This window comes from Bos mutus, chromosome 13 (assembly GCF_027580195.1).
Source record: "Bos mutus isolate GX-2022 chromosome 13, NWIPB_WYAK_1.1, whole genome shotgun sequence".
Lineage (NCBI taxonomy): Eukaryota > Metazoa > Chordata > Mammalia > Artiodactyla > Bovidae > Bos > Bos mutus.
In genome coordinates, this window is record NC_091629.1 from 38,772,615 (window position 1) to 38,840,263 (window position 67,649).

General features: G+C 57.8%; 3 protein-coding genes across 8 annotated transcripts; 1 reads left to right on the forward strand and 2 right to left on the reverse strand.

Annotated features, from left to right (window-relative positions):
* Window positions 1-1,884: 1,884 nt before the first annotated feature.
* On the reverse strand, window positions 1,885-12,251 carry ARFGAP1 (ARF GTPase activating protein 1). Of its 5 annotated transcripts, XM_070381424.1 has the most exons (15): window positions 12,093-12,246; window positions 10,726-10,991; window positions 9,309-9,372; window positions 8,998-9,107; window positions 8,713-8,884; window positions 8,151-8,251; window positions 7,675-7,761; window positions 7,276-7,372; window positions 6,514-6,570; window positions 6,003-6,035; window positions 5,254-5,283; window positions 4,544-4,600; window positions 4,006-4,065; window positions 3,399-3,475; window positions 1,885-2,502 (listed from the first exon to the last, which is right to left on the reverse strand). In XM_070381424.1, the coding sequence occupies exons 3-15, from the start codon at window positions 9,366-9,368 to the stop codon at window positions 2,160-2,162; spliced, it is 1,284 nt and encodes a 427-aa protein (XP_070237525.1). In that variant the 5' UTR covers window positions 9,369-9,372; window positions 10,726-10,991; window positions 12,093-12,246; the 3' UTR covers window positions 1,885-2,159. The 5 variants fall into 5 exon arrangements, with proteins under 5 accessions (XP_070237525.1, XP_070237524.1, XP_070237526.1 ...); XM_070381423.1 differs by lacking the exon at window positions 10,726-10,991 and having other exon boundaries at window positions 12,093-12,251; XM_070381425.1 differs by lacking the exons at window positions 5,254-5,283; window positions 10,726-10,991 and having other exon boundaries at window positions 12,093-12,251.
* Window positions 12,252-32,411: 20,160 nt separating this feature from the next.
* On the reverse strand, window positions 32,412-35,710 carry BIRC7 (baculoviral IAP repeat containing 7). The gene is made up of 7 exons (XM_070382020.1): window positions 35,356-35,710; window positions 34,513-34,612; window positions 34,193-34,274; window positions 34,041-34,107; window positions 33,109-33,312; window positions 32,764-32,826; window positions 32,412-32,629 (listed from the first exon to the last, which is right to left on the reverse strand). The coding sequence occupies exons 1-7, from the start codon at window positions 35,708-35,710 to the stop codon at window positions 32,412-32,414; spliced, it is 1,089 nt and encodes a 362-aa protein (XP_070238121.1).
* A 10,270-nt stretch (window positions 35,711-45,980) lies between these two features.
* YTHDF1 (YTH N6-methyladenosine RNA binding protein F1) lies at window positions 45,981-59,009 on the forward strand. 2 transcript variants are annotated; one of them, XM_070381428.1, is made up of 5 exons: window positions 45,981-46,316; window positions 46,552-46,576; window positions 47,586-47,665; window positions 53,200-54,720; window positions 57,732-59,009. In XM_070381428.1, the coding sequence occupies exons 1-5, from the start codon at window positions 46,290-46,292 to the stop codon at window positions 57,756-57,758; spliced, it is 1,680 nt and encodes a 559-aa protein (XP_070237529.1). In that variant the 5' UTR covers window positions 45,981-46,289; the 3' UTR covers window positions 57,759-59,009. The 2 variants fall into 2 exon arrangements, with proteins under 2 accessions (XP_070237529.1, XP_070237530.1); XM_070381429.1 differs by lacking the exon at window positions 46,552-46,576.
* The last annotated feature ends 8,640 nt before the right edge of the window (window positions 59,010-67,649 follow it).

Here is a 67,649-nt window from a genome sequence, read left to right on the forward strand (position 1 = left end):
TGAGGACGTGAGGCAAAGGTAGTCCCGAGACCTGCTGTGGCCTGAGAGCCACCTATGGCTTCGGACTCATGGCTGGACACCAGACACTGCAGAGCTGGTGGATGCCCTGCACTGGGCGCTGGGATGCAGGTGGGCCCTGCAGACCCAAGTGGAGGTCAGCGGAGGGCGCCTGGCCCAGCGGCCTCAGATAGCACTGACACACATGACCTTGCACACCCGTGGCTCACAGGTGCTCAGGACACGCGTGTACACAACCACACAGCCCACCAAGGTGTTCTCAAGCCAGTCAGGTCCTCAGCACTCCCGGCCAGACCCCATCTAGGCCCACACGTGTGCATCCACCCAGGAGTCCCTGCATCCAGCAGGTGTTCCACGCACCCGAGCCTCACAGCCCACCTGGCAGGGTCAGAGCTCAGCCAGGGTTTGAGTTGCCCTCAGAAAGAGAAGATTGGAGAAGGAATTGGCAACCCACTCCAGTGTTCTTGCCTAGAGAATCCCAGGGACGGCAGAGCCTGGTGGGCTGCTGTCTATGGGGTCACACAGAGTCGGACATGACTGAAGCGACTTAGCAGCAGCAGCAGCAGAAAGGGAAGGATGGGGCCAGGCTGGCCCCTGTTGGGTGAGTCCTGTCAACCTTCTGGAAGCTGCACAGCCGTTGTGACCCTCACTCCTATACAGGTGGCACCTCTGCAGTGGGGAGATGGCCCCAAGAACCCCAGTCCTGATGTTCAGGAAGGGGCCCTCAGGGCTGAGCAGAGCTTCCCTGGCTCCTTGGGGAGCAGGTGCAGGGGGCAGGGGCTCTACGCCCAGACAGTCCCCAAGAAGCCTGCTCCCTATCTTCCTATCAGGCCCAGCTCAGGGTATGGGGACCCAGGAGAGCCACCATCATCTGGCTTGCAGGCCTGGGCCTGCTAGGCAGGGCCACCATCTGGGAGTGGGATTACTGGACACAGTGGCAGCAGAGGGGTTTGTATATAAAGCAGGGGCCAGAAAGATGAACAGGTCATTGGGGAAAGTTCCCAAAAAGGAAGCTAAGCTGGGCAGACTAGCCTTGAAGTGTCTCCTGGTCAACCCGGAGCCTTGGCCAGGAAGCCTGGGGCAGACAGGCAGCAGGGCTGGCCAGGCTCCAATTGGTGGTTGGCCTGGCCTCCTGGAGACAGAGCCTGGGCGGGAGAGCACACAGCAGCCAGGGTGCTGAGGATAGCTGCACGGCTGACAGGTGTGCTGTCCAGAGAGGCAAAAGCCCACCTGGTCATCACAACTGGGACTCAGCTGAGAACAGGCTCTAAGACCATCCCACCAGGGACCACACTGCCCCAAAGTGCTGCCCCAGGACAGGACACGGAACAACCCAGAAGGCACAGCTCCGGAGGTCCAGAACCTCCAGCGGCCCCAGGTGCCCAGGGTCAGGAGGTTTCAGGAAGACGAAGGCCCAGCTGGCCACGTGCTGGCTGCCCCATGTCTAACCAGGAGAGGAGGGGGCACTGCCAGTCTGTCCTTACAAAGCTGCTCTCCCAGGCAGACACCCACTGGGGACCTTTCTCCCCTTCGCTGGTGAGGGCGATTGCCCAGACCACCCTGTGTCTCCAGGTGCTTTGCTGTGACATCAAAGCCCCACAGGGGCAGGGGAGCTGGATACTCCAGCCCTTGCTGCAAAGCCAGCCAGGAGGACAGGGCTGGCAACCACCTGGGCCCAGCGCTCCCATGGGAGACCAGTGGTTTGGACTGAGGCCAGGCAAGCTGCCGCAGGTGAGCGTTAGTGCAGACAGGAATGGGAAGGGGAGGCGGAGGCAGCGCTCAAACCTCAGGCAATTTCTTGCAAAGAAAAAAAGAGAGCAAACAGAAAGTTAAAGTCGCTTCAAGGAAAATCAGGCCTCGAGCACATGTGGCCTCGTGCAACAGCAGGAGAGCGTTTATTACTGAGCTCTCTGGGGAGGGGCTGGGTGTGCTGGCCCTGCAGCAGCAGGGAGCCCTGCCTGTGACAGCACCTGGCTTGGGTCCCCCGGAAAGCGAGCTCAGGGGCACAGAAACGCCCCCACTCCCACAGGCACGTGGCTCTTGGGTCTCGGCTGAGGCTGTCTTCTCGCACGTCCGGCGTTTCTTGGGTGGAACGGAAAGAGGGAGGAGGCAGAGCAGCCGCTGCACCTGGCCTCGGGCCCCTACCAGTCCTGGTTGTCCCAGCCATCGTCCACCGTGGGTGGCGGCGTGGCCTTCTTGGCGACTTTGGCCCGGCCCTCCCCGCCACCCCCCCAGGCCTCCCCACCGTCACTGTTGTCGCTGATCCTATTGTTGGACGCAGACGCAGAGCCCGAGCCCCACACATCCCAGCTGTCCGAGCTCCTCTTGTCAGCCGAGGCGTCCGCGCATGTCCAGCTGTCGCTGCTTGGGGACCGGTGGGCCCTGGCAGGGTCAGTGCTCCCAAAGGACTCCCAGAAGCTCTGGTCGAGGGTGTTCTGGGAGTTGTCCCCACCGCTGTTCTGGTAGCTCGGGCCCTCCGGGGGTCTGGGACAGACAGGGCTCTCTGAGCTCCCAGAACCGGAAGGTCATCACGGGGCCCAAGCCATCTGGCCTCCCCTCAGCCTCTCCCTAGCTAAGTCCGAGCTCCAACCCAGAGTCCTGGTCCACGCCCCTCAGGGTCCTGGAGTCATTGTTCTCCTGGGCAGAGGACGCCCAGCCTCGGGGGGGCTCCTCCATGGAGTTGAGGCCGTGGAACCTGATGGAAGGACTCAGGCCACTTGCCACCAGAGCCCACCCTCCATCAGTCCCACCCACATGGAGGATGTTTCAGAGGAAAATGTAAAATACTACTTTCCTGCAACAAATAATGGGAAGAAAACTCAGAGACTTGACCCTTCTCTGTACTGTGGAACCAGCTCAGGACGAGAATTCCTCACCCAACCACAACCTCACCGCTGAACATGTCCAGCAGTGCTGGGAGGAAGCAGCTGGTCCACGAGCAGGCAGACCAACAGCACCCGCCTTGGCAGAGTGGCTGCCACTCTGGGCCGGGCATAAGCTCATCCATCAGAGCCCCAGGGTCCCATCCAAGTCAGAGGAGGAGAAAGCTGGCCCACCTGGTTCCCAGCAGGAAGGCCTGGGCAGAGCCCTGAGAGCTGGAGACCCCGAGGAGGTGGGTCAAAGCCCAGTGGCCCTTCCTCTCCCTCAGCCCGTCCAACAAGGGCAAGGCTGAGACCACCCCCATCACCTGGGCAGCAGTAGCTCCCGAGGTAGAAGGCAGGGCTTCAGAGTAAGAGGCTGAGGGACTGACATGCCTCTCTGCACCTCCAGGGCTCCAGGGGTTTCTGATCGTCACCCAAAACCCTGGGGGAGACGCCCTGCCTCTGAGATCTGGGGGAGATGTCAGAAGGCAGCCCACTTCAGGAATGGACACAGCATACCTGTCTGATGAATCCTCTGCTCTCCCAGAAAAAAAAGTGGTGACGTCCCGCCAGCCCCGGCTGCCAACTCCCTGGACCTGGAAGAGAGCGGAAGACAGCTCAGCCGGGCTCTGCTAGGACTGCGCCGTGTCCAAAGACCAGGGTGAAGATTAGAAATGCAGTGAACCGCCAAACTCAGGCCAGTTTACTGGACAGGATTGGATGGGGACGGCAGGATGCCTGCCGTGTGGGCACAAGAAGCTACGGCCAGGAGAGCCTGAGGAGAGGCTCTGGGCCAGGAAGCAGGACGAATGCGCCCCCACCCACAGCGCCAGGCAGAGAGGCAGGCCACCCACAGCACACTCACCAGGAAGGTTGGCCGCAGCAAGAAAAGAATGAAAGAAAATAGCAACAGGTTAGTGGCTGGGACCGGAGCTCGTCCAGAGGTTTCCATGTTCCTCAGGCTGTCAGCACCGGAGTGTCTGCCTGACCCTCCTTGGTCCTACAGGCCCTTTGGGCCAAGAAGAGATGCGCATGAAGCGCTGGCCCTCCCTGCTCACGGTTTCGGGTGCCTTGGAACATGGAGACGCTTCCAGCCAAGCCTGCATGTCAGGCGGGGCTGCCCTACCTTGGACGCCAACTCAGAGAACCCACTGGACACATCATCAAAAATCTTCCCCTCCTTCACCTGGCAGATGGGAACAGCGTCGTCACAGCCCAGCAGTCGCCCACTGCCTGCACTGAAGGCTGCCACCCACCAGCACTGGCACCAGGGGCTCTGTCTCTATGCTGTCCCCTCCCCAGAAGCAAAAGGGAGGGCCGGCCGACCACCCTACAGCCCGGGCCAGTCTCACTGGACCCCCACCCCTGGTGTTCTCTGCGTCGCCCCCTACCTCCCACACAGGCTGGCACTGCCCTGCCCTGCCCACCCCATGTTCCTCTTGCCTGTCTGGGCCTCCAGGGCAAGTGGCAGGATGCATGCCCAGCCACGCAGGAGCAGGGTGCAAGGCCAGGCCTCGCTGACCCAGGATGAGGGCCCATAGGCACCAGTCCCCCAGGGACACCAGGGAGTCTGAGGACCCAAACAGCCCCAGGAGCAACTGCCCCTCGAACGAGGGCCCAGGGAACTGAACACAGCTGAACACCAGAAGTTCTCCCCATGTTACCTTCTCCTGGGCGGGTTTGAGGACGCTCTCATTCAGACTGTGGCCCAACTCCGAAGCCTGTTAGAAGGAAAGACATGATGAAGAAAAGTTGTGTGCGTGTTGTGGCATGTTCTCTTCAGGATGGCGAACTCTGCCCGTGGAGGGAAGGTGGCTGGCAAGGCCTAGCCACCACCACACGACGCTCCTGGCTGTCGTGGAGGCTGGGCACTGCCGTCCTTGGCCTTTGGGCTCCTGAAGAGCCCCCGCTGTCCCTCATACAGACAGGTGTACTCCCAGTCCCATCTGCCCTCCAGGGGCCCCCAAGGGAGCTCACACAGAAGGGATGGAGCTGGGGGTGGGGGGAGGCCGGGCCAGGCCAGCGGCTCAGGTCTGGAGCAGGCAGGACAATGGGGAGATGACCACAGTGCGGGGCCCTCGCCAGTAGGACTGGACTCTTTCAGATTATTTGGCTGAAGATAATTAAACCACACCACGAAAAACTCCCTGTGGACCACAGGGTACCCCGGCCCATTGGTCCCCTATGGCAGCCCTGAGCTCTGGATCCCATGCCTCCTGCCTGTGACACGGATGCTCAAATGGGAGCCCATCAAGCTGGGGAGCAGCTCTGAGTGTGAGCACATGGAAGCGCCAACATGCAGGCTGTAGTGCAGGCACGTGCCGGATACATGGGGCGGGTAAGGGGGCATGCACAAGCACAGACGGGGCCTTACCAGCTCTGGCTGCTGCTTGGAACCCCAGAACTTTACCCAGACAGCGTGGGGAGACAGGGGTGGGGGAAGAGAGAGAGCAAGGCGGTAGGCGCCACAGTCGCGACAACCAGGACAGGGTCCCACGGGCACCGCACCCTCTCTAGACCCAGCCCCTCCCACCTGACCCTCCCAGGATGACAGGAGCAGGCTGGGTGGAAATCAAGTGAAATGGGGGCTTAGAGACGTCCCTGAGTGGGGCTGGGGGAGCTCAGCCCTCAGGGTGGGAGGGGCCCACATGGCTCGGAGGCTCCTCCGCCGGCCCCCAAAGCCATTACCCCAAGTCCTGAACCCAGCCCAGGGCCAGACATCACGCAGGAGACCACCAGGACTGCGAGCCAAGGTTTGAAAACAAGACAAACAGCGGGCCCCGACGCAACCACAGGAAGGGGGAACACCAATAGAGACGAGGAACGCTGTATCCCTGGGACAAAACCCCCATGCCCAGGGGGTGCTGGGTCTCCCACCCACGGCTGCCCAGACCCAGCGCAGGGCCTCCTTCCCCACAAGGCCAAGGTGGAGTGGCCTCCACTTCCCAAACCCACAGGCGCCTGAAGTAACATGCAGATGTGGGAGCCTGAGAGAGAACTCCGTGCGGGCCCGTGGGCGCCTGACTGCTGGTGTAAAACACTCCTCCCCTGACACAGGGCACATGGAGGCCACCCAGCCTAGAAGCAGCCCCATAGTGCCCATGCAAAGGTTTCTTCCGGTACCTTCTGACTTGCTTGGGACCCGAACTTTGTCGCCTGGAAGGAAGCACAAAGAGGGTTTTCTGATCAGCTGCCCGACACTGGCTGCTGGAGCTGCGCATCTGCAGGGCCTGGGTGCTCAGGCCCGTTTCCTGATGGCCACGAGGACTGGCACTCACCCCACAGTGGCTCTCAGGCCCCGCAAAGCTGCCCTCTATCCCTGCTCCCCCAGGAGCTAGACCACCAGGGTAGGGTAGGGGCGCCCAGGGCAAGGGAGCAGGCCCGACGCCGACCTTTGCGCTCTGGACACAGGGCCCCCAGGCGGGGTGGGGCCTTGTCCAGCAGGCTCTGCTGTTCACTGCTGAGCACAACTGGTCATACTTCTCACCTCTCCCCAGCACCCTGGGTGCTCTCAGGGCCCCGGCAGAGGGGCCACTCACAGAAACCCCCGTGGGGCAGACGAACTTGTGGCTGGAGCCCCGTCAGGACCCCTGGCTGCCTAGCCTGTGGTGTTGCAGGACAGCCTGGTACTTACGCCCTCCTTGGCCGCTGAGGCGAACCTGCTGGCTCCAGTAGCAAAGCTGCTCCAGCCCTGCAAGGAAGCCACACACAAGCCATGTGGCAGCTCCACACGCAGACACAGGAGAGCATCCTTCGCACCCATGCTCCGTGGGAAAGACACAGCTAGGGGCCCCAGAAGCAGCTCAGGTCCACTCCCTGGAGACAGGCCTTCCCACCAGGCCGCAGGGGTCATGAAACCTGTTCTGAGTCCAAGGTCATTTCCCCTGAGCCTCCACAACAGAAGCCAGTCATTTGGATTAAATCCCCACTGAGCCTGTGCCTCCTGGGGAGATGTGGAGTGACCCTCATGAGGAGCTGACAAAAGATGCTCAGCTTCTGGGGGTAGGATGGAAGGGACACGGGGACACAAACTTCACACCCTGGGAGGCGCTTCTGAAAACCAGGCCAGGCTGACGGCCCCTTCTCCCCTGGAGCAGACTCAGCCCAGAACCCATGCAACAGGGTGGCCCTGCCAGGAGGGGCAGCCAGGCAGGCTCCACTCAGAGCCCGAGGTCTCCGGGGAAAACATGCCTTGTTAAACCTGGGGCACGTGTCTTATACATTGTAGCCAAAGTAAATGAAAGACAAAACACAAGTGGGATTAAACCCCATAAGCCCAGCTTTAAGGTGTGAGGTCAGTGAAGGAAAGGGGAGTGGGCCACTGCAATCCTAGGATGGCTGGTCTCCAGGAGGCCCTGGGGCGTCGGGGCGGGGGGCACTGGGACGGCATCCTCACCGAGTAGAGGGACGACATGGCGCTGTTGAGGAAGTCGTCTTCCCTCTTTGGAGGCGGCACTGTGTTCCCAAACCCCACATAACGGTTCTCCTGGGCCCTGGGGGACACAGGCAACAGGCTTGCTGCTCCTGACAGCCACAGGGTGCAGAGGCATCCAGACCCAGATATCAGGTCACTGCCGGAAGTGGGACACACTCGTCCACAGGCCAGGCAGGTTCCAGGGAGGAATCACGTCCTTTCTCTCAGTGGTTTTCTCACTCAAGCACCCTCCTGAAGCTGCCACTCAGGACTCCACAGGGCCTGCCAATCTTGCACCCACCACACACATGGGCAGGAGCCCCAGCCACTCTCACAGTGCCCCCTGCCCCCAGCCTCCCCTGAGCCCGCCTGAAACCCTACCCTTGATAGGAACCAAGGTCATCATTCAGCCAGTCTTCAAAAGCCTTGTCCCCAGAGGCGGTGGAGTTCTGCACCTGGCCAGAGGCTCTGCAATGGTGGGTCAAAAGTAAGAGGCCAACAGAGGGTGGGTACATGCCCGCAGGGGTCTCTGGGAGGTGCAGTCACGCCCACCTGCTCATGCCTGGCTCCTCTGAACACTAAGCTCTGAGCAGAAGGCAGCTCAAGCTTAGGCTCAGCAGCTGAAACTGGTGAGAAGTAGGGGAGGCGCGGCTCTGGGGGGACGGGGGCCACAGGGGCTCCATGCCGGCCTGAGCCTGCAGGGGGGCCGCAGGGAAACCAGGGGGACCAAGGCCACAGCAAGCACTGGGCCACAGTCTGGAGCCCTTCTGACCAGAATCTCACTACTGAAGAGGGAGGAGGAAGGGGCTGGGCTGAACCCAGCACAGAGCTGGCCAGAAGGCTGGATGAGGAGCTACCGGTGGGCAGAGGACAGCAGTGTCCTGGGTTGAGGCGGAGTCCAGCTCTGGGCGGGTGATGACTCCAGAGACCATTCTTTGCCTTCGGCCAGAGCAGCCACCTGCCAAGGGAACCTGGGTCAGAGAGCAGGGGCCCATCAAGGTGGCCTAAATGCTCCTGACCGCAGTGCACTCCCTGCCCCCCACACAGCCCCTCTGGCTTTACACCACGTGCTGGGGGCTCTGCTGGGTGTGGACGCCAAACGGGCAAGCTCTTAGTCTCTGAGGCCCTCTTTCTACACCCCGAACGATGGGCCTTCCCCGCAGGCACTGAAGTTCTCAGGGGAGCTTTAGCTGCATGCACAGAGGTGTCTGGACACAGTGCTTCCCGGAATCTGGGAGGAAAGCCCATCCTCAGCCCAGTAAACCACAGGCCCCCCAAGTCCTCCAGGTGGGAAGAGCCAAGGCCATGCATGCTGTCTCCACGCAGATGGCACGCGGCCTCCATGCTGTGGTCAGAACCACAGGGGACCTCAGTGCCCGTGGCCGGAGCAGCCTCCACGTGGCGGGCGGCCTGCCTCACCCGGTCCCTGAAGAGGGCAGCGGCCCTGCTGTTGTACTTCTCCTGCAGCGACCAGCAGGGGTCGTAGTCCTCCTGAGACTCCAGGAACTCCCGGAACCGAGCGTTTCCGCCCGCCTTCATCTTCTCCAGCTCCACGTCCTTCCACTTGTCCATCGTGACAGAGCGGACGAAGCTGCACAGCAGAGGGCTGGCCTCATCACCTATATCGCCCCCTGACTCAGAGCCCGGGGGTGAAAGGGGCCGACCTACATGGGGGCCCACTCCTCCCCACCCCTGCACACTGACCTGAGGTGAACCCCAAGCCCACGGTGCTTCCCCGAGCACTCCAGGCAGATCCAGATGCCATAGGTCACGCTCACCCACTGTGGGTTGAAGGCGCCACACTCGAAACACACCTGCGGAGGGTGTCCAGGGGCTTGTCCAGAGGCTGAGGCAGGACCCAGGGACCCCCAAGACCCAGTGGTGGCCCCAAGAGCAAGAACAGGGAGGCTGGTTATGAGGCCAACGGTGACAGGGAGTGAGGACCCCAAGACCACACACTACCCCGAGAGGTTCCTGAAACCTGAACTGGGTGTCGAGGAAAAGCAGATGCTTACATTGTTTTCATCTTGCGCCCGAACTTCCTTAAGAACCTTCCTGGTTCTTGGGCTGGCCATGGTGCTGAGAAAAACAAGATTTTCACAAGAAAATCAACCGCCAGTGCAAACACATTACAAGATATAACCTCAAGGAACCCCAAGAAGCTGCTTGGAAGCTGTTAGGGAATAGGACAACTCACTACAGGCAGTGTGGAGGCCCCTCACTGCGGGAACCTGCTCTCCAGGCGCAAGGAAAAGCCCAAAGCAGTGTGGATGCTGCCAGGCCAATAAAGTGATCATGAGCAGTAACGTGCAGTTACTAGAGGCCACTTACCACGTCGCATCAAGACTGTGTAATTTATGGAATGTCGGTTTCCAGTGAAGCTCCTAGCAAAGGGCTGGGCTTTATAAAATGTGCTCAGAACTGGCTGCTAAATCTCTTTTCCTGCCTTCAGGGCAACATACTGGACTCAGGCTGATGGTACTTGAAGTCAGGGAGCCCCACATTTTTGGTCCCGGCAATGCCCCACCTGCCTCAAGCCAGCACAGGGAGGCTCCAGGCCTGGGGCAGAAGCGGTGGTCCTGACTGACATGGGACGAGGCTGGCCTCCCAGGGGCCATCTGAAGGACAGAGATGACAGAGAGCATGGCCACAGCAGGGCATGGGCAGGGGCCTATGGACCTGCAGATCTGTCACAATGCCTCATGGGGACACTGTGGGAAATAGCAGCCACACAGCCTGGGCTGAAGAGAAAAGCCATCTCTTCACAGATCTCCTAGCTTTGGCCAAGTTCAAGTTCAATGGTGGCCTGTTTAATTCATGACCAGGAAAGTTGATACAGTAAGAATCAAGCCAAGGAGGGAAAGGGTGCCCAGCACAGTGCTGGATGTAAACTAACCCTAACCTGGCCGGGGTCCTGGGACCAGAGTGTGCACACTCCCTCCAGCTTCCCCGGCAGGACGTGTCTTGTCGAGGACACATAGGCCACTGTCAGAGACAGAGCCACACGCCTGCGTCGCTAGCAGTGTTCGCAACCTCTGACCTCACGCCCACTGTCTGAGAGGGGCCTGTTCCCACCAGCTTCCCTGCCAATGCAACGGCATGAAAACCCAGGAGCATCTTGGTCCGCATCTGCCTGTTACCTTCAGTTACTCCTCAAGGGGACCCAGCTTGTCCCCACAACCATGCTTCCTGAATCTAGAATGCCAAACACTCACAGGACACAGGCAAACAGAAGTCAAAACTAGGATGAGCCTGCCCTGAATGTGTAATTGTGTAAAAGAAGGCAGAGTGAGGACTGGCAGAATGACAGCGGGGGAAACATGTCACATGAAAGTGAATGAGGTGGGCTGGATTTAAGAGCAACTGTTTTTTTGCATAAGAAGACCCTTTAATTCTGTGAAATCCTAACTTTAATACATGAGAAACAAATACCTTCTTTCAAAACCATCAGATCAGATCAGATCAGATCAGTCGCTCAGTTGTGTCCGACTCTTTGCGACCCCATGAATCGCAGCACGCCAGGCCTCCCTGTCCATCATCAACTCTCGGAGTTCACTGAGACTCACGTCCATCGAGTCAGTGATGCCATCCAGCCATCTCATCCTCTGTCGTCCCCTTCTCCTCCTGCCCCCAATCCCTCCCAGCATCAGAGTCTTTTCCAATGAGTCAACTCTTCGCATGAGGTGGCCAAAGTTTATCTTGAAAAAGAATCCAAGAACTCCTGCTTTAATACTTGAAATCAAGATGGTAACACACAGCTCTCTGCAAGAGGACGAGGCTTCAGTAAATGGTGAACCAAGACATTTTTTCTCAGCTCATGAGAGAAGCCACTTGTCAGACCCTAGAACATTGCTCCCTAAGTGGGAACTTCTTCAAGACCTGAGATTAAAAGGGATGACTTCAGCACAATGTTGGGGCTGTCACCAGCGACAGGGACAAATCATGCTGATCTTTCTCTAAAACCACCTGAGCACTCAAAGCACCTACATGGAAGGACCACCGTTTCTCATCCTAAAGCACTGTTACTTGCGCACTTCTGCAGGGTGGGGAAGGGATGCCAAGGCCAACTTCAACACTACTTATCCCCTGGACCATTATGACAGCCCCATTTGGCACAGAAACCCATGGTGGCTGGACCCTTAAGCTTGCACCAAATGAGCACAATTAACTCTCACGTCTGCGGCAGGCGAGAAGCTGTTTAACAGGGCAGATGAGAAACACAGTCCTTCTACTAGAGGTACATAAACTGAGGGAGGATTCCAAAGTCCTCTCTCCGTTTCCCCTCCCTCCCGCAACACCGTCACCCACGGCCAAGGGGTGGCTGCCGCTCCCGATGAGACAGGCCTCTTCAACACCGAGAGGAGGATCCTTCCCTCTGAAGAGTGGAAGACCCTTCAGAACTCAGAAAGAGGCCTGACCGGACCCTAAGTCCGGACCACGTCTTGGATCCGAAGGAGGGGACGGGGCAGGGCCGGCTGGCCCTACGGAAGGGGTGCAGGTGAACAAGGGCCCGTGACAGTCTCAGAGGAAAGAAGGTTGGGGATCTGGGGCGCCCTGCAGGGTGGGTGGGGGTCTGGGCGGGGACGGCCGGAGGAGGGGTGCTGCGTTGGGGGGTGGGGACTTGAAGGGGGGCCGTGGACCAGCCCCGGAACGACTGGGGGAGGGCAAGGTCGGCGCTTCCAAATCCTGTGGATGGCTGCCTCGAGATGGGTGGGGGTCTGGCGGGGGTGGCCACCGGGAGGGGCCGTGGACCAGCCCCAGGGGGAACCAGGACCTCTAGGTCTAGGTCGCGCGCTTACCGGGCAGGGCGCTAGATCCTTTCCGCCTGGTCGGGCTGGGGTCAGGGCGGGGGTCTCGGCGGGGGTCGGGCCAGGGTCTGCCGCGCCGCGAACTGCACAGAGGACGCGCGCCGGCCGCCCACCCGGTCGCCACCCGCTTCCGGCTACGTCGCGCTTCGCAGGGTCTCACGGGAAGCCGGGGGCGGGCCGGCGGGGGCGGGACTTCCGTCCTGCCAGCTGGGCCGGAAGCGCGACCCTGCTCCGTCGCTATAGGGACGCGTCCTCCTCCGGGCTGCTGTGCCAGAGCTGTTAGTCCAGCAGGGGCCGCGGTGTTCTGGGGACCGACGGTCATTCTCACCGGCGCTGCCCCGTCAGAATTCAGACGGGATAAAGATGGCCTGCTCAAATTAGGATGATTCATGGGCGTTTACTTACAAGGGGGCTGATTGGGAGAGTGTGAGCAGGTTTAGGGCACCGCAGGACTTCTGCGGGAACCCAGTGCTGGAGCAGCAGAGCTGTGACGTCAACAGGCTCCAAGGGGATGGGAGAGGTTCCGACTCTGGAAGGACAGTGTCCTCGGCGCCGCGGCCCCAGAGGCGCTGTCATCTCTGGTTGTGGGCATGGCGAGCCCAAGGTGATCCAGTAGGAAAAGATACAGGAGTGAATACCGGCTTCTATGGTCTCTTGCCCTCTGGTCTCCTGATTTTGCCTCCCACTGGCCAAGCCCACAGGTGTAATCTGAGGTAGAGAAGGATGGGGGTGGATGTGGAGAGCAGCTGGAGATGTTGCAAGCAGGCTGCAAAGCAGTGTAAATAGTAGGGTCCCAAGTATGGGAACTATGACTGTAGGAAGAGTAACTGTCCAGACTGGTGATCTCTCTCTGGGGAGTGTAACTGCAAGTGATGTTTGGTTTTGTTTTTACTTTGTGCTTTTTTGTATATCCACACATTCTGCATTGATCTGTGTAACTTTTGGAGTGATCCAGTTGCCTGGTAGCTCAGCTGGTAAAGTATCCGCCTGCAATGCAGGAGACCCTGTTTCGATTCCTGGGTCGGGAAGATCCCCTGGAGAAGGGACAGGCTACCCACTCCAGTATTCTTGAGCTTCCCTGGTGGCTCAGATGGTAAAGAATCTGCCTGCAATGCAAGAGACCTGGGTTCCATCCTGGGTTGGGAAGATCCCCTGGAATAGGGCACGGCAACCCACTCCAGTATTCTTGCCTGGAGAATCCCCATAGACAGAGGAGCCTGCCAGGCTACAGACTTGCAGAGTCTGATAAGACCGAGCGCCTAAGCACAGTATGAACATTTTTACTGAGGTATAATTTACACTCAGTGATTTACACTCAATAGGTTTTGAGAAATGGATACCCCAGTGTAACCTCCACCATAGAACATTTCCATTACAGGCAACTACTGTTCTTATTTTTATCCCCATTTCTTAGTTTTCCTGTCCTAGAACTTTACATAAACAGAATCATTCAATAAGTACTCTTTCAAATGGTTTCACTTAATATTTCAGCTCTTCATTCCTTTTTTTGCTGAATACTATTCCATTCAATGAACATATCTCACTTATCCACTCACATATTGGACAATGGAGTCATTTCTGGGTCTTGACTATTGTGGATAAAGCTACCCTGAAATTCACACACAAGCCTTTTGGTGGGTGTATCTTAACATTTTGTTTGCACAATTACCTAGACGTAAAGTTCTTGGGTGATGGGGGAAGTGTGTATTGAATTTCATAAGAAATTGTGAATCAGTCTTCCAAAATGGGGGCACCATCTCATGCCCCAGCAGCAGTGTGAGGGGGCCAGTGTTTGCAGGTACTCTGAATTATATCTCATTTGTAATTCCCTCCACTGCTGGTTGAAAGTTGCCCTGGAGGTTTACCTTGGCTTCCTGGCCAGTCTAGCCTGCCCTGTGCCCAGCTTGGCATGAGCACATCTTGCAGTCAGGGGAAGCCCTCAGGAAGGAGCCAGCAGGTCTCACAGGGAGAAGCCGCTGGCATGCACAGAAACAAGAGGGCTGAGGTGATGTGGACAGAGCACTCATAGAGTCTACATAGGGGCACTGTGAGGCAGTGTAGATTTCAGCACAAGACCCTGGGCTTCAGAGAGCCAGAGCCCTGTGCTGGATTCCTTACATGAGCTTCCTGGAGGAGGAGGTGTGAAGGATGTTGAAAGGTAGGAGAGGAAAAGGGAAAGTGGTCCTGGAAAGGGCACAGCCGAAGAATTGATGCTTTCGAATTCGGTATTGGAGAAGACTCTCGAGAGTCCCTTGGGCAGCCAGGAGATCAAACCAGTCAATTCTAAGGGAATCAGCCCTGAATATTCATTGGAAGGACTGATGCTGGAGTTCCAATCCTTTGGCCACCTGACGTGAAGACCCAACTGAGTGGAAAAGATCCCAATGCTGGGAAAGATTGAGGGCAGGAGGAGAAGCGGGCAACAAAGGATGAGATGGTTGTATGGCATCACTGACTCAATGGACATGAGTTTGAGCAAACTCTAAGAGATAGTGAAAGACAGGGAAGTCTGGCATGCTGCAGTCCATGGGGTCGAAAGAGTTGGACCCAACTGAGCAACTGAACAACAGCAACAAGAGTAAACACCGAGCAGAGGCTAGATGTTTAGTTTTCTGACTACAAAGCTAAAAGTCAATCCCCACTCCACCATTGGGGAGCCTAGGGCCACGGTCTTTCCCAGAGCCAAAAGCAGAGGGAGGGCCCTCCAAGGACAGGGAAGCCTGCCACCTTGCAGCAGCTGTCGCGCCCTTGCCTTTCTCTGCCATCTCAAGTCTGGCACAATGACCAAGTGACAGAGGAGAAATCTGGGTATGACATGGTGAATGGTGCTGAAAATGGAACTGCAAATTGAAGGTGTTTTATTGCCCCATCTAAAACACATAGGTAATTTGTTTTCTTTCGGAACCACCAGCAGTCCATTAACTTCCAGTCAGAGTAACATGATCATCTTAGTGGTTTCCTCCCCAGGGCTCCTGAAGTTCTCGATGTGAATAAATTGAAGGGAACACAAGAGCAGCAAAATGAAAACCTCAGAGTAAATGGCTCCTCGAGGCAAGGGCCAGCCCAAGCCACACAGTCCACCTGCAAAGTCACCACAGGCCCCCTCGGGTGTGGGCCTGTGGATGCACTTTGCGATGCCCACATGGTGTCGACTCTCACTGTGTGAGTGCTGGGTCAGCTCTGGTGGATTCGACCAGATTGTTCACAGAGCCCTTGTACCAAATGTCCTGATGCCAGTGCACCCGTTTCTTAGGTACAACGCCTCCCGGCTAAGCGTCATCGGTAGCTCATCTTTGCCACACTGTGAACATATGTGTTGTCGCTGCTGCTTTGATTTCCAGTTTCATATGGTGGTGGAGCTGGGCACATGCTCACTGGCCAGTGGACACGTGCCTGGTTTCTGTGCTCTGTCTGTTTCTATCCTCCACTGACCACCTTCCACAGCCAGTGCCTCCCTGAAGTGGATCCATCCTTCATCTGAGAGACAGGCATGGGGCTGGCTCAGACTGGGGCTGTCACACTCCTGGCCTCTGGCCTCTGGCCTGCTGTATGGATGGACTTGGCCCCACATGAAGAAAGGCCTGGTCGACCTGGCCTATCTGACCCCTGCCCCTGGCTCTGAAGATGCACAGGGAAGAACTGTGCCCTGGGATAAAGGAGGTGGAAGGAAGTCGGAATGTGGCCGTGCTGATTCTCGAGACCATGCATCACTGCAGAGCACAGCTGTCTCTGAACCTGAGTTGTCTTCATCCTAAAACACCCAGGAACTTGCAGTTGTGCCAGAGGACACTTGGTTACTCAGGCTAAGGAGTCATAGCCAAGAATGTGTTAAGACAGGGACAGCTTCTCAGATTGCAGACCTGAGGGCTTAGATCCCAGGGCTATGACAGGAAGACCCATATACCCCCTGCCTTAGCCCTTCCCATGCCTACCTTAGTCCTTCCCATGCCTACCTTAGTCAAGAATCTGTCCAAATTCTAGTTAGATACAGAAAACCCAACCCCACATGGCTTAAATAACAAAAGGATGCTATTGGCTCATGTGGTGAAAAGCCCAGTGGTAATCTGGCTTTTGGATGAGGTTTGATCCAGCAGCTCAACAGCATTACTAAGAACCAGGTTTCTCTCTGTATGTTTGCTCTGCTGTCTCATTTTCATCTGAAGGTCCCCAATATGCAGCTCCTAATGCTGTAAGCTCTGTGGTTCACATCCCAGCCAAAAGCCCAAGATGCAGTCGCTTGGGTCATGTGTCCACTTCTGAACCAACAACAGGCCAAAGGGATGGAATGTGCTGACCAGCGGCATCTAAGACCCAGGCTTCAGCCCTGAAGCCCCAGAGGGAGGCAGGTTCCCAGGACTGCAAGGGCTCAACAGAAGTCTGAGGGGTGGGGGAGCAAGCAGTCTACACCTGTCTCACAGCCCACCATGTTCCTTGGGGGTCAGGTGAGCTCTCCCTGTGGCCAAAGTTGAAGTGGGGATTTCGTGGCTCCCTTCTGTGTCCCCGGGGCCCAGCCTGAGCCCAGCCAGCTTGGCATGAATGCTGGAGATGCCTGGGTGGGGCTCTTTCCATCTCCTCTTCTCTCTGGGGCGGGGTAGGAGGGATGGGGTGGGGAACTGCTGCTGGAAGGAAGGAGGAAACCAGTGTAGGGTGAAGGGCAACTTGTCTGTCCAGAGAAGCAGGAACTCAGCCTGAGGGTGGGAGGGAAGAAGGGTTTCAGGTGGACTGACGTTCCACCTGCTGAGCTGCCCCTCACCTAGTGTGTCCCTTCCCTCTCCCACCCATACGGCCACTCTGTTCGGGTCCTGCTCCTCCCTGGGGTCTAACCAGGGCCTTGTGCCCCCTCCAGGCATGGCACACTTGACCATGACTCACACTGACAGAGAACCCAGAGGCTCTCTATGACCAGGGGAGAAGGCCCAACCCAGCTGTGCCCACACCTCTGGCCCCCACCTTAACTGCCTCCATCTCTCTTGTTCAGTCCCACCTCCACACCTGTGACCTGGGGGTCCTCGTGTAGTCCTCCCTCCAGTTAGCACAGGAGGGACTGCAACCCAGGGTCTCCCTCCACCTCCAGCCTGATCCTGGCCTGGCCTGCAGGCCCCCCACGGTGCCTGGGAAGGTGAACTCCGATAGGCTGGCCACCCCCTCCTCTTCCTCCTGGGCCCTCAGCTCCAGGAGGCAGACCTCTGAGCACTTGACCTGGCCCAGGAAGCCTCAGTGGTTGAGTGTGCCTGGGGCCCCATTAGGAAGGAGGCTGGTTGGTTGGGTCCCGCGAGGGCCTGGGGGCAAGTGCAGGAGGTATGGGGTGGGGCGGGATATCCTGGACACTATGGGGTGGGTTGGCAGCAGTGCCAGGTCTGCCCTGGAGCCACCGCAGGGCGCCTCCAACTCCAGGCCTCCTGAGAAGCCACGCCATCGCCCCTTTAAGAAGGGGATTCCGCGCCCAGTCCCTAGCTGGCGAGAATCCCCCAGAGTCCGAGTTAGAGGAGAGAGACTTGGCACAGCTGTTATTCGGAGAGACGGGGCTGGGCTGGGGGACCCTGGCTGCCTGGCGGAGCTGGGCAGAGGACTGGTGGGGGCTTCGGGGCGGGACCTCGCCTGCGAAGGTCTTCAGTCTGCGGGGAGGGGTCGGGGATTGGAGGGAGGGGCCGGGGGAGAGTCCATGGGCGGAGCTGAGGTGGGAAAGTGAGGAGCTGCAGGGCGTGGGCGGCTGACAGAGGGTCAGTAGTCCGGCGCGCCGGGTGGTCCCTGGTGCCGACTTTCAGAGGCGGCGCCCAAAGACAGGGCCGGTACCTTGGGCCGCTGCTCAGGCCGCTGCACTCTCATCTTTCTCTGTACTTTCCAGCTGGTGAGTGGTGACCCGTCCTCGGGCCCAGCAGTCCCAGAGCACAGGGGATCCGGACGCCGCCCCCGGCTCTCAGCTCTGCCCACTGGGTCCTCAGCAGTCTTTGCGGGCTCTTGGCTGGGCACAGCTCGGACTCACGCGCTTCTGCTGCCTTAGTTCTCCGCCGCCTGGGAGCGGGGAGTGGGAAGCCAGAGCCCTGTGCGCGACCCCGAAGGCCCCTCCTTGAGACCCGGCGCGCAGTGTGTGCGCTCCGGGGCCGGGTTGGGGGCGCAGTGCGGACGGCCGTGGGGTGCGGAGAGGGGTCCCAAGCTGCCTCACAGGTGCTGGGGGAGCTTCTGAAAGTTGCTGGAGCAGAACAAGCCTCCAGGTCGGAGCGCCCCGTCCGAGATCTCCGAGTCCTGAGCTGGGAAGAGGCGCCGAGGCTTGCCGCGTCCACGGGTGTCCGAAATTGTGTGTGGCCCCAAGTGTGCGCACGAGTGTATGCAAGGGTATGTGTGTGTGTGAAGCCAGCACAATGAGTGACCTGAGGAGTCCCTGTTCTGAGATCTGACAGCCCCTGGGGGCCAGGGTTCAGGTGAGTTTGGGAGTGTGTATCTATCCGTGTGTTGGCCTGTCTGTGGAGAGTGTGTGTGAGCCCCGCTCTGCCCACCCTTGGCACCCCCAAGCTGGAGGAGGGCACCCCTGCCCTTTATCCTGGCCTGAAGAGTCGGGGAGTGGAGAAGAGGGTTGGAGCCCCCTTGCAGGGCTGTGCTTCCCTGTCTTTTGTGTCTGGGGTTAGCGGGGCCCTTTGAATTCCAAGCTTTGTCAGAGGACTTGGGCAGTCCTCCTTCCAAGTTTCTCCTCCTTCAGTTCTGCCTTTGGAGCTTCCAGGAGCTCCTGCTGCCCAGGAGGAGGGGCCTAAAGGAAGGTGGAGGCCACTGGGCTGGGGAGGAGATGAAGGTGGGCCTCTGGGTCTCTGGTCTTAAAAGGGAAACGCTGCTTTGTGGAGTCTTTGGGTGTGCTCTCTTGAGCTGGAGGGCTGCGGAGAAGGAAGGGATTTGCTTCAGAGAGGCTGTGGGTAGGAAGTCCTCCCCACCTTGCAGAGATGGGAAGACCCATCACAGTTTGGAGATGGGGGTCCAGTCCTTTGCCTGGGGGCATGGCTGGCAGGAGGTGAGATACACAGGTCCGCCTGGGGGAAGGAAGGGATTCCTGGAGCTTCCTCCGGGTCAGGCTCTGTGCACACTGGGGCGGTTGGGGGAGAGGAAGTAGGTGGGCGATCTATGGAGAACTCAGGCCTGCAGAAGGCGTGAGGTCCAGGGACTGTTCCGCCAGCAGCAAGGAGCCACCTCAAGCCTTGGAGCAACCATGGCACAGATGGGCACCCCACAGGCCTCTGGAGATGTGGCTGCAGCTGGGTAGGGTGTGGGGGAAGGCTGTCTAGGCTTGAGGGCAACAGGGTTTCCCTGGACAGGGCTTCCTGCAGATTCTTTAGCCTCAGCCAGGCAAGTCCTAGTGCCAGGACAAAGCTGCGTCCCCACCTGACCAGTGGCCACAGCTAAGAGCAGTGGACGCCTGCAGAAGGCCTTTTGTCCTGGCCATGCCCCTGTCCCTGCTCTGCTGGGTGGAGGGGGCAGCGGAGTAGGAAGAGGTTTGACATGGTCCACCACTCAGGTCACTGTGTGTAGTGGGAGGGGGAGCAGAGGGGAAGCCGTGGACTGAGTCCTTGGCTTTCTTTTCTCTCTTTTTCTTTTCTCTTTTTGACAAGTGTGAGAGTTTTCTTGTTACCCAACTTCAGGACAAAGGCCTGAGCATCTCAGAACCTTCTCCCTGGAGAATAGTGTGACCTTTGCGGGCTCTGAGCCTGCGGAGCACCCTGGGGCCTTTTCCCAGGCTGTGCTCCAGGCTTTGTGGGAGCCAGGGCCCAGGGAAGGTTTTGGGACAGGTGAGCAGGCTGCTGGGGCACCGCGGAATACAGAGCCTTCCAGTACCTTGGCTTGGAAACAAAGGACAGCCCCACCAGCCCCGCCTGTGCTGGCCACCCTGCCAGCTGTGGGGTCTCTCTTTGGTGAGCAGACCCTGGGGACTACCCCTCAGACTTAGAGAGCCCTCAGCAGGGCTGCACAGCCAGTCCAGCCTTGGGCCTGGGTCGGGAGTGGGATGGAGGGGGGATCTGGGGCATCCTCACTTTGCCTCTCCCCTCCGTGCATGGTACCTGTTGGAGCTCAAGCAGGGCGGGTGTTCCGCCCATTGGTCAGGGCTTCTGGACACCAAGGGGAGGCCTGTGCCCAGATGGGGGCTCATTCCGTGTCGAGAACAGGTGCCGTTGGCCAGCTCTGCCCTGCGTGTGCTCGTGTGTGCTTGTGCGTGCTTGTGTGTGTATACTCATGTGTGCACATGTGTGCTCGTGTGTGCATGTGTGTGCTCTTGTGTGCATGTGGGTGTGTGTTTCTTTTTTTTCCTGCCCCAAGGAACTTCCCACCAGTGTAGGCTGTTCTTGCTTGGGCTCCCCCTTCTCCCTGCTCCTTTTTCACCACCTCTGATATTTGCCCCCTCATGGCAGTCCTTCCACCCACCCCTCCCTGCCCTCATCTGTGGTGGACAGTCCATGTGGCCATCCCCCTTGGAGGCTGCCAGCTTGGGGTTCAAGTCCACCTGCTCACAGCTGCCCAGTCAGGCTGGGTCAGGGAGGCAGGACCTCTGCCCTTAGATCCTCATCTCTCTTTTCCCCAAATCTGTGTAACTGGGTAGCTTCTATGTGTGGGCCTCCTCTGGGTAGTGGGGGCCATACTAGGGGCAGCTGAGCCCTGATGGTACCAATGAGGCTCATTTAGGGCCTGGCAGTGGCCTAGCTCCAGGCAGCAACTGCAGACAGATGGACAGACAGACCCTCTTGCTGCCCAGGCCAGCTCTGTGCATATGCTGAGAGAACTGGGTGGTGAGACATGACCATGGTTCTAAGAGTTGAGAGATGCAGGGTCTCAGGATGCATCAGTGAAGTGAGGGTGGGGCTGGATGGCAGGGCTGGACTGCCCCCTCTACATGAAGGGCTAAGACTTTGTCTTAAGGGCATGAGTGTTCTCGCAGCTGGGTGCCCCAAAGGCCTGGGGGCTGCTGTGCCCACCTTGCAGAGAACAGGCTTCCCTGGACAGCACCCAGCAGACTGAGGAGAAGGCTTAACATCTGCTCAATCAGACCCTGAAATGTACCCTGAAACTGGCCCAGTTTGCTGCCAAGGTCTCCACTCTGTGCTATGGTTCATGGCCCTACTGCCTACTTCCTCCTGCTGGGGAAGAACATTCTGGAGCCTCTCCCTGGAAGTCCTGCCCAGCCACTCTGCTGGGGGACTCCATCCCCCCGGAAATTGCCTGATGTGATTCCCTGCTTGTGGCCTGCTTCCACCTTCCCACTCCCCACTCCAGCTATTTCCTAGGGCAGAACCCAGCTTCCCAGAGGACACACTTGGAATACCCCCTCTCTGAGACCCCTTGGAAATAGCTGTCACCTCTCCGGCCAGTGCTCAGGATGCACCCATAGCAGCTGTGTCCTGGGGGCTGGCTGGGGTTCCATGAGGGCTCCAGGACACAGGCTGAGAGCAGCAGAGAAGAGCAGGGGTGTTGGGAGAGGGCCGAGCATCCTGGCTGCAGTAGGGGCTTCTGTGACCAGCAGGCCTGGTGACCACAGAGCCAATCCACAAAGGCCTACCTGACTGGGCTCCATCCATTAGTGCTGGGGCCATGTGTGAGGGAGATCGCCCCTCGCCACCCTGTCCTCCTCACTCCCCTCTATCCCAACTCTGCTGCTCTTACCTCAACCCATCCAGGTCCAGTCCATCCCGGCTGTGAGAGGACTGACTTCTCCCTCTAACACCTGAGGCTGCTGGGAAGGGCTCCTCTCCCTCCTCCACCCTTCAGAGGTGGCCCCGTGCCAGGGCTCCAGCAGGCAGCCCCCGCCCCACTCACTCTGGGTGGGGATGGCGAACTCGTCTCCGCAGCCCTCCTGGTGACAGTGAGTGCTGGGTGCACAGTGGGCACATGGGGAAATTGAGGGGTGCAGTGCCTTCAGTCTTACTTTCTCCTGGCAAAGAACTCAGCCTACAGACTAGGTGAGTGAATGAAGGAATGAATGAGTGAGGAAATGCTCTCTGAAGTCATTTCCAGACTTGGAGCTGGTCCGTCTCCCCTGCATATAAAAGGGCAGGTTTCTTAGGCGTCTCTGATTCCCTGGCGTTGGTCCTCCATCGGCCGAGCCTGCAAGGCTGGCGTCCACAATGCTGGGGTGTGGGAACACCCTGGAAGGGGAGGGCACCCCCAAGCTGTGAGAGAACCCTGCAGACATGGAGGGTGCTGATCTGGGGGCCTAAGGACGCAGTGTCCCACTTGAACTTGACCTTTCTGCTCCGTGTTCACTGTTTGGCCTGACAGCCTCCTGAGTTAGAGCAGCCCCTGTGTTCTCATTATGCAGGTGAGGAAACTGAGGCCTGGGACTTGCTCAAGCAGGAATACCCCAGTGGTGATGCTTCTGGGTGCATTTGACTCATCGGGAGATTTTTGTTGAGGAGCCGAGACCACACTGGGCGCTGGATGATGGTGATCAGGCAGGAGGGGGTTCTGGGGCCCCCAGGGGTTTGCTGTCCCTCATGCAACCGCCCTGCTCCTAGGTCACTACCCAGGAGCTGCAGATGTTCAACCTCCTGGGCTACCAGTGGGCACCAATCTTGGCCACCTTCGCCTGCATTGTGGTTATCCTGGGGCTCTTCAGCACCATCCAGTGCCGGCCTTCCTACATTGTGGTGGTGAGTCGGCTCTGCTCCAGCGCTTCTCCTGCAGGCAGGTGGCCTGGGATGACCAGCATGGGGAATTTCAGTGACAGTATTGTCCTAGAAGCCACTAGAAAACCTGGAAAGGCCAGGATTTCAGCTGCACAGACCCGCAGGCTCAAACCTTTCAGAAGCCTGGACTTCTGAGTTCTGACGTGGAAATTGTAGCTTCAGGAAAGCTTCTGGGAAACTGAGCTGCAGGGCACCAGGGTGGGATTGAAACCGAGAATGTTCCAGCAGCACTTCCCCTGCCCTGCCACCATCCTGTACCCACCTCCCCCCACCTCCCTGTTGGTGGAAGAAGCTCAGAGGATGTGCAGGAGATTTTGCAGCAAGCAGAGCAGCATTTTGCTTCAGTGTAGATCAGAATTGTTGGTCTGGGCCAGGATGTGCAGCAAACACTGCTCTAAAGGCCCAGGTGCGAGCTCCCAGGCTTCGTGACCACAGTCCTTGTGGCAGGTACTCAGCTCGGTGCTGTGGCACAGACCAACCTGAGCAGTACAGCAGAGAGGGCCAGGGCTGAGTCTCAGTAAAACTGGGTGCCAACTGGCAGCCCTCCCCCTGCAGGCAGCTCTTCATGGTGATCTTTGGGGTGGATTTTGGGGGTGCTCTGGAGTTCAGGCCACACATGCTCTCGCTGATTATTGGGGGCAGCATGGCAGGCAGTGGGGTAGATGGCCCCTGCTTTGTGGGACCACACCTGGACAGCAGTGGGGGGACAGATGTTAGTTCCAACATACCTGAAACGGCAGCATTGGCCAGAGATGCGGAGGGGCCCAGGGCACAGCAAGAGTGTGTCCTGGGCAGCGAGGTCTTCCTGCAGAAGAGGATGTGAGCTGGAGTCCATGGCGAGCACAGTAAGGCCTTCCCTACAGGGAAAGGCTGGGAGGGCCTTGGTGCCCCTGTCCCCAAAAGCAAACCCCTTGCTGTGCTCAGGGATCCCATCTGGACTGCTGTGGGGGGCGGGGGGCAGGCTGGTAGTGTCCCTGGCACTCACCCAGTTGGTCCCACCTCCTCGCCTCAGGAGGTGAGTGACTTCCTGACCTCAACCTCTCCTGGCAGCCGTCCTGGTAGTATGAGCATGGCCTGGGCTGTGTGCACAAGGAACCAGCGGCTGGCCTGGGTCCTCTGGACAGACAGCCATCCTGGAGTATGGCCACATGGAGGCCCTGCACAGCACCCTGCAGACCCTGCTGGTGGTGAGCATGGGGGAGGGAAGGCGGGGGGAGGGGTGCACCGTGGCTTCTGCCAGGGCAGGAAGCCCCTCCTCACCCCATCCCTGCTGAGAGGTTAAGGAACCACACCACCACCCCCTCCTCTGTGGCCTGGGCTACCTGCTCTGTGAAGTGGTCTCAGAACCAACTCTGACCCCAGGGTCAGTGTGAGGATAACCCAAGGAGACAGAACCTGAAGCTTCTGAGGATGCTGTGGGGCCAGGCGGGCATGTGGGACCCTCCACGAGGGGCATTGAGACCAAGGCTCCTGCAGCCCTCTCCCTGCCCCGTAGGCAGCATGGCAGGCGAGGAGCCTGAGAGCATCCCAATGGCCTCCTCCAAGTCAGAGACTCTGTTTCCATGCCTGATGGTTGGTCCTGGAGCCAGGGGTAGCAGGGGAGCCCTAGCCTGGCCTGCACACTGGCTGCTTTTCTCCTCCTGCAGTGTTGAGAGTAGAAGTGTAGATTCTCCAAATAAAAATACATAATGCCCAGTTAAAGTTGAATTTTAGATAAACAGCAAGTTTTAGTGTAAGTGTGTTCCATGCTATGTTTGGGACATACTTACACTACAAACAGTTTTACTGTGTATCTGAAAATCAAAGGTAATTGAGCGTGGGGTATTTTGTCTGCAGCCCCAGGGAAGCGATTTGATGGGAAGGGCCGGGAGCGGGCTGGGCCAGTACCAGGCAACCTGGGCTGACTCCAGGGCTCGAGGCAGGACAGGTGTGGCCACCAGAGGTTGCTAGTCAGACCTGGTGGCTCCTGACTCCCTGGTGCACACAATGGGTCAACAGTAGAGGGTCTGGGTGGATGCTGGGTTTACAACATGTATGCTCTGCACCAGCAGGTGACATTGGAAACTGAATTCCAAGTCTAGGGCCTTCCCTGGCAGAGAAAACAGGACAGTTTGGGTGCCTTGTGAGCGTCTGGGGCTCCCTCTCCTCCTGCTGTCATAGGACCTGCAGGGAATTAACCTTTGGGACACCTGGGTGCTGCCCCAAGGACACGGAGTTGCCCCTCCATCAGGGGCTGGGACCCTCTCCCCACACCACCGTCCCTCACTGAGGCAAAAAGAGAGCCCTGGTGACCCCAAAACTGTGGGAACCCGGGTGCACCCCTCGAAAAGGGAGAGAACCACTTGACAAGGATACACTTGGATAAGGATATAGTTTTCAGAGCTTCTGAAGTCACATACATAAACTGTAAACAGGAAGCAGGAGGGAAGCTGGAAGAGAAGGAAGGAAGATTCTCCCAGGCATTTCTGATTGCACATGACAGCGGAGACGGAGCCTCCTCACTTTTATCCTTCATCCCTGGGGATGGGGTTTCTTTTTTAACATTCTTTTTAAAATAATTTTATTTATTTTGTTTTTGGCTGTGCTGGGTCTTCGTTGCAGTGCACAGGCTTCTCATCACCGTGGCTTCTTTGTTGCAGACCACAGGCTCTAGTGTGCACGGGCTTCAGTAGTTGTGGTTCCCCGGCTCTAGAGCACAGGCTCAATAGTTGTGGTGAACGGGTTTACTTGCTCCGTGGCATGTGGGATCTTCCCAGACCAGGAATCAGGCTCATGTCTCCTGCATTGGCAGGTGAATTCTTTACCACTGAGTCACCAGGGAAGCCTCCTTTTTAAAATTTAATTTTATATTGACATATAGCCTGGAGAATCCCATGGACAGAGGAGCCTGGTGGGTTACAGTCCATAGTGTTGCAAAGGGTCAGACACGGCTGAAATGAGTTAGCATGCACACATAGTTGATGGACAATGTTGCACTGGTTTACAGCGTACAGCAAAATGGTTCAGTTATACACACAGGTATGTCCTTTCTTTTCCAGATTATTTTCCTGAGTAGGTTGTTACACAATGTTGAGTAGTTCCCTGTGCTGTGTAGTAGGTCTTCAGTGAAAAATACCTCTAAATACCACTTAGTGCTCTGCTGTTTGCTCTTGAGGACCCAGGAGACACAGACCCTTGACTGCACAGTCGGGGCTGGGGAGCGAGGATGGCAGGTCCAAGAGCCCCATGGAGGAGCTGGGCAGGATCCCGAGGTGGGACAGGAGGGGCATTGGGAGGGCAGAGGTGTGGCAGACAAGGTGGCCTCCCCCTGCGCCCCGCCTGCCCGCCAAGGAGGAGCAGGGCTGCAGTGACGAGGTTTTCAGCACCTTGGCCAGCTCTCTGGTGAGGCTGTTGGGAATGGCAGCTAGGTTTGCCTTTCCATGGCAAGCAGATAGACACAGCAGAAGCCCCTGACCTGCTGTCTGGGAGGATGGGCTTCTGAGCCCTTCAAGCTCCAGCTCCTCCTTCAAGGCACATGGGGCATCGAGGAAAGCTGTTGGGCTATACTGCATGAAGAGAATAAGACACAAAGGTTAAGCAACCCCCTGAGGTCTCACCACTGATGATGAAAGGCAGCCTCTCCTTCCTGTGGCCTTTGCTCCTGAAGCTGTACTGCTGGCCGCCTTCATGTCCCCCCCACCCCCCACTGTGGTTGCCCCACAAACAGACGCCACCACCCTCTCTGAAACCTCCTTTCTGCTTGTTCCCCTGATCAGTCAAGGTCCCAGCAAGACAGAGATGATACACTCAGCTGAGATTAATTTCTGGGGCTGGTGAAGGGGGTGTTCCAAGGGCAGGTACCATGTCAGGGACCCCATGGGATAGCCTCCTCCTCTGGGGCTCATGGCTGACCTGCCGCAGCCCTGGCCTGAAGGGATGGAGAGGAGTTGTGCAGATGGAGAAGGGGCTGGGGGATACAAGCCATGCTTCTCCCCTCCCCCTCCCTCCAGTTTCCTGCTGGACCCCCCAGGGGCCACCCCAAGCTAGAGGGCGGGGGTGGACATTGTCCATAGCACGCAGGGTGGGGAACGTGGAGGGAGCCTCTGTGGGAAGATTGGGGCACCTCAGAACCTCACTCTGTGCTGTGTCTTCTGGGTTGAGACCACTGCTTGCTGTGGGGGTGACCAAAGATGATGATGATGCCCCGGAAACGTAGGGCTGACCTCCAGGGCAGGGAGCAGCCTGTGCCACCTCTCAGATCCCTAGCTTCTGTAGAAGAAGCTTCTCCTGGTATCCTGCGAGCGCACGGGGCTGTGGACCTTCCACAGGACCCTGTAGCCTCAAGATGCATTTTGTTGCCTGCTCCTCAGGTGGCGCTAGTGGTAAAGAAGAACCTTCCTGCCAGCGTGGGAGACACAAGATACGTGGGTTCGATCCCTGGGTTGGGAAGATCCCCTGGAGGAGGGCATGACAACCCACCCCAGTGTTCTTGCCTGGAGAATCCCATGGACAGAGGGACCTGGAGGGCTACAGTCTACGGGGTCGCAAAGAGTTGGACACGACTGAAGTGACTTAGCATGCACGCACGCCAGGCTGCCCTGTGTATCGTCTGTCAGCCCTGGCTGAGGGTCAGAGCTGGGCCCCCTCATTCTCATCAGAAAGGATGCAGTAAACGCCAGGCGTGGGGGAACTCCTCCCCACCCCACCCCATGCTTACCATTGCCCAGGCTTGGGTGCCACTGGCCTTGTCCCATCTTAGCTGGAGCCCTGTCTCCTGTGGTGGCCCTGGTGCCTGGGGGTCTGTGGGGGTTGAACGCAGGTCTGCCCTCTTTGCCCTGAAGTCTGAGCATCCTTTGAGGAACCCAGCTGATGAACTTGTGTCCCGCCAAGCCCTCACCACCTGCAGGGCAGCAGCCTGCCGCACCCACTCTGCCCAGAATTGCCTGCTGCACCAAGTCCTCAGTCTAGTCTCCCCTGTGCTGTTGTGCGGACTGTGAACTTGGCTGACTTGAAGCTTCTCTACTGTGGCTTTCCAGGGGGAAGAAATCCAGTGGTTGTCTGCTTACAGTAAGAGGCCCCAGGGAGGATGGCCTGGCTGTAACAGGGAGTCAACCCAGGGGACATCCTGGCTGTGGCCATGTGCCTCCCAAGTCATCTCCCTGCATCTTACTCCTCGTTCAAGCAGGGGCTTGATCACTTTCCTGACTCACTCATCCACTGACCGCCCTCGCCCCTCTCAGCCCTCACCCACAGGGATGCATGTGCCGGCTCCACTAGGGAATGGACACCATCTGGAACTCCAGAGCTGAGGAGAGCTGAGGTGGCCAGCATATCACCCTGCTTGTTCCGAGTTACAGATGAGGAGGCCAGTGGGCAGTGGCCACGTGGTTAGGATGCACTGAGGTCCATGCCCCACGAAGATGTAAATACATCTCCTAGGGCTTCAGTTTGAGGGACCTCCCCATGTCTTTCAGCTCATGGGCTTCATCTGTGCCTGCCATGTGGTCAGTGTGACCACCAAGGAGGAGGTCAGCTGCAAGTGTGTGACCACTAGCCTCCTTAAGAATCCCATTACTGACCTGCCGGCCCCGCCAGGCAGTGGAGGAGGAGAAGAGAGGCTGCAGGCTGGCCACAGAGGCCTGAGAGCTGGCCTCTTAAAAGAGCCCCCGAGCCTTGGAGGTTCTGGCCTACGCAGAGATGGGGAGGTCTGGGGCTGTGGGCACCAGGGGTCAGCACACGCCAAGTCCCCCTGGTCTGAGGGTTTCTGCAATCCCTACAGTTGTTGCAGGCGGAAGGCTGAGCCCTGACCAGCGGAGGAAAAGCCCTCTCACTCCCCCTTGCAGAGGGCAGCTGGCCCCACTTCAGGCCCTAGTGCTGGGGGGGGGGACACATTTGAGGAGTGCAGGCACATCCCCCATCTGAGAATGCTCTCGACTTTCCTCTGATTTGCATCATGAACACTCAGGTGTTCTTGCCGACCTGACCACCCCAAGCTCTGACGGGTTCTCACAAGGATGAGAGGGGCTGGGTGTACCCAGGGGGCCCAGGGCTCCTGTGGGCAGAAACTTCTCTGGATCTGAAGCACAATTCAGAGCCTCTGTCCCTAGAGGTCAGGAGGGAGTGGCTGTGAAGTTGGCGGGCCGAGTGTCCTCAGAAACCAGATTCGCTCAGGGACCAGCCTCCAGGTACCCTGCCCCTTAGTGTTGGGTGGCCCAAAACAATTGCTCAGCCCACAGCCAACTGGGAGGAAACAGAAGGAGCTTCCTGTATTGGTTACAGTAAAATATTTTCGGTCAGGCGACAGCCCTGGGGTTCAGCTTGGCCCAGCAGGCCCTGGCCGCCCACACTCCGTGCAGTCACAGCTTTGAGGCACCAGGACTAAGGGAGCCCAGCAGGGCAAGGGGCAACCCCCTGCTGAGAGGCCAGTGTCCTGTGAAACCCTTCGCCAAGTGGGAACCCCACCCTCCAGTCTGGGCCGCTCCTGCTGCGGTGTCGTCACCTGAGTGTTTGCATTCGGGAACTTCTCTGCTCTGCCATCCTGTCCATCATTTGGGTTGTTTATTTGGGTCTTGGTTTCTTTCAGTTGATTTCATTGGTGGATTTGACCCATTTCCTCTCTACCACATCAATGAAAAGCCTTCCAACCTCTAGTGCGAGCAGGCATCCTGTAAGGACAACTGCAGAGACTGCCCACTGGCCTGGCCACCCCAGAGCGCACAGCCACCAGGCTCCTCTCCTGGGGGAGACCTCACTAGGCATCTGTCTGTCTGTCTCTCCATCCATCATCCATCTGTTTGTCCATCCCCCACTTTCCTGAGATCTGCTCCTAGTTGACTTTGGGCTGAGTGCAGGGCACAGAGGCTGAGGGGACACTGAGAGGCCTCCACCCAGGAGAATGACCTGCTGACTTTCCTGGGTCTCCCTGTGGCAGGAAATTTATGTATTTGGCTGCGTTGGGTCTGAGTTGCGGCACTAAGGGTCTTGATTTCCTCATGCAGGATGTTCCATGTGCGGGCTCAGCAGTTGTGGTGCACAGCTTAATTGCTCCATGGCACGTGGGATATTAGTTCTCCCACCAGGGATTGAACCCACGTCCCCTGTGTTGCAAGGTGGATTGTTAACCACTGGACCACCGGGGAAGTCTCCTGTGGCAGGAAATATGTGTGTTTGCTCCCTTTGGAGGATCAGACTTCTTCCCTCTTGTAAAGCAATGTCCGCAGCCCTGCAGCCCCCAGGCCTCTAGTGGGGGTGCCTGTACTGTGGGCCTCCCTCCTCTGAAACGGCCTTTGCCACAGGCCTTGTCCCACATGGAATCCTGAAAGTGGGGTCAGAAGAGGCGGTTGATAGTCCTCCTGGTAAAGCTGTACTTCCTCTATCCCCACCAGGCCCATGGAGAAAAGCTTCCCCTTCAGGGCCACACGTGCAACCATCCCCTAGGGACCCTGACCCTGTTGGCAGCCCCCAGCCCTTCTACCCTGTAAGTAAGGCCCCATGTCAGCCAAGGGCCATCAGAGTTAGCAGGCTTTTAGCTCCCATCATGGGGTAGAGAACCAGTTCAGGCCCTCAGGCCAGGGCAGGGTGTATGGAAGTCGATGACCCAGGGCACACAGCCTGGGAGAGCTGGCCGGGCTGGACAGGCTTCTGGGGTTTCCCTCCAGCCGTGGAGCTGGGGTGGCCAGGAGAACCCAGGGTGAGCCTCTAACCTCACTCCCAGCCCTGTGGCTCAAACCTGAATGAGGTGTCTGTAGCCAAAGTCAGCTCTGCAGGGACAAGGCCCCAAGCTGCCTGCACGAGGAGCCCTGTCCAGTCCAGGGCGGGCCTGGCTGAAGTCCAGCCCCTCCCCCACCCCACCCAAGGCCAGGACACCCTCCCCTTCTTGGGTTTTGTCCACATGGCAGCACCTTTCTTCCTCATCTCTGACCTTGCCCACCCCTCACCTCACTCCCACAGGCCCCCACAAGTGAAGAGCAGCCACCCCGCCCCGGGACCTCCAGCCTATGACCTGTTGTGGATGACAGGAGACTCCCGGCTGCGGACCCTCCCACCCCCACGGCCCTGCAGGTGCCCCAGGGTCTAGAAACTGTACATGAACCAGGGCAGCAAGGCCAGTGCCAGGCCGGGGATGGCTGCAACCTCTGAAGAGTTTGTTGCTTCCTTTTTCTAAAGAAAACAACAACAAAAAAGACATGAGAGAAAACCTCATTGCTGGCCTCAGTAGCACTGAGTCGCACTCCATCCACGGCATGCCTGGGGTGGCTGTTCAAGGAACCCCCTCCCTCAGGTGCCCTCCCCAGGGCAGCCAGACCCCCAAAGGCTGCACACACCCATGCTGGGGGGAGGGGCTGGCCAAGGGGGCAAGACAGGGCAAGTGTGACCCCAGCACGAGGGTCAGTGTGAGCACATAGTGACCCCACTGAGCTCTGTGGGAGTTAGGGTTAGGGTCACAGGTGCCGTGGCTGGTGAGACCCCCGAGGTGGGGGCTGGGCTTGCCCAGGAGCCCACAGGGCAGGGGCTTCCTGGTGACAAGTGGAGGATACTGTCCAAGCCCCCAGGGTGCAATCGTCCTAGTACGTCCCAAGGTGCCCACCAGTGGAGGAGAGAGGAACCTGCCTCCAGATCACCGGCCCTGCCGGACTTGGTGGACAATTGCAATTTCAGTTTCAGAAGCAGCCCAGGCCAGTCCATTCTAAAAGTCCTAAAACATTGAGACGATAGCACGAGAAACGGGGGGGGGAAAGGGGAGGGTAAGGGGAGGGAGGAATGGCCTGGAATGGACCTGACCGGCTGTGCTGCCCTGCTGGTGAGGCCAGGCGAGAGGGGGCAGGGTGGAGGGGAGGGGACTGGGTGAAGGGGAGGGCGCTGGCGGTTCTGGAACAGAGGCTGCTGGGCACTGTCCAGGGAAAACCCATGCTTTATTTTGACTCTTCTGGAGCATCCATGCTTGGGTAAAACAGCCCCCACCTCCCCATGCCAAGCCGCCCGCAGCTCCATCTTCCACACAGAACTGGTCAGTGGTGGACCCCAGCTCAGGGCCTCAGCTCACAGGTCCTGGTGGGGAGAAGGGCCGAGTCCACAGCTCAAGGTGCTTCTCCATGCAGCTGGGGTCTCTCAGCCCCCAGGGAGTTCCCTTGCCTGCCACTTCTCCCCCACTGGAAGATTCTTGGAGAGATCTTGGGGCTCAGTGGCCTTTGGGAACCCTGGAGGGTCACGGCTCCTGCCCCCAGTGAACATCGGAGTGTCGTGGACCCCTCCCCCACCCGCTGTGCATTTCTATCAGGCCTCAGCTCCCAGCTTGAGATCCTCATCGGGGTCTTGTGCTCAGGAAGACCCCAGCCCTTCCTCCTGACAAGGGCATCCTGCTTTTCTCCATGTGCCTCCAAGGCAGTCCTCCTCTTGGCCTGGCTGCCACCCTGCATGTCCAGCTGGACAGGAGGCTTTATCCCCTTGACCACTAGGAAAACCAAGGCAGAGAGGAGCCCAAGCAGAGTGGTCATGGCTCCCCCGGGGTGGTGTGTTGAGGACTCAAAGCAAGTCTCTGAGCATCAGGGGAAGGGATGGGGTTGACCTGCAATGTCTGCCGGGGCCAGGGATTGGGGAAAGAGGTGCTGCCTCCTGCCACCCCCATCCCCGCAGGCGACTGCAAGTCAGGACCACAGGAGCTGCACGCTCACCTGGCCTAGGACAGGAAGGTACGCACGCAGCTGCGGATGGGGGCCCTGCAGATGGGGCACTGCTGCAGGCTGGGCGCGCACTCGGCACAGGCCAGGTGGCCGCAGGGCACGAAGACGACGCCCACTGTGCGGTCCAGGCACACCCTGCATGTCCGCTCCTCCCGAAGGCGCCGCAGCTGCTCCTCTGCGTCCTGCGCTCCTCCCGGTTCTCCCCTGGGGGGACCTGTGACACCATGCCCACACCTTGACCTCTGCCCTCTGTACTGGCTGAGGGGCAAGGCAGGCCAAACAGGGAGTGCCCACCCCCACCGTGGAATGCAGGATGGCCAGCACCACCCAACCCCAGATGGCTCTCACCCTCAGCTGACTCCAGGGCACTCTCCACCTGAGCCTCTATTCTGGGTGTGAGCAGCTCAGGCCCTGGGGGGACAGGAGCTGTGGGCAGTTAGAACAGACGTGAGGTTCCCGGGGGACCTGAGGCCCGGCCCCCAGCCGGGCCCACAGGCAGGGTCTAGCCCCAGCTCCCCCGCCCGCAGCGCACCAGTGTCCCAGAGTCCACTTTCCACCAGGACTCTGCCCGCCCAGCCCCTTGTGCAGTGGTGATGGACGCTGTGTGCCCGGCACCATGGGGGCAGCAGGGGCATCTGTGCCCAGAGGAAATAAGGAAGGAGAGGTAGGCCGTGCCCAGAGACAGGAACATACCTCTGGCCCCCACCACCCGGCCCCGGTCCTCTTCCTGGAGCAGGTCGGCTACCAGCTGCGATGTGGACATGCCAGTCGGCGCCACCTGGTGGTACTTGCGCTGCAGCAGCCCTTGCACTTGGCCCGGCCTGAAGCCCATGCGAAGCACGGCCTGAACTGCTGGGCACTGGCTCCATGCCGGCCACTCCTGGCCGCCCCCCACATCTACAAGGCAGAACGAGGGGTGCTGGGCCAAGGGCAGGCAGGGGCTGTGGCCTCAGGGTCCCAGCAGAGGCAGCGGCCGGCCGCTGTGGCCCTTCAGCAGGGCCACGTCGTCAATACAAGGGGCCCTGGCGCCATCGCGGCCGCTGCCTCTGTGTCCAGAGCTGTGTTCCCAGGGCCTTTGTCAGAGGTGCCACGCACAGGGAAGACGCAAACCTGGTCACCGAAGCTGACTAAGAGCCGGGTACTGCTCCCAGGGTGGCACACAGACTCTTGTTTGATCCCAAGTGAGGTTGGCACCAGGCCCACTTCACAGCTCAGGGCACTGAGGCTCAGGTAGCACAGTATGGACCCAAGCCTGGAGCCCCTCAGACCCTGGGCACCGACAGAGCAGAGGGCCAGACTCTGTGTGATGGGGGCAGCGATCAGTCAGCTCTAAGGCATGGTTGGCTGATGGCAGCCTTTCCCGCTATGCCCCTCTGCCAGTCTCAGGACTGGCCATGCCCACGGCAGCCAGTTCAGGGGTAGCAGGGTCTTCCCCAGAGCCCTGGATACACGCGCAGTGCCTGTGTGAAGCCCCCCAGTGAAGCAAGCCCAAGCAGCACACCCGCAGGCCCGGCCAAGCAACCTTCCCTCTCTTGCTGTCCTTCAGGGAGCGCACCCAGTGGAGCCGCCATGGTGTGGGCCAGAGGTGCCAAGGGAGCCAGCACAAGCCACGCATCCCCGCTCACCTGAGAGGGTGGCAGGACCCACATCTTCTGGTTCCTCCGACCTGTCCTGGAAGGAGTCAGAGAACCCCTGTGCCCCGAGCAGGAGGAGGAGCAGGGGTGGGGCAGGCCCCTCACCACCACCCCCTGAAGCCCTAAGGGCAGGAAGTACTCACCCAGGAGCCCGGTGGGCAGCAACAGGACTCCTGAACCCTGCAGACAAAGTCCCTTCCTTTTGTCCGGAGCAGGAATTCACACCTGAGGAAAGCGGGTTCAGAGGCCCCATGACAGCCTAAAGGCTTGGGCTGTCAGAGGACCCCACACTGTCCAGGTTGAGCCCAGGGACCCCCGCTTCCCCCCGGGTGGTGGGCTTGCTGGGAAGCTGTTTTGGAGACAGAGTCTTGAACATCAAGGGAGACATAGAAGTGCTGTCTCCAGAGAGTCCCCCCATCATGGTTCCCTGAGACACCCTGGGACTAGGGAGGGGAGGCGGTACCTGGGGAACCACCTGGCATGCTCGGTCCAGGGGTCGTCGCCTCGCTCCCAGCTCTGCAGACCCCCGTAGCAGAAGAAGCACCTCACCTTGTCCTGCTGGCCTGGGGTGGGGCCGAGACACTGGTCTTGACCACACTGGGACCCTTGTATGGCCAGGAGTTTCCCCTCTGGGCTGGGGTCAGGGCTCCCAGGTGCCTTTCCTTCTAGGGTAGGGCTCTCGGGGGTTATTTGTGAGCCTTGGGGGCTCCCACTAACCTTGGCCATCACTTTGCCTGGCTTTCTCCTTGGAATTCACGTGCACTCCGTTTCTCAAAGGTGGGATGGGGGGGTACCATACTTGGGGCACTTGCCAGGATGCAGGTGCGTGTTGGGGAAGGGAAAGTAGGGGGATCCCTGGTGCCCTCACCCTGCACCTCTGCCCCAGGTGCCCCCTCTTAGGATGGATTCCCAGTGATGGAAAGAAGGGGGGCTGTGTGCTTCCAGGCTTGGTTTTAGTGGCTCACAACTCCCTAAACGGGAACAGGGACCTCATCTCTCTACCCCTGTGGCCGTCACCCCTGCCTTACCCCCTACAATCAACAGATTTGGAGCAGAGACCTCAGATTGGGGGCTGCTACAGGCATCCCACACCACCAGCCCTCTGAGAGCTCTCTCTGGACCCCAGGGCCAGAGGATACCCCACACCTCCCGTTTCTCCTCTTGGCACCTCCGACACCAACACTGTCCCCCCAGCACAGGTCTAACTGCTCCATGCTGTTCTGGTGTCTCCCCAGGCCTGAAGCACAACAGAGACTGCAGGGCAGGGAGCAGGTGTAGAAGGGCTGTGGGGCCCCCCGGGACTCACCGGTGTGGAAGAAGCCGGCAGCAGCCAGCAGCTCCGGCGGCACCACGGCACTCAGCGGCCAGTCGTAGAAGGAGGCCAGCCGCAGCTCCTCTGAGCCCATCCCGGGGAAGGCGGGCCTCGGGGCCAGGGCAGCACCATCTTCCTCCTCCTCCTCTGCCAGGGGGCGCAGCTGGCCCAGGATCTGCCCATCCATGTGGTCCCGGCCTCCCCAGGACAGGGCGCTGTCAGTGCCCTGGCCCTGGGGGTTGCACAGAGAGTGGGGTCCATGTTGCCCCCGAGTGGGACGGCTGCCAGCTGCCCAGTGGCTTGGCTCTGGGCCATAGCACCAGCACTTGGTCCTGTCCTCAAGCCCCATAACGAAGACAGCAGCCCCGACGAGTTCTGACGAGTGATGGCTCTGGGCGGTCAGTTCGGGAATGTGCTCAGCCAGCCCGCCCCAGTCTCCTGACCCCTGTGTCTTGCTGGGGGACAGCAGTGGCCTTTACTCCAACAGTAGGGCAGTCACAGTCCTGCCCCCCGATACCCTGGGTGGGGGAGCAGCCAGGGGCCGCTGGGGCCCGCCACTTTCTGGAAGGGGCCAGCGTGGCAGCCCGTGTCACATGCTCGCTGCAGCGGGATTGTGTCACGGGGCCCCTGGCGGGGGCCTCAGCAGCAAGGCCACCACAGTGGGGGCAGCAGCTCTCACTATCCTCTGCAGGGCAGGGTGGGGTCTCTGCACAAAGGGAGGGACTAGAGCAGAGGGACCCCTTCCAAGGCAGCAGAGGGCTGGTTCTGGCTCTGGGACCTTAGTGGGGGAGGGGCAGGGGTGGGTTATGCTCCCTGTTATGTTCGGGTTATGCTCCTGGTTCCTGGGCTGGGAGCCAGGGGGCCTCTGAAAGCAGAAGGTTCCAGATAACAGTCAGTGCTGCCTGGGGAGGGGAGGGCAGCACCCACTACAGGGACATGGGGCAGCCACGGACCCAGGGGCGCCTAGTGAAGGGCTGGGCCTGGGTTCTGGAGTGAATTACCTGGATGTTCTCAGAACCCTGGAGCCCAAAGGGGCCCAGGCCATCCCTGTGCCTGGTCCAGCTGGGCAGGAGGCCCTCAGCAGGCCATGCAGTGGCTCCTGCCCTCAAGCCTTGAAGGTTCTGTCTCCTCCCTCAGCCTTAGCCTCCGAGGGATCCGGAGGGGGAGCCACACACAGTAAGGTCAGTCTTCCCATTTGAACTGCATCCCTGAGGCACTGTGGCCCAGCCACCAGGGTCCACAAGTCCAGCTCCCTGTACCTCCAGTCATCCGGGGTGACCAAACCACCCCTCTCTGAGCCTGGCCCCCCTGTCTGCCCCCTCCCTGCTAGTTGTGTGCCCAGCTAGCCCAGGGAGCCCCAGCTCCTGGTCTGGGGGCCCCGGGTGGCTCCAGGCTCAAGTAAAAGCCATTGGCCACATGGGGGTCCCCCTTCTCTGGATGAGCTGCCCTCAATCCTGGTCAGAGCCCAGGCTCAAGGGCCCCAGTGTCCCCAAACCCACCATTGAGGGAAGATGAGGAGGACTGTAACCCCAGTGGGCAGAGCAGGGTCTCAAGGACAGAAAGGCTTCAGGGTGGAAGGGACAAAGACCAGATAGTGTGGGCCCTGCCTCCCACAGCCCCCTCCCCGGAGCACAAACCTCCTCCCTGCTCCCTGCTGCTGCTACTGCTGCTGCTAAGTCGCTTCAGTAGTGTCTGACTCTGTGCGACCCCATAGACGGCAGCCCACCAGGCTCCCCCGTCCCTGGGATTCTCCAGGCAAGAACAGTGGAGTAGGTTGCCATTTCCTTCTCCAATGCATGAAAGTGAAAAGTGAAAGTGAAGTCACTCAGTCGTGTCCGACTCTTCTCGACCCCATGGACTGCAGCCTATCAGGCTCCTCTGTCCATGGGATTTTCCAGGCAAGAGTGCTGGAGTGGGGTGCCATTGCCTTCTCTGTCCCTGCTCCCTAGAACAGGGCAAAGGGGAACAGGCTCTGTGGGACCCTGATAAGGGTGGGGGAGGAGCAGCTCACCGGCCTCCATGCCGGACTGGCAGGGTGGGCCAGGCACAGTGAGGGTCACAAAGAGGGTAGATGGAGGGGAGTTCTCACCAAGGCCTGCAGCCCCGCCATGTCCCCCGAGCAACCCTCAAACCACCACCACCCCACTGGGCATGGAGCCACATGAACCCAGCACAGACCAAGGAGCCCAGAGCCTGGGTCTGCATCCTATTCCTGCGAGGGGGTACTGCAGTCTCACCCTCAAGGGGACCCCATAGGCATCCTGGCTGCACCAGCCACTCAGCCCCATGTGGCCAGGGTCCCATGGAGTCCTGGGAATCCTCTCCTAGCAGCAGCCTGAGCCACCTGGCTCCCTGCAGCTGCCCAGCGGCTTGGCTCTGGGCTCCAGGTTTACCTGCAGGAAACCCTAGTGAAGTATGTAGCCAGGTGCTTGTACCCATCCCAGGCTTCTGGGCCTGGGCTGCCCATCCTGGTTGGTGGACCATGGGATGAGGGGTGAGCAGGCAACTGGAAAAGGTGGGTTGAGTCTCCCAGGACACATGGGCCCCAACTAGGACCTCCCAGCGAAATGCCTCAGGATCCTGGTCCTCGCCCTCTCTACTCCAGTTCCCCAGCCTGTGTGGAAACATCGGTACCTCTAGTCACTCTAGCAAAACTCAGGAGTGCCACATTGGGACAGCCCTCTGCCCTGCCCACCCCCACCCTTTGGTGGATGGGGAGGAGGACCAGGGTTCCCAGGTGCTGGCTCTCCAATCACTCCTATCTCAGCAGGGAAATCACAGCCCCCAGGCTTGCTCTGAACCCTCTGGAGGTGGGGACTGGCCAGTCCGAGAACCCTCTGAGATGGACTGGCAGCAGGGGCAGCGACCCCCCAGAGGCATGTCTACAGTCTGTTCCCTCGGATCCTTAAGTTTGGGGGCTGGGAGAGGAGAAACAAGCTCCCATACTTCTGAAAATTCCAAACATGCATTCTCCAGGTGCCACCCACCCCATGGTGGGCTCTCCCCAGGAAGGGGGGGCTGCAGTACCTGAGCTGAGGGACCCCCTCCCCGTGATACTGTACACACACCAGGAAGCAGGTATTTCTGTGAGTACACCTAAGTGTGGGGCCGCACAGACGAGGGGCTGAGAGGGTCACCAGCAGAGCCGTGGGCGTCTCAGAGGAGGACCAGCCTTGGCCTCTTTGTTTGTTTGCATCCATGGTTGAAATTCTCAATACAAGGAGTTATTCAAGTCTTATTTATTCGATTAAATAGAAAGAAATCAGGAGCTAAAAATAACAATCATACCCTTGTTCCAGAAATTTCGAAAATACTGAAAGCATGAAGAAAATAGAAGTCACCATCTAAACCAGCTCTGGCACCACCAGGGCTGGTTTCCAGAACCGACCTTATTTGACAGCTGCTTGGGCCAGAGTTCCCTGGAGGCCCGCATGTTTCTTTGCAACTCTCTAGGAATTTACAATTATTTCAAAAGAAGCAATAGAAAAAAACTGTCAGCTTCCCCTCCACTGGGAGGGTTCTGCTGTTACTGTTTTGCTACTTTCTTTCAGACATGCTCTGTGTCTTTGCCCCTTTTCCTCACTTAATGCTGTATACCAGTTTTTTTTTTTTTAATGGGCACATACTGAGGGTTTTTTTTTTTTTATGGGGGCAGCTTCCCTGGTGGATCAGGTGGTAAAGAATCTGCCTGCAATGCAGAAGACCTAGGTTTGATCCCTGGGTTGGGAAAAATCCCTGGAGAAGGGAATGGCTACCTACTCCAGTAGTCTTGCCTGGAGAATCCCATGGACAGAGGAGCCTGGTAGGCTACAGTCCATGGGGTCACAAAGAGTTGGACATGACTGAGCAGCTAACACTTTCACTTTCACTGGGGTGTTTTTGGTTTTGGCTTCTTTTTTTCTTTTTGTATGTCAGTTTTTAAACATGAACAAGTATTGGCTGATGCCTCAGATGGCTCCCCTGACAGTCTTGGCGGCGGGGGGCGGGGGGAGCATTTCACTTCTTTACAGTGAAATCTCCCCAAGGAGCATGATGCCAGAAAGGAGAGGGTGGGTAGGTCATCCCAACCTGTTTAGAGACAGGAGCCCAGAGATGATCTAATACCCCATACAATTTGCTCCCAGAGTCAGACCACACCCCTACTCTCCTCAAAAGATTCAGAACCAGCTGGGGTTGGAGAGGAATACGCCCAATTTAGGGTTCCCCCCAGCTTGATGGGGCCTGGCCTGGGAAGGCCAGGCAAGAATGGTGGCAACCGGACCAGCATCATCAAAGCATTTGTCTCCCCAAGAGCCACACGCCCGTCTGAGAAAACTTACATGGAACAGTCCATTCAGCTATTCGAACGTGCTCTGGCTTTCCTTCGAGACGGCGGAGACCAGGGTCCCGTGAGTGGTCAGTAGACCTACTGGACTTATTCCCCTGGAATAAGGCTTCCGAGACCCAGACGTGAGTCAGCACCAAGCAGGGGAGGGTGCTCATCAAGCTCGGTCAGGTCCACGCCTCGGGCCCCACTCCAGGCTCCTGAGTTTCCAAGAGACAGTACTGGGATGCAGGGCCTGCTGACTCGGCTAGGGGCACCACAGACTCCTCTGGGAAAGGGGAGTGGAGGCCCATCTCTGCACCCCACCCCACCTCTCTCCTGGCTGAGAAAAGAACCATGAATTCCTGACTCGAGGGTCTGGGAACCTGGCTGGCCCAGGCACCACCTGACCTGTGGCCACAGAGCCAGAACTCCAGGTGACCACAGGGTACCAGGCAAGTATGGCAGAGCAGATGTGGGCTGGAGGCCTGGGCAGGGGCCCCTACCTTCCCCACCCAACCTGTGGTCACAGAGCCAGAACTCCATGTGACCACAGGGCACCAGACAGCACAACAGAGCAGGCATGGGCTGGGGGCCTGGGGCTGGGACCCCTACCTTCCCCACCTACACTTAGCCTCAGAGCCTCTGTAGACAGACCCCACATGGCAGGGCATGCCCCACCTGGGACCCGACTCCTTGTGGAGGACAGGGTGGGGGTAGAGGGGAGGGCGGAAGGAGGGGGAGGAAGAGGGTGGAGGACGGCTTTTTAAACTCACCTTTAGGAAAGGGTGCTGTGCACTAACCCACCTAACACCTGAGGCTGGGGTGGAGCCCCCCAGGGCAGACCCTGAACCAAGACTGGGATGGAAGAGCTTTATTTGGGGGTCATTGCAGAAAGCAGCCAGAGGGGGTGGGCAAGGCACAGATGTTGGATGTGCTTCTGCGGGGTCCTGGCCCCGGCACCCCGGGTCAGGGGCCCTGGAGCTTGTGTAACCGCAGCAGCAGCCGCCGGGCCAGGCTGGGTGACTCCAGGCCTGCGGCGAGAGTCGCGGGCAGACCCGCAATCCGCCAGCAGGGGGCGCTCGAGGAAAGCGAGCGCCAGGGCCGCCAGCCTAGTTCCGCGCATCTCCCCGCTGGCTGAGGTGGGCCCCGCCCGCGAGCGGCTGTCTGGACCACAGCTTCGAGGCTCCCTAGGCGCCCCAGTCCGCATCGCCTGGGCTTGTGGAATCAGACGGTTTCCTGGGCGCGCGCGGCCCCAGGCCTGGGCAGACGACCGGCTTGTCTCTGAAGAGGACCCAGCACAGCTGAGCCTGACTCGTTCCTGCCCCTTCCCCAAGCCCGGGTGACCCTGAACCTGAGCTCGGAGGCCCAGCGCTGGGTAGGGGCGGGGAGGGCGTGGACTGAGGCGCCGCCCAGGGGAGGGAAAGGCGGGAAGGCGGAGTCCGGAATGTCCAGTGAGTGACCACCGACAGCTCCTGTGCTCACACCTCAGCCGCCAGAGAGGATCTCATGTCAGGGGGCCCAACCGCTATACTGGGCTGGCGATGGGACCAGGTGAGGTGCCCACCCTCAAACACAAGGAGGGCGGGGGGGGGCGGGGGACTCCCCAGAATTTTAGCAGGATGTACCGCTAGACAGAAGTGGGTGATGAGACGTCTGGAGAGCTGTGCAGAGGGCCTTCTCTGGCCCAGGACAATTGCTGCAGGCTGTGGGCGTCCTTTCTCACACAGGAGGGCTGTCTGTCCAGCGCAATTCTCCTCCCCTGCCCCTAGGACCCCTCCCGGTGCCAGTCCCTTCCCCCGGGCTGGCCCCTCACTCCTGGCCCAGCTGCCTGCCCTCCCCAGGCGCCCAGCCCACCCACAGCCCTTGATGTGTCTTGCTAGGTTTTGTTACACCAGCCCTCGGCTTCTCCTGGTGCTGCCCTTCCCCTCGTTTTGTGGCCACACTACTCCCGTGGTCCCTAATCTCCGTGGACCTCTAGCAGAGAGTCCTCGTGGTATCCTGGGGCCTCAAGCATTTGGCCCACACTGAGATGAGCTGGCGCTTGGTGGTTAAAGCTCTGTGGTCACCATCTTGACAGTCTTAATACTTCTGTCTTTGAATGCATGCTTTGTAAAGTGCCATCTGATTGATGCTTTTGAACTGTAGTGCTGGAGAAAACTCGAGAGTCCCGTGAAAGGCAAGGAAATCAAACTAGTCAAATGAAATCAACCCTGAATACTCTTTGGAAGGACAGATGCTGAAGCTGAAGCTCCAATCTTTTGGACACCTGGTGCAAAGAGCTGGTTCATTGGAGAAATCCTAACGCTGGGAAAGATTAAAGGCAAAAAGAGAAGAGGGCAACAGAGGATGAGATGGTTGGATGGCATCACCGGTTCAATGGACATCAACTTGGGCAAACTCTAGAAGATGGTGAAGGATGGGGAAGCCTGGCGTGCTGCAGTCCATGGTATCCTGAAGAGTCAGACACAACTTAGCAATTGAAAAATAGCAAAGTGCCATCCACTGGGGCACAGGGGCACATGGCAGGGACTTGGGGTCTCCCAACAGCCCTTCCTCTAGGACCAATTCTTGGCTGCCCACTCCCCTGTCCCCCCACCAGTGACCATCACTTCCCCTTGCCTCTGGGGCGGGGTCTGATGGGGTGAACACAGAGGGACACTGATTAACAGGGATGGGCCCCAGGTATCTATCAGGGTATGTGTCCCCTCTGTGAGCCCCCTGACATTAAACAGCAGATAATAAATAATAAACACCACTGTGGGTCACAGAGAGATGGCAGAAGGAAGGGAAAGCTCTTCTGGCTTTTGAAACAAGGGCCCAAGTTTCGCCCAGCACTATGGCAGCCCCACAGGACTGGGAACTTGCCTGCATCACCTCACTGCCAAGGCTGATGCCTCCTGAGTTGGAACAACACTGCACAGCAACATATTCCCTGCTGTTATATCAATCACCCCATAGGGTGAGTCCTGCTCTCACACCTGAGAGACGTCCGGGCCCCATACCACCTGGTACTATCTCTGGGGACAGATGATGGTTTGCTGCTGAGACCCTCGATCACATGGAGCTCAGATATCACCCAGAGGAAGAGCCCAGGGTTGCCGCCAGCCGGCCATGGACTAGCTGCATGGCCTGGGCAAGCTATAGTTTCTGGGAGGCTTAGTGGCTCCAGGAAGCCAGAACCGCTTCTATCTCACTCATTTGTTCTCTATCTGTTAGACTGTGCATCTCTCCTATGCCGAGCTGTCTTCCCAGCACTCAGCAGTGGACAGGGGCATGACCCAGACTGTGGGAGCTCCTCTTCCAGTGGGTGGGCAGCCAGTTCTGTGCCCTGGCTCCCAGTCCTGGCTGGTGAGTGTCTGCCTGTCCTGAGTCCATTCAGGGACAGACCCCAGGCAGTCACCCCTCCTGGCTCCATCTCAGCTCTGGTCCAAGGTGCTCTGTTCACCCCCATCTCTCTCTCCTCGGGGTCATGGGGCAGCATCTCTGCTCTTGAGCCTTCCCCTCAATGAACAGTCAACCAATCAGCACTTTGCAGGCTGTGAGGCATCCCCCACGATGGGGTGGGGTGGCAAGGAGGAAAGACTGCTTCTATCCCCAGAGCCCCACAAATGCAGGGCACATAGTCGTGCTCAGTTAACACTCAGGGAATTAGTGACCCATTGAGACATTTGAAGAGAGGCGGTTTCAAAGATGTTCTGTAAATCACAGGAGGCCCGTCAAGTTTCCTCTGGAGCCAGGAGCAGGAAGAGCAGGTTTAGGAGGTATGCAGCAGCCCCAGAGAAAGTACTGAGGAGGAGGTTTCTGGAAGGAGGCCATGAGTCCCAGGTTTAGGTGAGAAGGGGACCGGGGAGTTGCTGATGCCAGCACAGGCACCTCCATCACCCCTCTAGTGAACGGGTATCTTTGTTTGCAGGCCCCAGGAGGCCAGCTGTTGGGTGAGTTCTGTCCAACCCCAGTGGGGCTGTTTGCTGCAGCAAACAGGGCCTATACCCTTAAGGCCCCACCCCCAGTTGGGGGAAGGTCTACCTGCAGGTGAATCCACAGGCCTTTTCTGGGGGTGACCTGCCAGTTCTAATACCATGCAGGTGGCCAATGTGCGTGCCCTTTGACCCGGTGACCCTGCCTGCAGGAGCCTCCTAGGTGTCCCTGCACAGGTGTGCATGTGCATCAGGGTCAGTGAGGCTAGAGAGGCCTGCCTCCCACCTTGTTCCTTTGAACACACAGACAAGGTGTGTTTGTTTTTGGCAGTGTCATATGTCTTGTGGGATCTTAGTTCCCCCCATCAGGGATAGAAACCGGGGCTACAGAAGTGAAAGAACTGAGTCCTAACCGCTGGACTGCTGAGGAAGTTCTAGGTGAGGTTTTTAACCATGGGCTTATGTGCCTTTGAAATAAATAGAAAATCAAACCTTTTAAAATCATTTGTAGAAACATTTAGACAATCCCATCCCAGTCAGGTATGGCAGGGAGGGGGTGCCTGGGGGGGCCCAGTATATGGTGGGTTCTCCTGCTGGACCTCCTGGCAGGAAACCTGAGTCACGTGCCTGCGTGGACGTGGCTCCTCCCTGAAGCTGAAGGGTGACCAGAGGTCAGGTGGGGGAGGGCAGGAGCAGAGTGTTCTGGGCAGTGGGGAGAGCTGGCTGGTCCCAGCACAGATCCTGGGGTCAGGCCACCCTCTCTCCAGAGTTCCCAGTCTGCTCCTAAGCCTGAGCTGGTCACCACCACTTAAGGCCCCCACATCCCCTCCCTGTGCCAGGAGCTGGGATAGTTTCTCCCACTGTGTTCATAGCCTGACCAGGAACAGGAAGCCCAGCTCCAGACTCTGTGACTCCATCCTTCCTGTGTCCGCTGGTTTGCCAGAAGAAAAGGCTTCCCCTCAGGGCTGGTCTAGGGGGCCTCAGCCCCTATGCTGGGCCCACAGAATCTCTACATTGGGCCTCTGGTGACCCTCTGCTCCCTGCTCTGGGCGATCCTCACGCTATCCCACCCCCCAACATCAGTGAGGACCATTGCCGGATTTTCCAGCTGGCTGGGTGGCAGTCTGGGGTAGGTCCAGGCGTGGCTCTCAGATCCTGCCTGCCTCTTCCCTGGCCAGCAGGCTGGTGTGGCTGCACCACCTGAGGCCTGTAGTTTCAGGAGCCAATCCTTCCATAGCTCAGCCCCTGTTGAGCACCTCAAATGTTTCAGTTGACATCATTTGTGATCCCTGTCCTGGCTGAACAGTGAACCCCCAGACTCCTGTCCATTGGGTACCTGTGAGTATGGCATTATTTGAAAATAGGGTCTGTGCAAATACAATGAAGCTAAGATGAGGTCACACTGGATTAGGGTGGCCCTAAATCCAATGACAGTGTCCTCATAGGAAGAGGAAGTTTCAGAGACACAACACAGGGAGAAGCTCGTGTGAGACACAGGCAGAGAGCTAGGGACACTTGGGGCCACCAGAAGGTGGGAGAGCCAGCATTCCAGGCCTTTCACCTTCAGCAGATCTAGGCCTTGGGAAGATGTTACAAATGCCAGAGCTGGAAAAGAAGAGACCCATCTGGAAGCCATGTTGGAGCAGGGCCACAGGAGTTGGGAGGCCTGCTAGGTGTCCAGGATGGGGGCCTGGTGTGGGATAGGGTGGGAGTGAGTGATGAATGGGAAGTGATGTCCCTTCAGGAAGGAGGGCAGGAAGGGTCTCTCCATTCCCCGAATAGAGACTCTAATGCCCTGAGCAGATCCTGGACTAGGGTAAAGTGCAGCGCTGAACTGTTTTCCTCCCTGTGGTGAAATTCGAGGTCAAGAATCTAAATGCAAAATGGTTATAAGCTGAGCCCCAAGGAGACCCAAGAGACCGCTCACTAGGCGGCAATCTCAGGAGGCCCGAGCCCAGGGCGAGGACCGCTAACCTCAGAGCCTGGGCTCCCCTCCGAGGGTTGTTGGCGGGGCGTTTGGGGCGAGGTGTGGGGTAGAGCGGACTGCAGCCCGCTGAAAGTGGCTTTCGGTGGATGCTCGCATTCGCGGGTTGCTCTTCTTCACACCTGAGGGACAAGCGCAGGGGGTGCCACCGGGCTCACAATCCGCGCCAACCTGTGCCGGCACGCGCCGTGCAGCCGCATCATTGCCACCTCTGTGGCTGCGGTAGCGAGGCCAGACAGGTGCACACCTGCGGGGCTGGGCCCGCAGCGCTCCAGGACATGCCCATGTTACTGACTGGGCTTGCCCCATCCCGCCTCCCAAGACTGGGACCAGGGCGCGAGATCCGTCCCGCCGGGGGGCAGCGCGCAGGCGCGGCGCGTGGCTGCCCGTCGACCTCCCGGCCTGCCCCGCGCTAGCTGACGTCGCGCCGCCTGGTCCCCGCCGCTGCCGCTGCCGCTGCCGTCGCCGCCGCTGCCTCTGCCGCCGCCGCCATTGGAGTCGGCGCCTAGTCAGTGCGTCCCGTCCCGCTAGCCGCCTCGCGCCTGCCCACGAGCGGCTCGCGCGCCCGGCAGCCGCCGCGCCGCCGCCGCCGGCCGGCCGGTGCCCGGGGAGGAGGCGGCGGGCCCGGGGCCGCGAGAGCTCGGGTGACAGGCCCGGCCTCGCGGGGAGGCCCGAGCCGGCGGGCGCCCTGGCCCCGCGCCGCGCCGGCTGTTCATGAAGCATGTCGGCCACCAGCGTGGACCCCCAGGTAGTAGCGGGACCGGGGTCGCGGGGCCGGGCGGCGGGGTCGCGGGGGCCGCTTACGGAGCCGGGGTCTGGGTCGCGGGGTTGGGCTGGGGTCATGGGACCGGAGCGCCGTCGTCTGGGGCCACGGACCGGTTCGGGCCGGAGCTCGTCGCCCGCCGGGAGGGGTTCTCGTGGATAAGTTGTGTTTCTTCTCCCCGGGTGCTGTCCGTTCGCATGTCCGGCCTGCGGCGAATCAGAGAACAAAAGGACAAGATAATAAAGGTGAGCGAAGTCGGGACGGCAGCCAGGGACCGGGGCGGAGGGGCTCGGGAGCGGAGGGGGCGGCGCTCGCCGAGACCCGGTGCACGTGTATGGGAGAGAGAGAGGTCTCTGAAGCGGCGGCCAGGACCGCGGAGTTTTCCTTTTTCAGCTTTAGGGAGAGAAAACTTCGGATTTTGATATTGGGGGAGACGAAACAGGTTAAAAACAGGGAGTTTTCAAGAAGTAAATCGACGGGGAGAGTAATTTCGTAGTTCCCTCTTTCCTCAGGGTAGTGGCGGGGGGAAGGGAAGGAGGCCAGGAGCTGAGAGACCCTTCTGTCTGTGACCCCAGGCGTGGGGCTGGCCCTTGGCCCTGTACTCTGGCTCCTTACTCCAGTAGTTCAAGCCTCTGTCTTTTGAGTGTCTTGTAATCTCGGGATAGTCTGGCTTGGGGTCCACCCCTAAAACTCACTCCTGGGAAAACTGGTGACGCTTCATGTTTACTCCATAGACTATTTTGAACCGGGATGTGTGTGCCTCGGGTGTAACCAAATAGGGTTATCACGTTTGGAGATTGGAGAAGGCCCAGCACTTCTTTACCTTCCCCTCCTTTTCCTGGCTGAGTGTGGTGACAGTGGAAAGTAAGAGTGCAGCCAGATAATAGTTCAGAGACGTCCAGTTACAGCTTCCCAGCCTCACTCCCACTCCTCGCGGGGCATATAAAGACCTTTGAATGCATCACCTTTACCAAAACCGGGTTGTAAGTTCTTGGCATTATCTCATCTGTACCTCCCTTTTGTTAGTGTCTACCAAATTCCAATTAATTTTCATAAAAATCGTAACCTAAGTTATTGAAAGTTTTGTATCACTTTTCTAATTAGCTGCGTGTCAATTCTGAATGTCTGCGTCCATTTTTAAAGTAAAAGCAATTTCTAGAAGTTGATGGACATAAACTTGACTTTTTCCAATTTCCATGATTAAAAGCAACATTTTAAGAATTCAAAGGTAATATGTTCCAAATTTTCTTGCAGTACAAAATGGTTCTTTGCATCAGAAGGATACCGTTCATGACAATGACTTTGAGCCCTACCTTTCTGGACAGTCAAACCAGGTGAGTTTATCTTTTTATAACATGTTTGCATTTATTTCACCTGAGTTTTGAAAAAGTAAATACACCTTTACTACTTATTTCTGATGTTATCATCCTGAACAACAGAGATGCAGACTATAAAATACTAAAGGTAAAGTAAGACACTGACAAAGGCTTGTTTTGAAGAGCAGCATCACATGGAAGGTGGGGCATGAGCGCAGTGAAGCTGGTCTTCTCTCTGGAGGAGATGACATCCCACCGTGGCTGGCAGGCATGTGGCATTCTAGTTGGGCGGTCTCAGCATTGCTGGGTCAATGATGGCATTGCGTTTGACAAAGTGGAGTGTCACTTAGTTCTCTGAAGCTTTCCAGTGACTTTTTTTTTAGCTCTGAGCGATTGGAATTTTGGTCTAGGAGCAGCTAGAGCAGGACTCTGAAGTGAGGCTCCATCTTTGAGTTCTTCACGCCGCTGCTGACTGGGACACTTTCTTGATGGCTTGCCCTCTCTGCTCACTTACTTTTCTCTAGACAGTTGAAGAGGTGACTCCTGACAGAGTTGTGGGCAGGGTGGACTACAGGGTGCCCCTAGAGCTCAAGGCAGTACCTAATGGGTTGTAGCCATCCGTTCTCTTAGGTGTTTTCTTAGCCTTGGCGGTAAGGGGATTGTGGATTGAAGTGCTCTGTTTGGGCGGCCGTCTTGCACACTGTAGGATGTTTAGGAGCCTCCTGGGCCTGCATCCATGAAATGTCATTAGTATCTGCATGCTATCTCGTGTGACAATCAGAAATGTCACAGGTGTCTTCTGGGGGCTGTGTTGTCCTGTCTAAAACCACTAGGTCAGTTTGAGTTCAAGTTTAACAAAACATCTGTCACTTTTAAAGTACATGGTATATGTTTGCTTTAAAATAAAATGAGGCTCTGCCTCTTTCCTGTGGAATGAAGCTAGGCTGCCTGTTTCCTTGCTTGTCTGCTCTTCTCTGGAGTGTCTTAGGGCTTTTCTCCATTCTCTTTCCTGCTCCACTTGGCAGGACAGAGGCTGAGGGCCACACACTCCCCACCCGACCCCACCCCACCCCATCCCATCCTGAAGAACCCACCCCTCCTCTCGGCAGGACAAGGGACTGCTCTGTGATGGCCTTTCAGCCAGAGGCGTGGCAGGAAGTTGAGCGGACTTAAACTTATTTCTCTTGCATGATTTGCTCCAGCAGCGTTATGTATTAAATTTTAACCAAAAATATCAGGAGAGGAGGTTGCTTCATTTAAAACAAAATTTCATAAGGTAGGATGTTTTAAAAAGGAGTAGATGGCTTCCTTTTTTTTTTTAAGTTTATTTTTGACTGCTCTGGGTCATCTTCATTGCTGCCTGTGGGCTCTTCTCTAGTTGCAGCAAGCGGGGGCTACTCTTTGTTGCGGTGTGTGGGCTTCTCATTGCAGTGGTTTCTCTTATTATGGGGCACGGGCTCTGGGGCGTGTGGACTTCAGTAGTTGTTGCACATGGTGTCAGTAGTTGTGCCTCACGGGCTCTAGAGCACAGGCTCAATAGTTGTGGTGCACGGGCTTTGTTGCTCTGTGGCATGTGGGATCTTCCCAGAGCAGGGATTGAACCTATGTTCCCTGCATTGGCAGGCGGATTCTTAATCACTGGACCACCAGGGATGTTTGAGTAGGTGACTTTCCAATGTCAGTGGAGTACTCCCAGCTGTCTTACTCTGGGGAGGCCATTGGAAAGACTGGGGTAGGTTGGTGCTGTCAGTGGACACTTAAAAAATAGCCCCTTCATTCTGCATGTTAAGATGTGCTGTTCTCAGCAAGATGACTAGACAGCACATCACTTAAGAGGGACTCTGTTAAGAAAACTCTTGATAGAAAGTAGACTGTCCAGAAATGCCCAATTGTGTAGGAAGCATGCCACTCAGGAGGGCTCTTAGATCCTAAGTTTTCCTGGCCTTTTCATATTAGGGACACAGACCGTGAGGGCCAGTGAGGTTCTGCTGTGCCCCGTGGCAGAGCCAGGCTGTGGACTGAGCAGCAGGACCTCTCACAGCATGCAGCAGGGTCCATGGGTCCTGTGTGTGCCACTCCTTTCTTCACCAGGGCTGTGATGCCATCAAGAATCCCTCCTCTAGATGTGGGCTCTGCTGCTATATCCTTCCAGGCTGCTAATGAGGAGGCCTGAGTGGCGATCGCTGTGGCCAGGAGCAGTGAGTGCCCACTTCCCGTCTGTGCGCTCAGTCTTTACTGAGGTGGTGTTGACATGAGATGAGCTGTATGTGTTTAAAGAAAGCGGTTTTCTATGTGACCTTTCTCTGGTACGCATGTGCACCTGTGGAGCTGTTGCTAAGGCGAGGTTGTGGGCATATCCATCAGCCTTGTGATGCTTTCTTACCTTTTTTTAACCCAGACGTGGTGTGTGGTAGCCAGTTGGAGACACTGTTTTTCTGGTTTGTGAAGCCTTAAGGCTTCAAATGATTTGGAAAACATTTACAAGCACACCTGTCAGTTGAGTTAGGTGACTTGTACCCACGCTTTGGTAGGTCTGCCTTCCTCAGAAAGGCCCGGGGTCCCTGCTTCTGGTGTGTTTTTCTTCCTAGTGGCCTCAAGGAGCATCCTTATGTAGCAGCTCTGGATCTGCTTCTGTAACTTGAAATACTCATCAGTCAGTATTTTGGAAATGATGAGGGTAGAGAAAGCACAGGGAAGGACAGCAGGGCTGGGGTAGGGGGCCCAGGGGCAAGGGTGAGAGGCGTTGGGTGGGGCCCTGGGGATTCCCTGGTAGCTCAGCTGGTAAAGAGTCTGCCTGTAAGGCAGGAGACCCTGGTTCAGTTCCTGGGTCAGTAAGATTCCCTGGAGAAGGCATGGGCTATCCACTCCAGCATACTTGGGCTTCCCTGGTGGCTAAGCTGGTAAAGAATCTGCCTGCAATGTGGGAGACCCGGGTTCAATCCCTGGGTTAGGCAGATCCCCTGGAGAAGGGAACAGCTACCCACTCCAGTATTCTGTCCTGGAGAAGGCCGTGGACTGTATTGTCCATGGGGTCACAAAGAGTTGGACACACTGAGCGACTTTCACTTTCTGGGGCTACCAGATCATCCTGACTTTGCCCTTCTCAGGGCCTTCCTGCTTTCCGGTTCTCTGTTTTTACCTCTGAAAGGTAAGGAAAGACTGAAAGGACCCAGAAAATTCCTGCTCAGAGTTTTGGAGACAGTGCCTCTGAGTTTGGTGTGAGTGCTACCGGCTGACAGAGGGCTGAGTGTGTGGACAGAGGGGCCCCCGGGGCTCAGTGTCTTCACTCGAGCATCTGGTTGTTGGCAGACTCAGCAGCATCCCCGCTCGTGTTGACGGTGACAGAAAGGGGGAAAGTCACCTTTTTCACTTTTCCTCTTGAATAATTCAGTTGTTCTGGGTGTAATGAGAAACATTCGCCTCCTAAGAAAAGAATGTTGTGTGAATTCACTCGTTCCGAGTGCTAGTGCCGATTCACTGGGAGTCAGTGTAGACCCATTTGGGAACCTTTTCGAAAGCTTTGCCGTTGGTCGTGTCCTCTGATGAGATGTGGGCAGAGCCCCTCAAGTGCTGGGGGTGTTCCTCCACTGTGGGATCAGCATGGCATCACCTCGAGACCTCATGTCGCTGTTTCTCACACGCCATCCTGCGAGGTCGAGCTGGCTTGTCCCTGTGTGAATGCTCCTCAGCATGCTCCGCAGGTGGTGTGTGTGTCTTGGGCTTCTGGAGGCTCCTTTCTGTTTCCCCTTCTGTTTCCCCTCCAGTCCCGTCTTTTGGTCACTGTAATGGTTGAGTCCCTGTATCGTTTGTGAAACTTAAAGCATTTGAGTAATTTCAGAATTTCTTTCTTCTCAACAAAATGGATATAGGGGTCAGGCATTTCAACTTTTAAAAAGGTGATTCTGGTCATTGAGAATGAGAGACTTTTTCCTAACGTGGTTAAGTTTTAAGTATAAAATAACTCTTAATTATAGAATTAATTTATGGGTTTATTGTGTTTTACTGTTCGGGTTTTGAAAAACGGTTGCCTGGGGCTGACTGTCAACGACTCTGAGTTTATACTGTTTGGAGTGTCCATTTTGTTTATCACTTTAGATTTGGTCACGAGGAGGTGTCCTAAGAGTCCAACACATGGGGGTGTTTTTTCTCCCATTACTGGACTAATTCTGCCTTGAAGACCTGTCAGCCTTCCTTTTTTGAGGCCCTGAATTATACAGAGGCTATAATTAGATGTCTCATGTGTGAAAGCAGTCGTCAGGGTGGTTTTACCTGAGTCCTCCTTAAGAGTTTGTTCTGTACTGCTCCTTTGACTAGACCAGTGATACAGCTGTACAGAGGTGTTAGTGTGCTCGGAGGAAGTGGGCAGTTTGTTTTATCCCTTTGGTCTCTGCACCCACGTCCCTGGCGGGTAAGCTTGAGCCTCCTGACCTGGGTTGCATGGCTGACTAAGCAGACAGCGTGTTTGCTGTCTCAGGAGCCCAGCTGGGGAGCGTGTCTGTAGAGCCCTAGGCCGCGGTCAGGCGGGCTTCCGAGGGGCTGGGGTGATCACGAGCAGCCTGAACCCTGGTCGGCCCCACAGCCCGGCTCCCGGAGTGAGCACAGCTCAGTTGCCCTGTGACCTGGAGCCTGGACAGTTGGCCTAAGCACCATGTACGGAAGCACCATCTTTGTGGGGAGGGGATGCAGACCACAGCGAGGAGGGCGCCGCAGGTTCCCTGCTGATCCCAGCAGCCTCACCTGTTACTCTGCTGCTTTGCTCTCAGAGTTTGGAGGGAGATCTGGCTGATGTGGGACTGGGCTGCCAGTAAGATGGGAATGAAAATATATATGTGATTCCCAGTGCTGTAGATCACTGCACACAGCCTGCTTGTGCCCCGTGGTCCTGTGGGGACATAGTGCCAGGAGGGGTCGGGCAGGGCTGGTTCAGAGCCCAGCTCTCCCAGTAAAGGGGACCCTGGCATGTGGAGACGCTAGGGAGACTTGCCCATCCCCCATAGCTGGGTCTCCTCTGAGAGCCTGCCCAGGAAACAGTGGAGACTGAGGGGGCCAGACCTCTTTGGGCTCAGGGTTGGAGGTCCAGGCAGATGTCCAGAAAAGCCTGTGGAGGGGTCTCTGGGGTGGCCCTTGACAGGGGCAGGAGTCCTGAGGGTTGAGAGTGGGAAAGGTATCCATCCAGGCGCGTCATTAGCGAGCGTCCTGGCTGCTGTTAGAAGCGCCTGCTGCCTCTCGAGCACTTCGTCACTCTGCCTGTGCTGCCTGTGTCCTGCTCGAGTGTTACTGCTGTAGGACAGAGACCTGCTCCTCAGGCTGCTTCCTGTGAGTGGTCACTCTTAAAAGTAGAGTGGCGGGGCGGGTCTCCTGACTCGAGTCATGATCATGACAAGTGGTCCTGAGTGTTTGGGTGGCCACGTGGGTCGTCTGGGTGTTTGCCCTCTGTGTCCTGCCCGGGCTCCCGTTGTGTGCTGCTCACACCTGCGCTGAAGCGGACGTGCTCGGTGTGGCAGTGTCTCTGCCATGTCACGGCCTAACTCTTCCCGTGCTTGTTTTCACAGAGTAACAGTTACCCCTCCATGGCCGACCCCTACCTGTCCAGCTATTACCCGCCATCCATCGGATTCCCCTATTCCCTCAACGAGGCACCGTGGTCTACTGGAGGGGACCCTCCAATCCCCTACCTCACCACCTACGGACAGCTCAGTAACGGAGACCACCACTTCGTGCACGATGCCGTTTTTGGGCAGCCTGGGGGATTGGGCAGCAACATCTACCAGCACAGGTTTAATTTCTTCCCTGAAAACCCTGCCTTCTCGGCCTGGGGGACGAGTGGGTCTCAGGGTCAGCAGGCTCAGAGTTCAGCCTACGGGAACAGCTACACCTACCCGCCAAGCTCCTTGGGTGGCACGATTGTGGACGGACAGACAGGCTTTCATGGTGATACCCTCAACAAGGCACCAGGAATGAACAGCCTGGAGCAGGGCATGGTGGGCCTGAAGATTGGGGACGTCACCACCTCTGCAGTCAAGACGGTAGGGTCGGTCGTCAGCAGTGTGGCCATGACAGGCATCCTTTCTGGCAACGGTGGGACAAATGTGCCCCTGCCAGTGTCGAAGCCGACCTCATGGGCTGCCATTGCCAGCAAACCTGCTAAACCACAGCCGAAAATGAAGGCCAAGAGCGGGCCTGCCATCGGGGGGGTGCTGCCCCCGCCACCTATTAAACATAACATGGACATTGGTACTTGGGACAACAAGGGACCTGTGCCCAAAGCCCCGGCCCCCCAGCAGGTTCCAGCCTCCTCGGCGGCCCCCCAGCCCCAGCCAGCCATGCAGCCTCTTCCCGCCCAACCTCCCCTTCCGGCCCCACCACAGCACACGGGCCCCCAGCAGCTGCCCCAGACCCGCTGGGTTGCCCCTCGTAGCAGAAATGCGGCGTTTGGGCAGACCGGGGGCCCCGGCAGCGACAGTAACTCCTCCGGGGGCGCCCAGCCCAGCACGACCCCGAGCGCAGAGTCCCACCCCGTCCTAGAAAAACTGAAAGCCGCCCACAGCTACAACCCCAAGGAGTTTGACTGGAACCTGAAGAGCGGGCGTGTGTTCATCATCAAGAGCTACTCTGAGGATGATGTGCACCGTTCTATCAAGTACTCGCTCTGGTGTAGCACAGAGCATGGAAACCGGCGCCTGGACAGTGCCTTCCGCGCCCTGGGCAGCAAGGGGCCGGTCTACCTGCTCTTCAGCGTCAACGGCAGCGGCCATTTCTGCGGGGTGGCCGAGATGAAGTCGCCTGTGGACTACGGCACCAGCGCTGGGGTCTGGTCCCAGGACAAGTGGAAGGGCAAGTTTGACGTGAAGTGGATCTTTGTGAAGGACGTGCCCAACAGCCAGCTGCGGCACATCCGGCTGGAAAACAATGACAACAAGCCGGTCACCAACTCGCGCGACACCCAGGAGGTACCCCTGGAGAAGGCCCGGCAGGTGCTGCGGATCATCGCCTCCTACAGGCACAGCACCTCCATCTTTGACGACTTCTCACACTATGAGAGGCGCCAGGAGGAGGAGGAGGTGGTGCGTAAGGTGAGCCTGGCCGGGCGGGGTCCCTGGCCCAACACGGACGTTGAACAGCTGTTGACACAGCACCTGGGTCCTTGCCAATTGTTCAGAAACAATGGGTTGCAGCCTCTGTTGTAGAGGACTTGGGTGACTCGTTAGAACAGGGCTTCCCAGTCTCTGTCCAGCCTGGAACACTTAGAGTTCTGTGGCCCCAGGGTGGACAGGCGAGGCTGCTGGGCCAGATGCTCCCACTAAGGCCCAACTGGGCGTGGCCTTCAGCAGTGGGGACTCTCCAGTCTAGAAGTGGCTGCTGCTTTATTCTGTCTTAAAAACCCAGTATGCTGCAGTTCCTGGAAACATGAATCTGCTCCATCTAATAAGCAGTGGGCAGGGGAGATTGGGATGCACACAGTTCATAACTGGAGTGTGTGTGTCTGGAAGCACAACAGAAGACCCTTGAACTGGTCTCTGAGTGGGTCCCCACCTCCTGTGCCAGCGCATGGGCTGAGTCTGCTTGGTGGGAGACCGGCCCAGAAATGGGGAGGACAGGGCACTGGCACACCTGGTAGAGCCATTGTGTTAAGAGCTGAGCCTGAGATTCTTCCTGCTTCTTTGGTATTAAAATGTCTTTTCTTTCATGAAATATCAGTTGATAATAGGTAGATTTTCAATCCTTTATAGTTTTCTGTGTTTTTTTTTTATTTTAAAAAAAGATGCTTTGCCCATCTGGGAATTCAGTGTCCTGAGAGTTTTCTGACAGAAAGGCTTGTAAATAGGACATAGAGCACAGTGCTGGTAGCAGTTTGGAAGTTACACAGACTGACCACCCACAAAGCTTTGGAAACAGGTTGGTCGCACTGCCTCTTTGGGGCGGAAGAGAGATGTCTTGTTTCCTTTCAGTTAGTGTGAAACGGGTATGAAATGAAACGCAGAGATGCTGAATTTGCCTGGATAGGATGTAGGTCTTACTCACGAGACTTGAGGCCCCTGGTGACCAGATGCTGGCTCTGCGTGTGTCTCACGCGCTGTGGCCCTTGGTTCTGATGGGTGTAGTGAGCCGAGGGGTAGACTTCTGCCCTGCCCTGGTGGCTGTGTGAGGTACCTCTGTCCTGGAACTTGCCTCGTGGTCATGTGCTTGCATGTCGGGAACAGGTAGACGGAGGAGCCACCCGAGCCCAGACCCGTGGGGCCCATGGCTTCCAGCTGTTCCTCTGGGAGCCTCTTCAGCAGGGCTGTCCTCTGGCTTTGCTGGGAGGCTTCCCTGGGCTGTCCCTCCCCCTGGGGCAGGGGTACTGCAGAAGCAGGCACCATGAGCCAGCCACCTTTGTTCACAGGGGTCAGTGCTAGGTTAATTCCCGTCTTGGAACCCCAACCCGTTGCTGTCCTAGAGAGATGTCAGGCCTCTCTTGGGTTCGGTGGGCTGTGGAAGAGTGTGGGTGGGTCTTGTCTCGGCCCCACAAACATCTACCAGGACACTTGTCCCTGTGGTTCCTTCTGGAGTTGGCAGCTGGCGCTGATTTCCTGGCAAGAATTGGGTGTGTCCTTAAAAAAGATGTGGGTGGAAGCAGCTCTTCCTCGTAACCTCTGAGCTTGCTGGTAGGGCAACCACCACCAGGAAGCCCACCCTGGAGATTCTCAGGTAGTCTTTTTGTTTATCAGCTGGTGTTTGAAATGATTGTGATGCTTAGAGACGTGTTGTGTTGAAAGGTAAGATGCACTTGCCGTTGGACGGGCGTGCCACTGCCCTGCATCTCAGCTATCCATCTGAAAGCGGGCTGGCTTTGTTGGGAAGCACCTGGTCTCGTGGCAGCTGGATCAGACCCAGGCGTGCAAGCCTCTGGGCTTTAAATCTAGAGATGGCTACTCCCTAGGGCGCTTAAAATAGTGCAGGTTTTAAGTGACAGAATCAAGCTGGAGAGTTCCTCATACGACCAGACTGGCTGCGGCCCGCGGTCAGCTCTGCAGACATAGCGATTCCATGGAAAACTGGGCAGAGATGGAGGGTCAGGATTGAGCCTCTGCTGAGGAGGCAGCGATTGGCCTCTGTTGGGCTTGGTCTGAGAAGAGGCTGTTCCAGTCTCAAGGTGGTGGTCGTTGTCATGGTTAGAGGAGTCGGGGCTGTGGGAGGAGCCCGCCCTTGTCAGCATCACGTCAGCCGCAGCCACTTTGAACTCAGAAGAGAGTCCGGCCTTGCTGTCCAGGAGGGGCAGGAGCTGGGCTCTTTCTAGGAGGGTGCAGGACACACAACTCCTAGCGTTTGCAGGTCAGAGTTCAGGGTGGGGAGGCACAGTTAATTCCTGGAGTCGTAGCTGTCCACTAGCCTGCCTGCTCACCCACATACTTTGGGGCTTTTTCGGGACAAGGGGACAGTATGAAAAGTATGGCAGGTGCTCCTGCTGTTGACCAGCCCTGGGTGGGGACATGCGGGACCAGGGAATTGGGGTCTTGTTAACCTGAAGGTACGTGAGGTCAGTTTTAGCAAAAGAGTGTTGTTTTTTTTTTTTTTTAAAAAAGAGAGTATTTTTACTGCATTATACTGTAGTGTGTAGTGACTCTTGATTGTTTGGGTGTTGTGTCATTGACCAGCCTCTGGCCAGCAGGGTCCTTTCCCAGCTTCATCCTATCGAGAGGGGCAGTGGGTGGGGGGGCGGCGGGAAACGTTGCCATATTTGCAGTCGAGTCAAGTGGCATATCGTAAGGAGAGGCTGAGATGGCTTTCAGCAGGCGGGCGGACATGGGGACGTGGAGGGCTGGCACTGTGTTCACAGGCTACTCACACGCCCGCCCTGGGAAAGGTGGTCCTGTGGGCAGTAGGAAGCAAACTGGCCAGAGGAGCCTTCCGTTCCCAGGTGTCACCGCATGTTGGCAGTTGTCAGGTGCCTGGCCCAAGTGGCCAGGACGCCGAAGCTTCGAGCTGCCGTGGGTGGTGGCCAAGCAGGGAGCAGGGTCCACATCTGGCCACAGCACCTGGACCTGGAGGCACCTTGTCTGTGTGCGCGGAGGCCCGTGTGTTACACTCTCCCCTTTCCTTACAGGAACGGCAGAGTCGAAACAAGCAGTGAGGGTTCAGCAGGCTCTCGTGCCGTCTGGTCTGACGTGGGGCTGCGCGGCTGGAGGGCGTGTGCCTGGTGCTGTCTCCCGGCGGCGGCTCTGCTGGCTTCATGCAGTGCTCGCCTGCTCACATCTTTATGTCCTTTGTAGTTTATTTTCGCCCAGATGAATCTGCATTCATTTGTATTTTTTCTATGTATCATATAGTATTGTAGAACTCACTAATAAAGGACTATGTTTTGTCAGCTTATCAATCACACTGACCTAACGCGAAATGTTAAGTATTCTTAAAAACAAAAACTTAATTCATCCCAAAGATTTATTATTTGGGGGGAACATTATGTTCCTATTCTTATATTCACAGTCATTTAACATCTTTATGTGAGACCTTTTGTCTCTCACCCCTTTTGCTTTAATACTGAACATAAGACACCATGAGTTGTCTGCCATTTTGGTGTTGTGTTTTAAATTTGCTTCCCTTCAAGATGCTGAAGTCCACAGGCTGATGACCGACTTGTTCGGCTGCTTTGCCATTTCTTCTGTTATCTGTCTGAGATGCTCATCTGCGCATTTGACATCTACTAGGCAGAAGGATAAATTTCAGTTTTTCAAAAGTTTGGTGAACCTGCTCTCCTTGGAGCACCTGCCTCCTGCCTCCGTGTGTGCCTGGGGTCTGCTGTATTCCTGGTTGGAGGTGACCACGGCTGGGCGCGGAGGGGTTCCTTCTGTGTGCAGACCATTTGACTTCCCCCTTTTTTCACTGGAGAGTCCTCGAGCTGTTTCACGTTTTTATACCGATCATACTGAGCTTTAAATGTGAGATCTGGTAGTCCAGAGGGGTGTGATGGATGATGCTGCCGGTTGTAAAGTTCAGTTTGTGGGGTCTATATGTTCTTTTATCCTGTTGAATGGGTAAAACAACAAATCTTTCAGAAACTTAATTTGCTGTCATGTTTTATGGAATGAGGGGCCACTGAAGAACTCGCCATGGGAGTTAAGAGCATGAACGTGGCGTGCATGCCTGCCTTCACGCTCACTGCACACGATTCGAGCAAAGGGCCTCCCATGCAGAATGCAGGTGCTTCTGAAAACTGTGTACTCGACAGGCCCTCCGAGTCACAGTGCAAACTGTTTTATTTAGACTTGTATTTAGAACGTGTCACTTTCTTTGAATCGTTACCGCCTGTGCGGAGTCTCGGATGACATCGGATAACTTTCTCTAGAAGAATACAAGCCTTAATAAACAATACCCATTTAGCAAGTCTTCTGTCACTTCATTCTTCGCCCTCTTCTACCAGTTAACGTTTTAACTGCAGAGCCGGTTAACTCAACTCTCCAGAGGCCCGTGTGTCCCCCGCATCTGCTGCCATGTCTCACGTGTGCTCAGTCGTCGGGCAGCCTCAGAAAGCATGCAGTTCCTGGCTCAGCACGTGGTCGGTGAGCAATGTGCCAACGGCCGCACTGTGCTGGGGTGTCCACCGGCTCCCGCACTCAGTGGCAGAGGCCAGGGCAGGCTCGGCTGCTGACTGGCTCTGAGGGTGTCCCCCCCACCCTGCTGGCTTTGTGGACACTTGGGACTGAACGTGCCGAGGAGGGCAACACATGCAGGTGTGGGAGGGCTTGCGGGGATGTGCATAATCACCATGTCCCATCCTGCTTTCAAAGGGCTGCTGGTGGCAGCTCTTCCCTCACACCCAGCTCGTCAGCCTGCCTTGTCCCCCCTCTGTCCACCCAGAAGCCTGCCATGCAGGAGTTCCATGATGGGTTTCATCTGCCCAGTGTGCTCCACGCAGTCCCTCCGGCTCCAGAGGTTTCCTCGGAGGGTCTGACTGCAGACCCCATCCTCACGGGCTGGTCCGCAGAGAGCTCAGCCTGCAGGTGGCTTCTCCCTTGGTGGGGTCCTGCCCCTCTGGCTCCTTGCCATCCAAGATCTCCAGGATGGGGAGGCAAGAGCTGAGCTGAAGCAAGAGCTCAACTGAGATGAGATCCAGAGCCCAGGCCCACGCGTGGGTCCTCACGTCACCGGCAGCCAGCAGAGCCCCTTGGGCTCCTGGGCCCTATGTGCAAATTGCCCTCCCACACATACACATGCTGGTTCCTCCCCCTACACACACACACACACGTACACACACATGCTGGTTCCTCCCATATCCTGGAGTCACTTGAGATTTGCATGATCAACTTTTTTCCCGAAACCAGCGTGTTCTAAAGGAATTGGAGCAGCTGTCCCACCCGTCTTCACTGCAGCAACTGGATGGATCCTGTGGGGAATGTTTTTCAGCTGAGCCATCACTGGTAGACCGTGTTCTTATTTCTGGAGAGGCCCCTAGAGGAGGGTGTGGGGAAGGTGGAGGGAATCCCTCCACCGGGCAGCAGGTGCAGGGTTAGTGCTACCTGGACGCAGTGTCAGCCTCAGACCCACCCCTGGTGGGGGTCTTCCTGAGGGCAACTCGGAGCAACCAGGTGCTTGACAAGCTGTACCTATGGTGACGTGGGGTGAGGGTCCCGGTGGGTGTGGAGCTGGGAGGGTGCAGGAGCAGGATGGCTGGGCCTCCAGCATGGACCACTCGGCTTTTGCAGGCTGGCAGTCTGGGTGATGGTTTCTCATGTGACCAGGCGGTGTGCCCTTGGGGGTCTGGGAGGGGAAGGGAGATGAGGGGCTGGTGGATGGCCCCTGCTGTGAGCTCAGGGCCATGTCACCTCAGCCCTGCTTAACTAGCTTGGAAATTAGGGACTTCTGTAGGTGGAGGGGAGAAAAGGGACCCTCCCTGGCACGGGCCTGACAGGCTGGGGACCCAAGGTGCAGTGCTGTGGACAAGTGTCCTGCCCAGGCAGTGCCCCTCCCCGCCACGTGTCGGCTCTGCTGCCAGCTCAACCAGGGAGGAGGACTCCCTCAGCCGGCCCTCTGACTTGGGACGGTTTGCCTGGATTGGGATAGTGGTGGCCTCGGCCATCACCAGGGCAGATGTGGCCAGCCCCACCCCTGGTTTGGTGGGAGAGACTGAGGGGGAGCAAGTACTATTTCTCAGTCTAGGTAGAGCGGTCAGGAGGGTGGGCTTGATGAGCCCCCAGACATCTGGGTCCCTGGGCAGAGCTGCTCCAAGGGGCAGGGGAGGGCCTGACTCCCCTTTGCTATTTTGGGGGACTTGCCAGCCCTCGGGACAGGGCTTAGGCACCTGGAGATGGGGAGGTACCAGGTGCTGTGAGAGGAGCCCTGGTTTTGGGTTGAGAAGGCTGCTCAGAAAGGCACATTCCTAGGGGCTGGGGCCCGTGCGGGGCTCGCAAGGAAGCCACATTCTTTGCTCTCAAACTTTTAATTTGGAAATAATGTCAAGTTTACAGAGAATCTGCAAGAAGAGAACAGAGGACACCTTTTACCTAGATTTGCTTGTTGGTAGTGTTTTGCCCCACTTCCTTGGTCATTTGCTTACTGCGTTTGTACGGATGTGTCATACACATGTGTGTTGTAGACAGGTGTGCCTGTTTTGTGTGTGTTGTGTGTGTGCATGTGTGCTGTATATGTGTGTGGAAGGTCGTGTGTATGTACATAGGTATGTATTGTATATGTGTGTGTGTGGGTATGTGTTGTGTGTATATGTCATATGTACGTGTAGGGTTGGGCTTGCCCAGTGGCTCAGGTGTAAAGAACTTAACCTGCAATGCAGGAGATGGGGGATTGATTCCTGGGTTGGGGAAGATCCCTGGAGGAGGGCATGGCAATCCACTCCAATATTCTTGCCTGGAGAATCCCCATGGACAGAGGAGCCTGGAGGGCTACAGTCCATGGGGTTGCAAAGAGTTGGACATGACCGAAGCGACTCAGCACATACATACACACGTAGGGTTGCGTGTGTGTTTATGGTGTATATGTGTGTGTGTAGGTATGTGTTGTATGTGTGGGCTGTGTGTGTGTATACAGGTAGACTGTGTTGTATATGTGTGTAGGTGTGTGATGCATGTATCTGTGTGTAGATATGTGCATTAGACACATGCATGTGTATGTATAGGTAGGTATTGCTGTATATGTGTGTTGCATGTGTGCACAGGTTGTGTGTGTGTTCTCGCCCTGTGGGAAGTCTGTGTGGAGCTCTCAGCAGATGCCCTCATGTGTTGGACTGCAGCACATCAGGTGTCAGTGAGTGGACACAGCTGGGCCCCGTTTGGTTGTCAACACAACAGTGTCCTTGGCAGCATCTCGGGGGAGGAGGGGGTGCTTCCTGGCCGGGCCTCCCCTCCCCCACCATTGCTGTGGATGATGACCTCCCACCCCACCCCCAACTCCTACCCCTCTGGCTCATCTCACAGACTTCGCCAGGTGGCTGGCCCCACAGTGGCCTCCTCTGGCAATTGCTGTCCCAGGGCCATGCGAAGGGAGGGCCCCCCGGTGGCAGAGGGAGGGACAAGGGTCCAGGGTGGGCCAGCAGGTGCTCAGCAGGGCCCATCCCACTGGAGGATGAACTGCAGTGTCCCCTTGCTCATGTGAGACTGGCCGCCAGCTCTGTGGGAGGCCCATCATCCAAGGGGTCCTGAGTGATGACTGCCCTCGGTGCCCCACCATGGTAGCAGGCTGGGCAGCCTCTCACCGCCCACACCCACTGTGAAGACAGCTGCAACAAAGGTTCCAATGTGACCCTGGTAGATGAGGCCCCGTGCTTCATGCCTGAGCCCTGGGTCAGTCCCACCAGAAGTACAGTTTTCCAGGGAGGGGCCAGGGCCTGTGGCTCACCCATTTTTGCTGAATGGCACCCTTTGCCTTGGTCACCTCCCCCAGTGACATCCGGGCTCCTTCCTACCCAAGTGCACGCCTAGTGCAGACATCTGAATGATGTCACCCTGTGGAGTGGACATGTCCCTTCATGCAGGTCCCCAGGGCCTCCCACTGTCCCCAAGCCTTGCAGTCACTGGAACCTGGAATTCAGCCAGCCTCTGGAGCTCTGGTCACTAGCCTCCTTCAAAGCTTGTTGACACAGTACCTACCCCTGGGGCCCCCAAGGGCCACAGAGCACATCTGGATGGTAAGCAGATGGCGGAATGCTGGTTGGGTGGACAGGAAGAGCCAGGGGTGGGGCCCAGCCACAGGGGGACTTCCTAGTGCTCCAGATCCCAGCTGCACAAGAGGTGGGGGTGCTGGTGATGGAGTTGGGGGTGCTGGAAGTGGGTGGTGGGGTGTAAATGCAGGTGCTGCCAGAAAACACTCGGCTCTGTCTGGCCTTCCTGGGACAGTCCCCACCGGTGCCTTACTCCTGGGCAGTTGGGGGCAGCAAAGCTCAGGGCTGGGCCCATCCAACCCCCTCCCCCTGCCCAAGGCTGGGGGTCCCAGGAGGGGATGGCCTTGAGCTGGCTTTACTCTCGCCTCCAGCCACAGCTTTTCTGCCACAGACTGTGGAAGGGCGTGGCCTGGTGGCACCAGGATGGGGTTGGGGCCTGGCTGAAAAGGAAGGTAGACAGACCCCAGCAGTCCTGGACAGGTCCTGATCTGACCTCTCTGGCTTCCAGTGAGGGATCCTAGGGTTGGCCAGCTTAGCTTCAGGAGATGGAGGGAATAAAGAAATGACTGCAAACAGCACCTGGGCCCTGGGATACCTGCCCCTGGGGCGGTCGGGTCAGAGCTGAGGCCTGAGGGCCATCTAGTGGGTGGGGAGGGCGGAAGGGCTTTCCATTTAGAGCACCTAGGAGTACACAAGGCCCTGCTTCTTTCCAACCCTCAAGCTGCCCTCTGTGCTCTGTACACACATACACCTGTGTGCACACATGTGCACACCACCAGACATACGGACATGGATATGTGCATGAGCAAATACCTGTGCCCGATTGTGGCACACACGTAACCCATTACAAACACACCCACCCACACAGACATGAACACATACAAATCCACACCCCTGCACAAGCACATGGGCCCTGGCCACACCGACGGCTAGTTGTAAGGTGACAGTGGTTCAAGATGGGCAAGGGTGCCTTGTCAGGAATCCTGCCTGACCCTCCAGCTGGTCAGGTGGTCTGTGTGAGGGGAAGTGGGGCTTACCTGGGAATGGGCCTTCCGTGGACTCTGGGACATCATCTGTGACCTTTGGACAGGCAAGCTCTGAGAGGGATAGCCCCTGTGTGTTCTAAACCAGGAGGCAGGCTGTGTGCCCGCAGTGGGGTCTGTACTTCTCTGGGAGTGATGTGGTTGGGAAGATGCGATCTGGGTGCCAGGACAGGGGTCTTTCCTGACATTTTGAAGGATGGTGGGGAAAGGACATTGGAGACTGTCCAAGGGCCAGCTGAGCCTGGGGCTGCCTGGGCAGTGAAGGTGGCGGCCTCCATGGCCTGGTGAGAGCTGTCCTGTGTGGGGTCAGGGACCCGAGCGTCACACCCAGCGGCCTGTCTCTGAGAGCCCCATATGGCACCACTCAACTCTCAGCTTGTTGACTCACCCTGTCACCGCCTCTCCTGTGTCCTCAGCATGCGGCCACTCTCCTAGGAGCACGTGGGTCTTTCAGGTGCTATGAGTGGCCATGGGTGACCTCTGGGTAGCCACAGTTCCCATGGGTCTGCATCTTCATTCCACTCATCCACCCCCGCTGCTTCAAAGGATGGAAAGCAGGACAAGCAAGAGGGTGTTTGAACGACCTCATCCTGTGAGGGCCCTGATGGTGATGGTGCTGCCATTGCTGATATTGAAGGTGATGATGGTGGAGATGACGGTGGTGGTGATTGTTGTGGTGATGGTGACGATTTACTGAGTGAACGTGTCTGAGCTCACCCTCCAGCCACAGATGAGTAAATCAAGGTGCAGAGAGGTTAAAGAGTTCGGTGAGGCCTGAGACTGGTCGTGGCCGATGACTGAGGGTCTGACTTCCTGCCTGCTGTTATCAAGAGGCTCCTGCTCTGTCTGTTGCAGACTCAGCTCCTGTCAGGTTCCCTCTCTACCCATCAGGGTCCCGTCCCAGACCTTGGCGGCACTTGTGGCCTGGTCCCCCACAGCGGACTCGGAAATGTTTGTTGAATGAAGGAAAGCGTCTAGGTGCGCCCCTCGGCTCTCACACGCTGCCGCAGAGTCCTGCAGCGTCCCAGAGGCGCCCTCATGTGGTAAGTCCCAGAATCTGCAAGGGGCTGGGCCCAGACCATGTGTGGGCTGGGCACAGACCGCGTGTGTGTGTGTGTGTGTGTGTGTGTGTGTGTGTGTGTGTGTGTGTGTGTGTGTGTGTGTGTGTGTTTTGTGGAGCAGCCTGTCCTGACCTACAGAGACAATACTCACTGAGGAGAGCTGGCCCTCTGTGCTTTCTGAGCTGTGACAGGGCACAGCCTGGGGCTGGGAGTGTCCCAAGCCTGGTCTTGTTGGTCATCATTCCTGTGGGGTGCACATTGCTCACAGAGCTGGTCTTCCCCAGGGCAGGTCACAGGTCTTGGTCCCAGCTTGCGGCGCTCAGCAGGAGGGTCCAGGGTGGTCCAACCCCAGGACAGCCCAAGTGCCCTCCTTGAGTATCTGGGGCTTCTGATGAGGCTGGGCTCCAAGGCCAGAGTGCTGTCCCACACTGGGTGGTGACCCTGGGGTGGGGAGTCAGGTGGCCCACGGGCAATTGGGGGCAGCCTGAAAGGACCTGCTGGACAAGGCTGAGGACCCGAGGCAGGGCCTGGAACCCTGTTATTGTTCGGGGAGGCTGTGTGTTTCCATCTTCCCCTGGCCCTGGGGCTCAGCTGTCATCACCCCCACCAGAGTGTCTTCAGAGCGGCTTCTCAGGGGGCCTTGCCCCGGTCACTTCTGGCCCCCATCCTCCAGCACAGTGGGCCTTGCCCTAGTCACTTCTGGCTCAAGCTCCCTGGTGGTGAGTGTTGAGGCACTGGCCCACCAGCTAGGGCAGGGAGTGGACCTGGGGAGGGCAGATACGTGTCGGTCTCTGTGTCCATTCTCGTCTAGGCTGCTGATGTCCACCAGGGAGCCAGGCAAGTCCCTATGTGGAGGTGGAGATAGCTGCAGGAATGTCAGTGGGACAAGGGGTGTATGGCCATGCCCCCACCCCCAAAATAACATGCCCCCAGCTCAGCCAAGGGGTCAGCCGAGCCTTGGTTTCCCCAGGGCTCCCTCTGTCGTCCACCCCAGGAGATGCACTGGTCTTGTTCTCTGTGCTAAGAACAGGGACGTGAAGCTGAGGAGGGAGGGATGTGCTGAGTGCAGGGCCTGCCTGAGTGTGGGGGCCCTGATTCTGTGATCTCTGCTTTGCAGCCCTGTGGGGGTGTGGAGGGGATGTGGTGGGGTGTGTGTGTATGAGAAGACCCCACCACCTCTCAGTCCCTCTGGAATGGGGGCCCCACACAGCGGCAGACCCTGCCCCCTCCCCTCTCCCTGCTGGCAAGCCCAGGGAACAGCCCTGCACCACTCCTGCTTCTCGACTGTCACTCATTGCTCTGCACCCCACCTGGCTGCCGGAAGCCCAGGGGTGAAGGCTGGGCTGCCGATGAGCTGTGCTCTCAGGGTCCCTGCCAGGCCAGGAGATGACCAGGTAGACAGGTCGGAGAGCTGGGTTCCTGATCTCTGCCTTGGCAGAGGATTGCTGGGTACCTGGACCTGAGGGCACCCTGCCCTGGAGGCAGGGTCAGAACAGGGCAGAACATGTAGGGAGCATGTAGGAGGTGACTGTCTGGCCTGGGCTGACTGCTGCTTGGCCTCGCATCAGAGTGGGCTATGCTGGAATGCCTGGGGGCGGGGGGTGCCCCAGGGGTGTCTGGAGGCTGCTGTGGACAGGCAGCATCAGACTTGGTGTTTATTAGGTTTCATTCAAAGCAGAAAAGCCCTTTCCACAGGGCTGGATCCTTGGGCAGACCCATCATGGGGTAGAGGGGGTCCCTGGCCATCTGCTAGAGCGTGTCCTGGCCTGGACCCAGGCTGGTACCAGCCCCAGTGCAGGCATGTTTTGAGTACTCAAACAAGCTTGTGGTCCCCAGGGTGACTCCTTGGACCTCTGCAGGGAGTGTCCTGTGGGCCAGGCACTGGCCAGGAGCTCGGGGGCCCAGTTCTTCCCCAAGAGTGGGGTCAGGGGTCCATGTGCAGGTGTGTGGGCAGGGAGGCTGAACACAGACCCGCAGGGCTCTGTGGGGTGCAGGGCGCAGGCCTGGCTCTGTCCTGCAGCACGTGGCCCTCCCCGCACTGCGGCTGTCACGCAGCAGTAGCCCGGCCCGGCACCACCAGCCCAGCAGAGGTCCTGAGAACCCCTAGCACCACGGACCTGCTGGGGGTTTGGAGCTTAGGCATACTGTGACCTCAGACCTCCTTTAGGGGAGGGTTCTAGGGGGGCAGAGCCCCAAGCTTCTTCCTGAGGCCTCCCACTGGATCCTGGCCAGCCTGAGGAATATGCTGAGGTGTCCCCCACACCTGGCGAACCACTTGGAAGGTCCATTCTGGTCAGGAGCCACGGCCCCAGGAAGGGAAGTAAACAAGCAGAGAGCCCAGCCGATACCCGCTCCAGACAGCCAGGGACGTGGGGCTGCTCCCTCAGGAAGAAGGTGCAAGCTGTCCCCTGATACAGCCACAAGAGAAAGCTCAGACAGGACAAGGCCCCCGCCTCCTTCCACACCTAGCGGGGACACCCAGACCTAGGGCTACCCTGAGGCCCCTGCTGGGCTCCTCCTTCCCCCTTGACCAGAGGCCCTTGGGGATGCTGTGTGTGCACCCCTCACAGAGGAGGGAAGAAGGGACCAGCCGTGCTGCGCCACTGTCGGTCTGCGGTTCTCTTGGCCTTTCCTGTCCTCCAGGGGGCAGGAGATCAGAGGACCCTGTCCTAGGGCTCTGTAGTGACCCTGATGTGGTGCTGTGGGGCAGATGGAGGCCCCTGGCTCCTGCTCCCATGTCTCAGGGCTGGGCTGGAGGGCTGAGCTGCAGGGGAGGCATGTACCCTTGTTCTGCAGCTGCAGGGGGGGGG

Excerpts from the sequence above, each read along its gene's own strand:
- ARFGAP1 (XM_070381423.1), bottom strand. The coding sequence starts at position 9,368 with ATGGCCAGCCCAAGAACCAGGAAGGTTCTTAAGGAAGTTCGGGCGCAA. Across the intron at positions 7,373-7,674 it reads GACCTTGGTTCCTATCAAGG|GGCCCAGGAGAACCGTTATG; the intron begins GTAGGGTTTCAG and ends TGTGTCCCCCAG. Across the intron at positions 4,601-5,253 it reads CCAAGCAGCAGCCAGAGCTG|GCTTCGGAGTTGGGCCACAG; the intron begins GTAAGGCCCCGT and ends TCCTTCTAACAG.
- BIRC7 (XM_070382020.1), bottom strand. The coding sequence starts at position 35,710 with ATGGGGCTTGAGGACAGGACCAAGTGCTGGTGCTATGGCCCAGAGCCA. Across the intron at positions 34,108-34,192 it reads GCTGCCCACCGGGCTCCTGG|GGGTTCTCTGACTCCTTCCA; the intron begins GTGAGTACTTCC and ends CTCGGGGCACAG. Across the intron at positions 32,630-32,763 it reads TGCCCTGGAGTCAGCTGAGG|GTCCCCCCAGGGGAGAACCG; the intron begins GTGAGAGCCATC and ends ATGGTGTCACAG.
- YTHDF1 (XM_070381428.1), top strand. The coding sequence starts at position 46,290 with ATGTCGGCCACCAGCGTGGACCCCCAG. Across the intron at positions 47,666-53,199 it reads TTTCTGGACAGTCAAACCAG|AGTAACAGTTACCCCTCCAT; the intron begins GTGAGTTTATCT and ends TTGTTTTCACAG. Across the intron at positions 54,721-57,731 it reads AGGAGGAGGTGGTGCGTAAG|GAACGGCAGAGTCGAAACAA; the intron begins GTGAGCCTGGCC and ends CTTTCCTTACAG.